Raw genomic sequence first — 61,625 nt, forward strand, 5'->3', positions numbered from 1 at the left:
ATTATAAATCTTATAGTTATACTCTTATAGTATAAGCTTAGATAAGTAGAATATAACTAGGTAAAGGAGACCGCTATTACCCATCTAAAAAAGGACGCCTACGTTAACATAGTTTAAGGAGTTGGTTTTAAAATAAAGTTATTGTCCTAGTATAAAGTAAGCTAGAATAGGTGCTTTAGTAAAGATATTTTTAAGGTCTTAGAACGCCTTCTTATATTTAAGTATTTAGGTAACGCGTAGGTACGTTTTTCTTCCTTTTATAGAAAGGCCCTTTATTTATATTATTGCTATAAATAGTGCTACTACACCTAAAAAGTTATATATATATTTTTAATAGAAGTTAATAAAACTAAGGAAGGCTTATACGTCCTTAATATAATTAAGGGCTTACTATTTGGTAATTATACGTACCTTCTTAGGGTCTATACGGACACCCTTAGTAGTAATAATTAGTTTAAGGTATTTTACTTCTATAACTAAGAATTTATATTTCTTTAAATTAATATAAAGTCCTATATCCCTAAGGCGCCATAGGACCTTTTAAACATATTTAATATACTTAAAAGAGTTATTACTATAAATAAGTATATTATCCAGGTACGCAGAGTAAAAGTTGTTAAGGTAATCCTATAAGGCGTTATTAATATAACTTTAAAAAGTGCCTAGGCCGTTATATATACTAAAGGGTATAATAGTATATTTAAATTGGCTAAAGCGCAATATAAATACGGTTTTCTATTTATTACCTTCCCGTATTTAAAAATAGTTAAAGGCGGTAATAATATTAAGCTTAGTATAGGATTTAGCTTAACTAAGCCGCTTAAGGGTCTTATGTATAAGCGGTACTAAGTATTAGTTTTTAATTATAATAGCATTAAGTCCTCTATAGTTAATATAAAATTAAATACCTCCTTTTAGCTTTTTAGTAAGAAAAATAAGGGTAGCTACTAGTAATATACTGGGACGAATAAATTCTTTATTAAGGTACTTGTTAATATACTTTTTTATAACTAAAAGTTTGTTTTTTAATATTAGGTAGGGTCTTTTATAAAGTAGCATTTTTCCTTATTTAATATTAATAATATAGTTATTAGTTTAATATAGGAGGAGTATATCTACGCCCTTTTATAAGTATATATTGGTAAAGTTATAGTACCTCTTAAAGAGGAGCTTACGGAGTTCTTTATTAGTAAGTCCTTTTTTAAGCTTTATAAACTTCTTAAAGCCTAAAGGTAAAAGTCTATAAAGTTCTATAGGGACATTATCTTCTAAAAGGTTAACTATATCTATTCTATTACTATAGAGGATATAGTTTTATTCTTTATTAAGCTTATATAGTTATAATTAGGAAGCTGCAGCAATAGTTTAGCCTTTCCTATATACTATACGGTAGAAGGCTAGGGCATTTATATAGTAGTAGTTAGTTATAGGTAGAGTAATAAGGGGTTCCTTAGGTTAATATCCTAGGAAGTAAATAGAGGTGGCTAGGCTATACCCTAGGGAAGTCTCTTTATAGTATTTAAAGTTAAAGGTTACTTCTCTCTTCTTCTAGTTAATAGTAGGGTTATATTATTTAAGCTAGTTTATTTTAAGGATAATAGAGTAGTTAGTAAGTAATATAATATAGGCCTAGAGTTCTTCCTAGTGCCTATTTATATCTAGGTAAAGTTATACTATATAGGTAATCTTCTATATAGTATAACTACCGTTAGTAAGTTATATGGTATAGGCTTTAATAAGGGGTAAAGTAAGTAGGTTATAAGTATATACAAACTAGGTATTTATAAATTTATTAATAACTCCGCAATTAATTATAAAACGGCTTTTATATTATTTTTTAGTAGTAGTTCCTATTATAGGTAAAACTATCTATTTCCGTCTATTTCTTTCTACTAAGTTATCTATTAAGTAAGCCGATATATAGATCCCTCTATTATTAGGGCGTTTTAACTCGCAACTTAAAGCTAGGACTTAGCATTTTCCGCTTTTATATCTAACTCTACCGCTATTACTACGTCTTTATCTTATATGGTAGTAGTATATAGTAACGTATTTAGTATTTAGGGTATTAGGTTAAGTATTAGGCAGTAACTACTAAACCTAGCTATTAGGCAGTTTAGGTTATTATAATAATAGCCTTTTTAATAGCATCTATAGCAGCGTTTTAGTTTCTAAAGTAGCTCGCGCTCTCTATTTAGGGGTTTTTATAGGAAGGTTAGTATAAAGAAATTAATATTAGCTCTAGTAGTATTTAAGGTAGTTAGCGTTAGTAGCTTAGTATATATAGGTTTAATAGGCCTAAAAGGCTTCTATAAAGAGGTCTTAGGGTAAAGGTTAGTAGTAGTAATCTAATTTAGTTATTATTTAATCTTCTATAGAGCTGCTACTATATTATAAATATTGTTATAGTTATAGCTAGCGGCTGCGTAACTAAGGCAATAAGTAACTTTTTTAAGGAGGTCCTTTTAGTCTTTAGTATTATCTTAGGTAAGGGCTCTAGTATATTCCTAGAATTTAATATAGAATTTGTTAAATAATTTAGTAGGGCTTATCTTTAGGGTATATAGTTTAGCTTAGCTAATAGCTAATAGGTTATAGTTGCGGTATATTAGGTTAAGATTATTAAGGACTTTTTAATAGGACTACCACTTCTAGGGGCTATTAGTTTCCTATTAGGCGAAGAGTCTATTAAATAATACACCCTTTATTTACCTAATAATGTAGCCAATCTTAGTATCTTCCGTAGGAAAAAGGTAGGCGCTCTAAGTTGGTTTTTTATGGATTTATATCTTTTAGTAGCTATATTCCTTACAGTCTCCCTAAAAGATTAGAGAATTAGGGTAATATATATTAAACCCTATAGTAGCAGCTTAGGTTTGGTTATTATAGCTTTTATTATTACTACTTTAATAGGGGTTTCTATTAGGTAAAGTTACCAGGAGTATAAAAACTTAGGTAGCGTTATATATAGTAAAGAGGTATCTAGCGTTATTATAAATGTACTTATTAAGCTAAAATTATAGGTATTTAATTATACTATCTTTTTTAGTAACCGTAGTAATAAGTGCTATTTTAGCCTTCTTTAACTATTAGACGTCGCGTTTAGACACATAAAGGTTATCTTTAGTCTTTTAGCGTATATTATTAGCAAGCGCCTTATAAGATTATAGGTCTTAAATAATATCGTAATCTTAAGTAGTATGTATCTTAGCTTATATAAGCTTTAGGTAGTAGTTCTATAGAAGGCGGTAATATTTATTAGGTTCTTATATTACTATTTTTATAAATATCTTAGCGTCTTATATTTTAATTTTAATAAATAGTAGCCCTTTTGCTTACTTATCTATAGTTATATAATTAATAAAGGATAAGATATTATTAATATCTACCTTATTAGGGTCGTTATAATCTTTTAAGCCACTAGGCTTCCCCTTAGGGGTTAAAGCTAGGGCTAATAAATTAAATTCTCCTAGGGTTAATTGGCGGTGTAAGTTAAGTATAGGTATTAGATTATTCTTTAGGTTTAATATAGTAGCTAGTAAGGAATATTATCTTACTATTATAGGTTCCTTAGAAGTATAGAGTAGGGTAACTTATAAATACGCTGCTTTTAGTAGCGCCTATAGTATTATAGAGACGTAGAATTGGTTATAGGCTAAGTATTAGTAATTAAAAAGGCGTAACGTAATGTTATAGGATGGGGACAGTGGCCATAGAGCGTATGTATTTAAGGAGTCTATAAGACGTTACGCGATCAATTGTAAGGGTTAAGGGCGTAAGGAGGTAATATACCTACGCGTAGCTAATATAAGCTGTACATAAGGTGTATATAAGAGCACGGGGCTCTCCTATAGAGGCCCCTATGGTAGGGTTCCGTAATAATAACCTAAAGGACCTATACGGACTAGAACCCCTAAAGAAACTCCTAGAAATTACCTAATACCCTTACTACTATACTAAGAAATATAGTAGCCAGTAAAGCAGCTATAGGACCCTTAATTACCTTTAATAGTAAAATATTAACTAACTTAAACTCCTAAGAGGAGCTTACAGCAGCTAATATTAAAATTAAATAACTTTAAAAGCTGCTTAAAATTAGGAGCACCCCTATCCCATACGCTGTTGAGGTCGTGTAGGAAATGTGGCCCGTGCGCGAACACCAAAATGTCAAAATCGTCGCAACCGTAGTATCTAGACAGCTTTCTACCTTAATTAAACTACCCACAATAGGTCATAAACGCTCTTCCAATAACGCAGATTTTGGCCAACCTAACTAATATAAAATATACCAAATTCGAGCTTTATTATCACGATATTGCATTTCAAATCTACAGCTTCATTTTGCCAGACTACGTCAAATCTGGTTGGTTCGCTTACCAAACGACCTTTCTCAACAGCGCATGGGATACCTAGTAATAGGTTATTAGATATCTAGAGACTTACTATAGTCCTTAAGGCCCCAGCCTAATATATAGCATTAGTATTATTACGGTCCGTAAAGGTTGTAAACCCTCTATTACTTATAAACGGAACTAACCCTATATTTAATAATTAGAAACTTTAACTATAAGATAAGCTTAAAGTTAATATAAACTATTTCCCTACTATTTAAGCTAAAATGGCCTATATTTTCGGCCATACCAGTAAGAGCGTATAGATGTATCTACGTCCGTAATATGCCTAGGACTTAATAACCCCTTTCCTCTCTAGAGAAGAGATAATTAACTACCTATCTTTTATCTATAAGGACCCCTTTAAGGTATAGAATACCTACCTTAATTATAAAAGCCTAAATATAAAAATAGCGGAGACCCTTTTAGCCTTCTAGACCTACTTTTTATACTTAGCCGGCTAAGCCTAAATTCCCTATAAAGACCTAATACTAGACCTCTTTAATAAGCTTACCCTAAACCTACAGCGCGCCGTATTACTAGTTTTTACTACTATATAGACGCTAAAGGTACTTATAGACTACTGCCTAGCTATTAACTAAGGTCTTTATTAAATTAAGGTATAAGCTAAGCGGTATAAAGCTAGAAGCTCTTTAAACCAGACTATAAATACTTTAAGAACGGCCTATAGTGCCCTAGTATAATTGGCAACCCCTATAGCGCTAGCTATATAGCCTACTGTTAATCTAGTAGCTAGCTATATAGCTAGTCTTACTACGGGCTTAGCGTATACTTAGCCTATATATAGTAACCCTTATAAACAAATCCTTAGTAATTAAGGAGCTTATTTTTTTATACGGCTAAAAGAACTACTTCGCTAAGAATTACTAAATAAAGGCAAAAGCAAATAAGGTTTTATTAATTTAAGAGGATAGTATAGAGTTAAAAAAAGAGAGACCCTAGATAAAGCCTCCTCTCTAGGGTTAAAAGGGATTAATATATTATATATTAATCTAGATTAGCTAGCTAGTAAAAGAAGATATACTATCCCTTATACTTTATTCCGTAATAAATACTAAGTTTTAACCTCTGCTTTAGCTAACTCTAAAGTAAATACCTTTGCCTTAATAAACACCTAGTATGCTATAAAGCTAGCTAACTTTGTAAATACGCCCCTTAAAGAACTGCCTAAACTAATTTCTATTTATAGGTATAACGGATAAATAGGGCTACTTATTACAACTATCCTATAAATCTACCTCTATATTAATAGACAAAGGTAGTATAATATCCCCTTCCTTATTATAGACCTTAAAAGCTATAATATAATCTTAGAAAAAAAAATGGCTCTCCTATTTAGGCTTATAACTAAACATACAGAATAGATATCTTATTTAGCCTAAAACCCTACTCCTAACCCCTTTCTTTATAAAAGAAATTAGTATTATAATAGAGAACCTTATATGGCCCTAGATAAATACTACTCACTAGGCTAATACTATGCGTATAGACTAGGCCTTTAAGAAAAATATACGGCGTAATTAGTAACGGATCTATATACTACGCTATCTCTAAACTACCTATACCCGCTACCTATACTAAAAACCTAAGGAGTTAGTAATAACCTAGTTAAGCCCTAATAAGAAACTTAGGTCCTATATAACTATAAAGGAAAGCAAGAAATACTAGACGTTATACTAAACTAATAGACTAAAAGGATAACTTATGGAAAATAGAGTATAAGCTAAGAAAGATTATAAACCATATACTGTAAAATATAGCCTAATAAAGGTCTATAAAGAAACCTACAGACCTCCTACTAGTTAATATCTGCTATATTAGCGCTATAGGATTCTACTAAAACTTAGTCTAATCTAATACCATTACCTTTACTACCAGCTTATATAAAATTAATTGAATAATTAAGGAAAAGGAAAGTAAACTTAGTAGATAAAACAGTAAGCTTATAGACGAGGAGCTAGTAAAATAGAAACTACCCTATTAATACTAAAAGTTTAAGGATATATTCTTTAAGGTAATGTTTAATAGACTTTTACCTTACTAACTATATAATGTAACGTGGCCCGCCTCCACGTCGCCATACGGCCAAAAAGACTGAGAGTGCTTGCGAACTTGTCGCAAGCGCGGCGGGACCTAATATATATACTCTTACATATAACCACAAGATTAAAATTAAGCTAGATAAGGAAAAACCCCTTAGCTTTAGCCCCCTTTACTAGCAGTCTACTACTAAGTTATAGGCTATAAAGTAGGACTTTATTTAGCCTCGCTAAGCCCCTTTTAACTTACTAATTCTCTTTACTAAAAAGCTAAATTAGGAACTCCGTTTTTGTATTAATTACTATAAGCTAAACAATATAACCCGCAAGGACCGCTATCTACTACCCCTACTTAATAAGACACTAGCCTAAATAAGTAGAGCTAAGGTCTTTATAAAGCTTAATATCTACTAAGCCTTTTACCAAATTAGGATAAACCCTAGCTCTAAAAATCTTACTATATTTTGGACCTATTATAGAATATATAAATATAAAGTACTTTTCTTTTAAACTAACTAACGGACTAGCTACGTACTAGCAGTATATAAATAATATACTCTTTAACTACCTTAATAACTTCTATATAGCCTACCTAGATAATATTATAATCTACTTTAAAAATAAGCTAAAATATAAGGAATACGTCTATAAAGTCCTTTAATAGCTTTATAAGGCTAGCCTCCAGACTAATATTAAGAAGTTAAAGTTTAGTATTAAACGTATAAAGTACCTAGAATTTATTATTAGTATAGATAGAATTAAGACTAACTTAGAAAAAACAGCCGTAATTACCTAGTAAGTACCCCTACGGACTGTAAAGGGGGTATAATTATTTCTAGGTTTTTATAACTTCTATTAACGCTTTATTAAGGACTACGGCAAAATTACTAGACCTTTTACCCACCTTACCTAAAAAGACTAGCCTTTTTACTTTAACGCCGTATATAGGCAGGCCTTTAATAAGCTTAAAAAACGGCTAGTCTTAGCTCTATGTTATAGAAGTGGGCACGAGCTATAATACAATGTACTAAACGGGGTAGTAATTGAAGAAGGCTACGTACGCGTAACTATACGTGGTTAATATAAAGACATTTGGATATAGAAACAGAACAGGTTAGGTTAACGTAGTTAAAGAAATAGGGGTGGTTGTAGGATTTGCGCAGGTGTTACGGGACGAACATGCGCGGGTGACTCCCGTAACACTCTATTACTTGCTTACTTTAACCTAGAACGGCCCTTAATACTAAAAACTGATACCTTAGATGGTATTATAGCTACCGTTTACTCCTAGAAGTAGCTAAATAAAGAATAGTACCCTATTACCTACTATTTAAAAACTATAGTAGATACTAAGCTAAACTACCCAATTTATAATAAAGAAATATTGGCTATTATCTCTAGCTTTTAGCACTGGCGAGTATAGCTAGAAGGGACCCCTAAACCTATCTAGGTAGTTTTAAATTACTAGGCCTTAGAATATTTTATAATAATAAAGGCCCTTATAGCCTAGTATGCGCAATAAGCGGATATTCTATCTTAGTTTAACTTCTTAATTATATATAGGCTAGGCGCTATAAACCGTGCGGATACCTTTATAAGGCGTAGATAGGACCTAAATAACTAGGTAGCCGTAAAGATCTTATTATAGACTTAGACACTTCTATAACTAAAATATCTTAACCCCTAAATATGGATAGAACTAAGTACGGACTCTATAGACGCTAAGATATATCCTATTAACTCTATAGAACTTAACCTTATTAATAAACTGCTATAGGTAAACTATACAGCCCCTTCTTTATAAGTGTACTATAAAAAGATAAAGGATATTACTAGCCTATAATCTCTTAAAAAAGGACTACTTAAGCACTGTAAATTGCTTATAGTAGTAGAGGAACAGAACTTACGGACTTAGCTTATCGCTAAAGCATATACCTAAGTCTCTATAGCCTACCCTAGAAAGAATAAAACCTATAAAATTATTAGTAAACAACACTACTAGCCTAGAATAGTTATAGATATTAACCGTTATATACAGAACTATAACAACTACTATAGGTTATAATTCTAAAAAATAAGACCCTAGGACTATTAAAACCTCTCCTAATACTAGAACGCCCTTAGTAATATATCTTTAACATGCGGATCGTTAGCCCCCTAACGAAAATTTTAACCCAAGTTTATAATCCCTTTATATAGCAAGTTTTTCATAGACTTTTCGTATATGCACGCCTTATAAGCAAATCTAGAGGCTCTATACCGTATAAAGCTTAGTATTAAAGCCTCTACTTAGTGCGGTTGCTTAGCAGTAAGGGCGCTAGCGCTTTATTAACGCTTAGATATCAAATAACCGCTAGTTAAACTATTTAACTACTTATTGCACTTAATATACCTTATTTAACGTATATAGCACGTCCTTATTTATAACCTTAAGCTAGTCCTTTACTAGCTTATTATTATTATTATTAAGAACACATATAAGCGGATAAGTAGTAGTAATTTAAGAGAGGGCTTTAATAGAGATTTTCTTATATAATTAGTAGCTAATTAATAGAGAAAGGGTAGAAACCTATAGTTATAACATTGTATATTACAGCTTTTTACCTAACTTTCTTAAAAAAAATATATATAGGTGTTTTTAGTAGTAGCCTTCTATAGCATTTTATCAGCATCGTAATATTAACGCGTTTTAATAAGGCTTACTAATAAAATTATGTTAGCTAGTGTGCCTATAGTATGCTAACCTAGGTAGGAGCGCCTAAAGCGCCTAATATAAAAAGTCTATTTTACTATATAAAGGAATAAGCCAATTAGTTGGTCTAAAGCTTTAATTTAAAGCTTTATTATATAGAGATTAATTAATATATATAGATAAGAGGTTTTCCAGGGGGAGACCCCCTAGACCTCCTTCCCCCCCCCCCTATATAGAGCTTTTATTTAATTTAGAAGTAATATATATATACCTCCGTTATACTGCGCTATAGGGGCTGCTTTATAGTAGGGGGTAAGCTTTAGGCAGAGGCTTATATAAAGCTTTAGTAGAGCCTTATATAGAGCTTTAGTAGAGCCTTATATAGAGTTTTATATAAAGCTACGTATAGAGCCTTATACAGAGCGTATAGGCGTATAGACGTATAGACGTCTAGACAATTCCGGCGATTAATTGCAGATATTTATAGAGACGATTATATAGGCAATTATATAGATATTTAACTAACCGTTTATACAGGCGTTTGATTAATTGATTGTATAAGTATTTAATTAATTAATTAAATAGGCGTTTATTTAGGCGATTATATAGACGTTTATAGAGCTGTTTATATAGACGGTTATGGAGCCTTCCTAGTATATTAGTGCTGTATATTAGTAGAGCTTTAAGTAGAGCTTTAAGCTTAAGGGGGAGACCCCCTTGGACCCCCCCTACGCACTACGTGCTCCATTTACTGCATAGGTAGAGCTCTTACAGAGGCTTTAGTAAAGCGTTTTAGTAGAGCTTTTAGTAGAGCTTCGTATATAGCTTTGTGTAGAGCTTTGTATAGAGCTTCGTGTAGAGCTTTATATAGAGCTTCGTGTAAAGCTTTATGTAGAGCTTTATATAGAGCTTTATGTAGAGCTTTATATAAAGCTTTATATAGAGCTTCGTGTAGAGCTTTATATAGAGCTTTATATAGAGCTTCGTATAAAGCTTTATATAGAGCTTTTATAGAGCCATATATAGGCGTGCAGACGTTTATACGGGCGATTAATCGTAGAGACGTTTATAGAGACGATCGTATAGGCAATCGTGTAGACGTTTAATTGATTAATCATATAGACGTTTAATTAGTTGATTATATAGGCGTTTATACAGCCAATTATAGAATGTTCCTAGTATATTAATACTATGTATTAGTAGAGCTTTAGAGCCTTATATTAAGCTTTAAGTAGAGCTCNAAGTAGAACATTAAGCTTAAGGGGGAGACCCCCTTNGACCCCCCTGCGCACTANGTGCTCTATTTACTGCGTGGGCAGAGCTCTTNNAGAGGCTTTAGTAGAGGCTCTAGTAGAGCTTTTAGTAGAGCTTTTGCAGAGCTTCGTACGGAGGTTTATGNANAGCTTTTNTAGGCTTTAGTAGAGCTCNATANAGAGCTTTAATAGAGCCCTAAGTAGAGCTTTGATAGAGCTTATATTTAGGCTTGTTTTTAAAGGCCTTATTAACGACTTTATATAGAGCTTTAAGCAGCTTTGTATAGGCGTTCGTACAGGCGTTCGTGGAGGCGTTCGTGCAGGCGTTCGTGCAGGCGTTCGTGCAGGCGTTCGTGTAGACGTTCGTGTAGACGTTCGTGTAGACGTTCGTGTAGACGTTCGTGTAGACGTTCGTGTAGACGTCCGTGTAGACGTTCGTGTAGGCGTTCGCACAGATGTTCGTACGGACGATTGTATAGGCGATTATGACGTTCGTAGAGACGTTTATAGACGCTCGTANAGACGTTTATACGGGCGTCTGATTAATTATATAGGCGTCTAATCGATAAATCGTATAGACGTTTAATTAATCGATCGTATGGGTGTTCGTACGGGCGATCGTGTAGACGTTTGTAGAGCCGTTTGTAGAGCCGTTTGTAGAGCCGTTTNTAGAGNCGTTTATAGAGCCGTTTGTACGGACGATTATACAGGCAATTATAGAGCCGTTGTAGAGGTGTTTATGGAGACGTTCGTAGAGACGATTGTAAGACTTCCTAGTATATTAGTGCTGCGTGTTAGTAGAGCTTTGGAGCTCCATATAGGCTTCGAGCAGAGCTTCGAGCAGAGCTTCGAGGGGAAGACCCCCTTGGACCCCCTACGCACTGCGTGCTCTATTTCACTGCGTGGCCAGTATAATAGGTAGGTAGAAGTTTTACAAAGCATTTAGTAGAGCTTTTGGTACAGCTTTGGTAGAGCTTCGTATAGATACTTCGTGCAGAGCTTTTGGTTTTGAAGTTCGTCACGTGGATTCTGCCACAACTTACCGCGCGCGCTTTTTTTTCTAACCAATTAAAAGTCTACTTTCCAACCAATCAGAAGCTAGCTTGGCGGGGTTTGAATTCCAGGACCCAACCCGAAAATATAGACCACTCGTACCTCGGGTCAATAAACCTTTATAAACCACCTTTAAACCGTAGCGGGTATAATATAGCCATAATTTTAGTTAACCGCTTTAGTAAGCACTTGTTTTTAATCCCCTATTATAAGAATATTAATATTAAAGAGGCGGCCTAACTATATATTTACTATATTTACCAAATTTACGGACTACTAAATACTATTATATCTAATTATAGGCCGTAGTTTATATTGACCTTCTAGAATAAGTTTACCTAAATCTTAGATATTAGACTAAAGCTTTCTATAGTATATTACCCCTAAATAGATAGTTAGACGGGGATTATAAATTAATACTTAAACTAGAGACTTTGGCCTTTTATTAACTACTTCTAGGATAACTAGGCTAAACTACTACTCTTAATAAACTACGCCTAAGTAACCTTACCCTATAACTCTACGGAATTTACCCCTATCTAACTAGAAATAGGCTACTTACCCTATATAAGCTTTAACCAAAATAGACTAGAAAGACCCTAAACTATATATATAAAAACTATCTTATAAGGAAGCCTAGTAGTATACTAAGCGCTTAGAAGAAGCCTAGATAGTAGCCTATATAAACCTAGGGAAAGCCTAACTTTACCGTAGGTAATAGGGTTTAGGTTATAATAAAGAACTAGAAAATAAAACGGCCTAGCCATAAACTAGACTATTAAATGGCAAGACTATATAAGGTCCTTAAGAAGATTAGTAACTTATATAATATAAAGCTCCTAAATTTAATAAAGGTTTACTCTATTTTTTTACTAGATAAGCTATAAAAAGCTATAGACAACCTTTTACCTAAATAAAAGAACAAACCTCCCCTGCTAATTTAAGTTAATAGCAATAATAAATAGGAAGTTAATGAAATTCTAGCCTATAAACTTATAAGGGGAACACTAAAATATTATATTAGCTAGAAAGGATATAACCTAGACCCCACTTAGTACCCTATATAGAACTTTATAGGTAGTCCCTATAAGCTTTAAAAGTTCTATAGCCGTTACCCTAATAAACCTAAACTACTAAAATACTTAAATAAATAGATGGAATACTAGTATAATAAAGATAATAAGCTATTAGAAGAGTATAAAGATAAAAATACCCTATAGGTATAATATAGACTATAAAGCCTAAGGGTAGGCTTTTACGGAGGGGTAGGTAATATTATAGTACTAGTAAATTGTTATAGATTGCCGTAGATTGCGGTTATATAACGCAAGGATCATATAAAACATCGAGCGGCGCTACTCTTCTTCTCCTTTCCTTTCCCTAGCTTTAGATCCTCGTTTATAGACAATCCAATCGTATAGGCTTGCGTGTCCCTCTTGTCGTACTCGTGCCTCGATTGACTGAGTCGCTAATAGGAGGTAATATAAGGGATATTATTGTAGTTATCTTAGGTTACCCTTAAGACAACCCCCGGACGCCTCTTAGATAGTTACCGATTACGTACTAAAGGTATATACCCGTAGTATATAGTCTCCATAATCCTAGAGGCCTTACCTCCTTAAGGATTTATCTCCCTATAATTTATCCTATTCCATAATTGTACCTTATAGCCCCCTGTCTATAAAGTCCCCTTATAGTTAGTATCCGCCTCTATATACTTTATTTACTTTATATTAACCGCATACTTTAATATTTTATCCCCCTCCTTTATAAAGCGCTTGTCTTAAAGTATAAAGTCTCTTATCTTTTATAACTTCCTTTAAACTAAAAATATAGTAGAGCGAGGATTACTTAGGAAATGACGCTATGTATTAATCACAATTCCCGTATAAACGATTTATATTTCCCTTTATAAGAGCGTTGGCGTACCTAACGCTTAATTATTAAAAGAAATATACAAGTGCACTTAATCGTGAGAGTAACATGATGATGGAGATAACGATTGTTATGAACGTTAACCACGGCAAGTAAAACAAGTAGGAAAGTATTGGATATATCTTTATGCACCGCAATAAGTTCCCCATATCCTCAATTTACTCCTTGCGTATCTTTTGATCTGCCAAATCTCCTCTAGTCAAATCTTGTCGTAAATGAAGCTTATGGAACAACTGCGTGCTCCTAGTATCCTTGAAATCGGTACTAGCCGGTAATCTTAATGCAATCTCTGTTGATGCTTTCACTACCTTTTGCAGTCTTCTTTCAGTCTTTGGGGGAAAAAGGATTCTTGCAAGAGATGAGGTTGGAGAAAGCTCGCTTCTTGATCGGCGTAATCAGATGATCGGCGTAACCATTCCAGGATTGGCACATTCCTGGATCCACAGTCGAATTTTATTCGCTAGCCGAACAATTGTCAAGAATAGTCTATCACATAAAAAAATTTCAGAGTAGCAAGAAACAGAGACGCATTTGCGTGGGCGCCAGCAAAATCGAGGAATTCTTGGACCAAGCGCCGTACCTTCACGGAGCCTACCGCACAATGCTTCCGCGTTACAGCAGTGCCATCAAGCAGTCTATTGGCCGAATTACGAATACTCTTGACGGTTCGCAAGAGTGTTAGACTTTAAGCTATGGTTTCATATCATGAAGCAAAAAAGAAATTCATTCTACAAGCGCTTAATAGATGGGGACGGCTATGCCGAGGTCATTCCAGGCTCAAGATGAAATTCATGCTTCGAGCCATGGACCATGCGGGATCCCCTAACTCCGCTTCAGCTGCAAGTAAGCTTATAGACTTATGACGAGACTGCGAGTCCGGGATGGTATTGATGGCTCAGAAAGGCCAAGTGATAGTCACGATGAGTATGGTCAGTTAAACTGGTTAAAGAGGTGCTTAAGGGTTTCGTCTACACAATGCGAATTTATTCTGCCCGGAACCGTTATTTAGCAGTAGGTAATTCACTACAGCACCTCTATCCATCCTCAATTAGAACCTTTTTCCTGGATCAGGCATTCTTAGGTTTCACTTCGTGACACATATTCCTGCATAAAATAGTACACACCATAGCACAATGCACCACAGAGCAGAGTCAAATAGCACAACCTACTCCATTAAACCCCGACTACGACGAGATCTACACATACGAACATGACCGCTTTCACCAACCCTCTCATCACCTCCCCAGCCACATCAATATTCTCAGTCCCTCCTCATTCCCTCCTATTTTTTATAGCGAACCGTAAACAAAAGCACGCATCCCCGAACCATAACACCGGTTAGATCTTCAAAGAAGAGAGAAAAGGTCATCCCACGCCCTCACTAAAAGCAGTAGTACCATTGCCAAACCTGCACAATCATATAAGAGTCATTTAAAACAAAAGCCAAGGTTCCTCATGCCATGCCGTGCCATATGTCAAACCGAAGCCATGCTATGCCAAAGCGACCGTGAGTATCCCTCGTTCCATCCCTCCCTCCCTTCTTTCCTCCCCTTCCTCAGATCCCGCTCCGCGCCGCAATCGCCGTGCCAGAACCCCTCCAACAAAGCATGTGCTTGGAAGGAGGGCTCGCGGAAATTCAACGCTCAACGCTCATCGCTCAGTGCTCAAAAAGTCTCGCTTTCCAAACTGCTCCGATAGCTCTCCAGACTCTCCAGATCTACAACACCGGGTGCGAGCGTCAGCCGGTGTCTCCTCTTCGATCCGCACCGCACACTTCCCTCTCCTCCACAACCGCCTATCGGACTTACATACCGCGGCTATCTAACGAAAAAGGGAAGAAAATTACATACCCGCACTTCGCGCGATCGGCTTTCTGCGCACCGTCCCTGTATTATCGAACGAACCGTGCTGCTGCTGCTGCGACACCGGCTGTCCACTTGGACTCCTGCTGCCCATTGGGCGCGGTCCCGTGATCTTGCGCTGGGGGCTGTTGACCGCGTTCTTGGCCGAGAGGTTCTGGTTGGGGCGAGGAGAGGGAGTGGGTGAGTACTGCATTGGTACACCAGTTAGCTGATTACCGCTGAACATGTGGTGGGTGGTGGATGGTGGGGTGCGCTAAGGGCAAGCTTACGTGATGTCCCGTGTCAGTCTCCAAACTGTACCTCACTTCCTGAATTGGCGCAAGCGGCGTCAGCTGGCCCTGGCTTCCTAGCCCACCTGGGCTGGAGTACATCTGCCGCGTTTGGCCCTGGCCTGCTAACGGCTGCTGTGGGACTAAGGGACCATCGTCCCTGTTCTTCGCCGGACGGGGCGGGGCGGCCTGCTCGGCTGCCGAGTGCTGCGAATAACCGCCGTCAGACGAGATGGGCGAGAGATTTCCAGCGCCTGCACTCGCACCTCCCCCGCTGAGTCTGTTCCGGGCGAGAGAAGGATTTGAGCCCCACTGATCGAAATCGGGAGAAGCTACAGGCTCGAAAACTTGGGCTTGAGATTCGAGGTGCGATTGGTGGCGATGGGTAGGGCCCGGCCTGGGCTGTGGATGCATTAAGTTTAGTGAGTTGCGGTGGGCCTGGTATTTAGGGTCATCGAGCTCAGGCTCAAAGTCACGCGATTGCTGGTGTCCTTGCTGGTGTCCTTGCTCAGGTATAAGCGGGGACGGTGGGCGAGCTTGGGTAGCGCCGCGCTGTGAGCCGTGCAAGCTGGTTGTTGACCTTAGACGGTCATCTTCATGGACCTCGTACTGGTGGCTCTCATCGTAGTAATTTACGTTGAGATTAGAGCCTGAGCGGGACGCATCAGAATATGGACGCTTATCCCGGGAACCACTCGTTCGACCCGCACTATCAGGGACAGTGGATGCAGTAGTCTTAGACCAACGGGAGAGATTTTTAGGGAAGCCAAAGATGGAGGAGCTGTTGGATTTATGCTTCCGCTTGGGGGTATTTTCTTGGCTTTGCGTTCCCTGGAAAGGCTGGGAAGCCGACGGTGGCGTCTCCTGTGGCAGAGAATTGTTGCGTCGCACCTCTTGTGTGGGAGTGAGAAGTCGTTCGTTGTTCTCAAACTGGTTGTCCAGGACGTGCGCTTCATGTTCCTCAAGCTCCTCATCGCCTTCCAGGACAGTGCTGATGCGGTGTTCTGATCTCCGACGGCCGTCGTAGCCAGAATGCATTCCATCCACTTTTCGCGAGGAAGGATTGGAAAGGTAACCGGAATGGTTTGGTGATGATGTTCCAGCATGGCCTTCAGGTTCGTAACCAGCCCTCAGATTCTCATAAGAGTTCAGACTGTTCGACCGAGTCTGTTGTCGTTGCATTGACTGTGATTCTTTCAGCCCCTCAACTTCGCCCAACAGTTGCATGAGCATCTCCTCTATCTTCGCTAGATCATTGGAACTCCTCATGCTCAAGCCCTTCAAGGCCCGCCTGAAGACATTCTTCTTCCGAGACTGAACGTCACCCATGTCCTCAGTAGATCTTTGCCTGGGTTGGCGAGGAGATCCGAGAGGTTGAGGTCGTGGTCCTTGTAAGAGTCTTTGCTCGACCATATCGACCCTCTTGTCGGTAGAAGCCATGATCAAGCGGTCCTGCTCGGCAACAAACTTCTTCATTTCTTCGAAGGAAGTTCGCATCTCCGCAGCACTCCGCACAAGTGTCACCAGAATCTCGGTGTCGCGAGCATTGCGCTGGGCATCGCGAACGGTGAGATGGTCCATCAGTGCAATAACATCCTTGGACTGGATGCGATCGATACCCTTACCAGTTGCACTGTCATACAGCGGAGAAGCCATGCCATGAGAGTTGCCGCTGAAATGCCGAGCGTGCTTGCCTTTGCTCATGAACGGATCGTCCAGGCCCAGATCATCATCGTAATCACCCACTCCATCATCATCGAAGAGCTTGGAGCGACTTTGATACTCTGGGGTGATACCTCCAGGCTGATTGGCGGACTGATATCCTTCGTCTTTCCATAAGGCTGGGCTAGCAGGGCTGAGTTCTTTGGGAGCATATACATTCGGTTGGTTGCTATAGCTCTGGTCAAGCCCCAGGTCATAGTCATCTTCCATGGAAGGCTGGTAATCCCGATCGTGCTGCTCTGCTGCCTCTTCTTTCTCTTGCTGAATGCGGGCCGCAGCAGCCGCCGCGATGGCCGCCGCACCTACTCCCACACTGATAGCAGCCGCCTTTTCTCCATGGCTAGAGGTTTGTAGCCTGTCCTCCTGTCCAATAAGCATGTCGGCGGCGGACATGGGTGGGGTTGGCTCAGCGTGCCAGTTTCGATCGTGGTATTCTTGGCCTCCTAGAGGACCCTGAATTATAGAGGGGTTCGTCGTAACTTCAGACTCACTATCAAGGCCGTAGCCCATTTCGGGCATAAGATCATCTGCTATAGGGAAAGCGCTTGCCCCTAGCTTGACGGGCTCGTCAATGGAACGAGATATGCTTTGGTGTGGTGAGTTAACAGCTGTACGCTCTTGCTGAGATCTGTCTGAGAGAGTCTGCGCTTGATCATTTAAGGGTCCCCATCGCTCTTTACTCGGAGTATCCTGGTACCCAGTGAGAGTATCTCCCTCTGAGGACAAATGTTGTCGTTCGACCAATGAATCTTGGTGAAGAGAACTGACCGGTGAAGCGCCCCTCTTCAGAGGGCTGGACTGCGATGAACGGACACTGACCGCGGATGGTTCGTGAAGTGATGCAACAGCCGACTCTACAGCGAGAGGAGTGTGGACATATTCCGGATTGGCTCCAATGCCACGAATATCTTGTCCCAGTGAGACCCTATCTAGATACTGGCCTTCTGCACTGTCATCGGTATAGCTAGTCAGATGTTTGTAATTGACGGTTGGCGAGCCACGTTGGCTATCATTCTCCAGGTCTCTCCGATACATCTCATTTTGTTCGTGGTTTTCAGCAAAGAATTCTTCAGCGTCTCCGGGAGTGTCTGCTCGAGGAGAATCGTGCATAATATCTTCTCCCAGGGTCTCTCTGCCCTTCTCGAGGTTGATGCCTTGAGGCCGCTCTCTAGCCCGAGCCACCTTCGTACTTGTCGGCGACTCGAATGATTCAATTGAAAGGCTAGATTCTTTGCGTTGATTTCTGAGCCTGGATGAGGAGAGTGAGGCTGCGCTGTGGACAGATCGGACGTTTCTCTGGACGACATTGTCTTCTTCTCTGAAACTGGCAATGCTTTGAACGGGACTGAGCTCTCTTGTTGGAGTTTGCTCCACATATTCATACTGAGAGACATGCTCCTCCCTACCCTCGATTGCACGCTCTTTTGCCAATGCAGCAGTGCTCGCGGCGCCGCCTAGGCTAGCCGTAATGGCGGCTACCCTACCCTTAGATGAAATGCTTTGGTCACTCTTCTCCCTCGGCAAACTGATGTCACCCTGTGAGCGGTTGCTGTGGAAGGTATACAGACCTCGTTGTAAGGCAACAGGCGTCCTGGTTGGTGTTCTGGGAGTCGGTGAAGTGACTTGACGAGGAGATCCACGAGACACTTCCCGAACGGCAGTCTCAGTGCCTCTCGATGACCTTGAAAGCGGACGCTCTGTTTCAGCTGACAGTATAGACTCTCGAGTTAATTCGGATCCTTGAAGCTCACTCTTCATCAGCGGCATAGGCGGAACACTCTCTTCCTGATACTTCTCTTCGATGCTCTCTGCAACGCTTGCAGATCGGCTTCGACTGCCCCTACTGTGCCTTCTCCTTTCCCTTTTTTCGCCGCTATATTCTTGAGAGTTGTGATGCCTAAGTGCGGCAGCTGTGAGAACTGCTCCTGCGAGCCCTGCACCAGCCACATCTCTGGAGTGATGTCGGTCCTTGCTCTTTTTGTGTCGCACTCGTTCCCCCTCACGCACAGTTAATTCTCTAGATCCGGGCCGGTCATAGCTGTGTTCTGAGCCTCTGCTTGACCGCCGATCCTTTCTACTAGAGTTGCTGGAGAGCACAATGCCAGGGTCATTACCATCACGATTAAGAACAACTTTAGGCTTTGGCACAGACACATTTGGGGCGCTCGAAGACTTTGAAACTCGTCGTCTGGAAGTGTCACGAGAGCTTGCTGATGGCACAGATTCGAATGCGCTATCTCGTGAAATACGCTCAAACTTGCTTCTATTCTGTTGTGTCCGTTGCTCCTCCTTCAACGCCTCTAGCTCGGGAAGGATGAGCCGTTTGATGGCGTCTTCGACAGTCTGTAGCAATTTCGGATTGTTAATTGAAGAGGTTGCCGAAATTCCTGATTTGACCGAATGGGCGTCACCGGATCGCCGATGGACGTTTGAAGACACCAAACTAGAATCCGTACCACTGACAGGCTCCTCGTCACGATGTCCCCTACTTGACTTGCGTCGCGGGGACTTCCCGGCCTCTGACAGCTCTTCTCGGCTAACTCTTCTTTCCCGCCTCTTGGTAGGCGTACTTCTGTCTCCAGTCTCGATTGGCTTGCTTGCTAGTTTCTCCATGACTCTCTGCGTAATTCGCTCTTTGCTTAAGCTTCGACTGCGCCTCCGAGATGGCGCCTTGAGTGTATCCTTCGTGTTGGTGGTTTCTTCCCTTTCGAGGCTTCGGCTGCGGCGTCGTTGTAGGGTTTGTAGAATTGGTTCTCCTTCAAGCATGCTATCAGGGGGCATAGAAGAGATATCCGAGGCAGTAGGGATGAACCGACCTTGAGAGAGATCCGACCTCGATAAGTCGCTATAGTCCTGCAACACCTCAACCTCGACTGGTGGGCGTCCGGAAACGTGGGAATCTTCAGAGTACGAAAACTCCGTAGGCTGAGATACAGTTTCTTCGCGCTTGCTGCTCAGCGAAATGCGCCTGGTATACGAAGGCTTCCTAGTATTCTTATTTGTCTGCGTAATCTGAATATGGTCGTTTGCAGTATTGTTCTTCCTATGTGAAGATGGCGTGACTCGTACTCGGACGCTTGGTCGAGAGCGTACTTTGCCGTCCGATTTTCCTCCCTCGAAGTATTCGATCAGTAGCGATGTCTGCGACGGGTGTGATCCACGAAGTAGAGAGTCCCTCTTAGCAGTAGTTATCGTGACAGGGCTGCCGTCTTCTGGCACAGAATATGAGGTCTTGTCAGTGCGGCGGGAGACGTCCGTGGCAAGATCGTCCCCGAGGGTAGTGTCGTTGTCAATGGAGCTTAGGACTGAAGGTTCCGTAGGAGCTGGCAAGGGTGGTTTGCGGGTGTCCAGGCCCATTGTGTATAGTCCGAGTTAGGTTCAAGTGGTCTCCTGTGTGGATGGATACATGGAAGGCAGTTTGTTTTTTTCGCTTGGCGTTTGAAGGTGTCGAAGAGTTGCGGCCTGCCTTCACCAAAGAAGGCGATAGGGATTAAAGAGTGTAAGACTGAACGGTCGGACAATTACTGAATTGCGCGGCGTGTCCCGTCTTTGCAAAACAGCTATGCAAATGCAGGAACGACTTGGAGCCAGCCAATTAGTTACCACCTCTGACCCGATGATTATGCCTCGTAGTCGAGTTGCGTTCAATACATTATCGGACTACTCTGAGGGGGGAGATGTTGCTGGGTATCCGCCGTTATGAGAGTCGTTGAGGAATTGGCTTTGGTGGGCAAAGTTTGATGCGCTGTCCGCTGGGTGCTGAGAGCCTGAGCCGAGCGAGGATAACGCAGTAACTCGAGGCCGTGAAGGCTCAGAAGAGCGCCGGTGGGCGGTCGGGCCTGGGATGGTCTCGCTACAGTGGCCGTGCAAAGGTTGCCGGAAGGGGGGGTTCGATGAAAAGGAAGAAAGGTGGTCGAGGGAGGCAGAGCCGGGGTGGTTGCTCGGTGGTGGAGGTTTGGGGATGCGCAAAAGAAACAGGGCAGTTGAGCAGCGCAAACGAATCTAGCGGCTCAATATTGGGGCCAGCGATGGTGGGCGTCGCAAGGGTAGGACGCAATTGGCCCGGTGCTGGGTGCTAGGAGACACGAACAACAACAAACGCTCTGGCCAGTCAATGAGGGGGCTTCAGCGGTGCGATCCATCACGAAAAGGCGCATGAAAAGGCGGTGCATTTGCCGACGAGCGTCACGCCAGACAGGCCTGTCGAGGTACCCGCCACTCAACTCCATTGCCCAGGCCTACATTTTATCTACCGCCGCTATCAGTTCGAGGCACCAAGATACGGGGATAGGACTTCCTGCAGCTCCTGCATGCTGCATCCAAAGCGAGCCTTTCGGAGCGGCGGACTGGACTTCTTCCCTTTACTTATCAACATTACCACCAGCGGCACAGGCTGGCCACGACAGCCAACACGAATCCATCACGATGCGCAGGTCTGTCGTCGATTGGGTGTTGACAATCGCGGTGGCTGGGCGACCTCGACCCGCATAACGGGGCACTTATTATTTATTTTTATATCACTGTATTCCTCTGCTCAAGCCGTATTTCAGGCGCAAGCTGTTCACATTCAGGCGCTGGCTGTGGAAGCACTCACCGCGCAAACGACGACCTGCTGCTCTCCATGCTGCTCTCCATGCTGCTCTCCATGCCGCCCTCCATGCTGCTCTTCTCGCTGCCGTTTGTCTCACACTGCTCCCTCGTCGTCGTCATGTTTACCGGGGTGTGTCAGCAGGAATGCCCCAAAGTCCTTTGGTAAGGTTTCCGGGACGACCCTAAGGTCCTTGGTCCAAGCTGAAGCTGTAGGAGCGCCGTGGCCCTGATTGGTCTGAATATTTTGCGCTTGACAACTCAGCAGCGAGGCTCTATCCAGTGACCTACTTTTTTCAGCCTTCTTCTGCCATGTGCGGAGTATCAATATGCAAGTGCTACCCAATTAGTTCTCGTCGAATAACGGCTGAGAAATTTTCACCCGAGAATTAAATCACACCGAGTTTATTGACAGCAAGAGTTCACACAACTTTCTCCGCAAATGTACCGACATATTTAACGCGGGCGCCGTAATGCGCCACAGCTCACCGGTCGAACGGAATATGGACATGCATCTACCTAGTACCCCTGCAGCTCTAGCTCTCGGATAATCAGATTGAAACTCCGTTCCAGCATCAGCGTTCGATTCTTTTCCGCTGAAATGGTCTTTTCCCTTGCTTTGGCTGACTTCCATACGCTCTCCTTCCCTCCGTCTTCTTATCCCTGCTTAAACTTGCGCCTAAAGTGATGTCAACTCTTGGTGGTGTTTGGAAACCAAATGACTTTGCGACTTTCACCAAATCCAACTTGTGCACATCGAAGACCGATCGCAGACTATGGGAAGCGTATGCTTGCAAGTAAGATCGATATCCGTCTTTAGCAGACTATAATTTCTAGATGTTAGCAGAAAATCGAGCGAAGTTATTCGTGATTGCGTGTACAAAGCCTACCTTGTTAAGATAGTAGTTCTTCCCGATCAGAGTCTCCAACTGTGACTGAATGTTTAGGATCTTGTTGGCTGGAAGCTCAAATTCCACAAGCGGTACTCTCGCCTCCTTCAAAAGCTTCAGGAATCCTACTTCAGAGGGAAGTAAGAACATCAGACTCCTGCCTTTGCCGTTTGCTCCACGGGCTGTCCGACCAACGCGATGGATATAATCTCGTGGATCATCAGGCGGATCAAATTGAATAATCCAGTTGACCTCAGGAATATCAAGGCCACGGGCAGCAACGTCGGTGCAAATAAGCGTTCCAGAAGAAGCATTACAGAATTCAAAGAATCTGTTGGTTCGCGTTTGCTGTTTCAACTTGCCATGCAAATCTAGTACTGGTAGATCAATATAATTTAGCAATTCCGCGTAAAACTTGACCGAATTACAGCTGCTGAAGAATACAATTATCTTCTTTTTCTGGTGCTTCTTGAGGAATGAGAAGAGTAATCGAAAGCGCATGTCGGAATCGCAGATGACGTAGCCTTGCTCAAGCCCCTCGACTGTGCTATGCTCCTTTCGGTAGTCGACATTGATATACAGCGGTCCAGGGCGGAGTGATATCCGAGCCAAGTCTTCAACTTTGGTTGTTTGTGTAGCCGAGAACAGCATTGTCTGTCTATCTTCCTTTGGCAGAATCTTGATAATTTGCCTCATTTCATCCTCAAATCCAACTTCCAATATTCGGTCCGCCTCGTCAATGACTAGTGCCCTCAAATTCTTGTAAATGAATCCTTGTGTGTTCAGGAGATGATCGAGGAGACGACCAGGCGTTGCAATAAGAAGGTTAACACCCTTTACAAGCTTTTCAGCTTCGGCTCTTCGATTAGCGCCTCCGATGACGATACCATATGTCTGCGAGTGGTGGGCCAGTAGTTCTCTTGCAACGCCAAAGATCTGGAGGGCTAGCTCTCGAGTTGGCGATACTACGATAACGCCAGTTCCTGTTCCAATTAGCATTTCCCCACCGCCAGAGAGTATAAAAAAAATCAGACAGCCATACCGTTTCGCGGCTTAAACCTAAGTGCGCTTAACATCTCCACGGCGGGAATCAGGAAAGCCAAAGTCTTCCCCGACCCTGTCTTGGCCGCACCAAGCACATCCTTTCCTGCCATTAGCGGAGGTATTCCGCGACGCTGTATCTCAGTCATGGTTTTGAAACCCATATCCTTAATTGCCTGCATCGTCTTATCGTTGAGATTGAGCTCGGAGAACTTCTGGGGATCGGGTGTGGTGTTCGGAAGGGACAACGCGGTAGAAGAGGGCAAGTCTGAAGGCACTTCCAATCCGTTTCCATTATTTTGAGTGTGCTCTTGCTCCTTCTCGTTTTCCTCTTGATCAGATGCTTCTGAACCATCAACGGTCGCTACACTTTTTTCAGCAGCCACCCTTTTCAGTTCCTGATTTAGCTCGCCTTCATTCTCCTCCTCGTCTTGTGATTCACCAACTACTTCCTCACGCTCAGACGTATGTTCCTTCTTAGCCTTTTTGCGGGGCTTCGTCTTCGCTAGTTCTGAAATTTCGGTATTGGAGGGCGCAAGATCCGCTGATACGTCGGCAGTTTTGGTAGGAGTAACACCATCGGCTTTGCTGCTTCGGTGCTTTCTCTTGCGCTTTTTCGATTCAATTTCAGAGGCCGCCATTGCGAGGTTTAACTCGAAGAATGATATTGGTGCTGGATTTGCAGAGGAAAAAAGTTTCGGCCAGAGCGGTGGAGTCGGCGTAACGTCGGTAAGCGAGAATCAATTAAAATACCGATTTTCCCATCACCTCAATAAAAATATTCTTTTTCTATTACTTTGCTTGGCACTGCAATAAAAATATATTTTCCTATTGCTCGCCTCGGCAATGCAATAAAAATACTTCTGGGTTGGTGCGTTGGGGCCGGAAGTTAAATACTGCTGTCCCCCAAATTCCGGCCACGACCCAACGCACCAAACCCCCCTCTATTCATATCACTTAATAAAAATATGTTTCTCTATTACTTAGCCTAGCACTATGTTTTTCTATCGCTCGCCTTGGCATTGCTATAAAAATAAGTTTTCCTATCGCCCATGTGACGGCGTGGAGCCAAAAGGCATATTGTTCGATAGAGAGGACGATCAAACAACTTGATACATATAGCAATTGTGACAGCTCGCTTTAGCAATGCGATGAAAATACCCTTTGTCTATCTAAAAATATGCATTTTCTACTGGGCACCACAATAAAAATACCTATTGCTTGGCTTGGTGGTGGGATAAAAAAAATCTTTTCTTTTACTCGGTTTGGCAGTGCAATAAAAATATTCATTTCTTTTACTCGGCTTGGCGGTGCAATAAAAAAACATTCATTTCTTTGGCTTGGCTTGGCAGTGCAATAAAAATATTCTTTTCTTTTACTCAGCTTGGCACCAAGAGCTTGCTCTTGTATATATCTTCGTCCATACTTGCAATAATCTGTCTAATAATTCCATAAAGACCATTCGAAGAGTACTTTGTCAACTATATTAGAAATTGCAATAGCCTCCCACGGAACCAGTCTTTTCAATCCGGTGCGACGCTCGGATGGCTCTCTGACTCAGATTCAAACCTTCAACTAATACTTTACCATCGAACAGAGTCTCTTTATACTTGTTGGATTTACTTAGGATTACTTGTCCGAACTATGCACTGCCAACAAGAAATTGATTTTCTCCATCAGGGGTGCTCCTAATCAGGCGGTTAAGTGATGCAGATGCTGTCCTTCTTGCCATCGGCACTTCCGTTAGAGCTCATATTAAGACTTGTGGGCTTTATAGTGAAAGAAAATATGTTTTTTCCAGCGATACAACATATTGAAGTTCGCGGGGAGTTTTCGACGCATATAAACCGGCTCACAAATCAAGCCCACCCGCCGGCCAGAATATCTTGACGTCTCCCATCAATGGAACCCCACGTACTCCTGCTCACATCGGAGACTTTGCCATTGTAGATTGTCGGCTGAATAATAGCCCGCAGTGGAGACGCTGATTAATTGAACGCTTCATGACCATATGGGAATAGTAGACTCTCGGTTCTCTCACATTGTCGTTCGCTTTAAAATTCTCATTTGCATTGTTTATACTATTTGCAAGAATTTCTCCTAAGCATACTACCACATGAAAATGTATTCAAGAATATTTCTGTATGTAAACCTACCCGATAATTAATCATCCCATAGCTCACTTCTATCGTTGAGGACTGGCGGAACTAGCTACATTGGCGGTACCATACTAGATACTCTCATTACCAAGTGCCATGAATACGACATCACCGTCTTGCTCCGTAATGTTCCCGAATAATTCAACGAATGCTACCCCAAAGTCGAGATCGTCAAGGGCGACTATGACAGCTTTGACATTATCTCTGAAGCTGCATCACAGGCGAATGTTGTCGTCCGCACGTAATTGAGTAGAACCCTCTAGCAGAAATTGATACTGATACATGAAGTATAGATAATGGCAACTCCGACCATGAAGGCAGTATCAAAGCCCTAATTGCCAGCCTCCTCCGACGCTCCTCTCCCTCCTTCCTCGTCCACCTCGGTGGCACCAAAATAATTGCGGATTGGCGAGACCCTACATGTATAGGGAAATTGAACCCAAAAGTTTGGTCAGACGTCTCGGACATCGAAGCAATAAATTCTCTTCCAGACAATGCACTTCATCGTAACGTCGATAAGATTATACAAGCGGCAGCTGCAGCGCACGGCGACAGGCTAAATCCGGCAATCGTCTGCCCACCAGATATTTACGGGTCAGGATGGGGTTTAGGTAGGACACAGAGTATCTACATGCCCGAATTCTTGAATGAAATTAAGGTTGGAGCTCCATTTTATGTAGTAGAGGGGACGAATACGAGGAGCTGGGTGCATACTGAGGACCTCATGACCGTATATCCGAAGCTGCTGTATCTGGGGGTGGGAGTGCAGATTGGGGCAAGACGGTATATGCCCTTCAACCGTAAATGCACCATCGTCTGAACCATACTTATAATTGGTAGGGCATTACTTCACCTCCAGCCAGGAAGCCTCTCAGCTTGATATCGCGAAAGCTGCCGGTAAAATCCTCAAGAAGCACGGTCTCATCCAGCAGGAAGAGCTCAAACAAGTTTCGATTGATCAGGTTGATACCATGATAAAGAGCAGACACTACCCAAGCATAGGTAGGCATATGTTTGCAGCTAATTCCAGGAGCAAAGCAGAAAGAGCGCCCAAGCTGCTTGGCTACGAGCCAAAGGCTCCAAGTATTTGGGAAACCATGGAAGCAGATTTACTAGCTGGAAATGCTTCGAAAGCGATGTAAGTAGGGTCCTTGGACTGACTAAATGAAATTTGGCTGGATGTCAAAGTGAACCCACTATTCGCATTTGTCCTCACTAGTAATTCCAAAATGAACGCGTAAAGTTAGGATTGCAACTTTTAGCGCAATTTTAACCATCTTGACTAAAGGCCAATTGATGTAATGCAAAGTAACTTGTGCCCTTTTTCGAAGCTGGATTATTCAGCCCCGACTCGACGCCTTGCGAACGCAATGGTCTGTGCGTGTATCGTTGTACTCTACACCATCTCGTCAATTCCGGTGGTTAGCGCAGCCACGTCCGCACGGCCTTACTTTCCCTTAAACAGCAAAAATACCGGAACTTCCCCTACAAAAGGGCCGTGCAGACGTGGCTGCGCTAACCACCGGAATTGACGAGATGGTGTATATACGGTCTCACAACGGCTCGCGGTCGTTGTCAGCTAATGTACAGCAAGAACAAAGTTGCCCAAATAATACAAAGCTGTAAAACTATCTGCGCGCCCAAGCAATTCGGGGAGAAGCTTCATGTAGCCCGTACTTCCGAGCCTGAGGACCTTCGACTGCTCCCCGAGCAGACACAGAATACACTGATAGGACAACATGTCCAATGAAACAACAACCTTATACACCAGCCCTAGCGACCGATTAGCTACCTACTTCGTCGCACCATATACCGGTCAGCAGGTAGCACAAAGAGCATACACAGACTCCGAGATCCAGCAAATTTCAAACCTCCTTAAGCATTATCAAACGACTTGGAGCCGATATCCTCGAACCTACATCGTCCTGCGAACAATCGGACAATTAAAGTTACTCAACGAGCTCATTGGGCTTGGCTTCACGGATCACTGGTTCCCAGTGGAAGCAAGAAGTTTACCTCAGACTCTTCGTCCTTTCGTTCGTGCGGCTATCGTCAAAGCACAATCACTAGTCATTACAAAGTCAGTGGAGATAGAGAAGGGCGAGAATGGAAGACATGGACACTTTGGCAAAGGCGATCCATTGCCGTTCGAGATCAAAGGCAAGCTTGGAAGTGGAGGGTTCAGTCAAGTAGACAGAATCGTGAGCCTTATCAGCTATAAAGAGTATGCCTTGAAACGCATGAGACGCCGTGTTGTCTTCGGTAATGAATCTAGGGAGGCTTTCAAAAGGTTTAAGGCCGAAGTTGAAATCGTTAAGAGCTTGAAGCACCACCATATGGTGGAGTTCGTCGGTAGCTACACCGATCCTACATACCTTGGACTCATAATGTCTCCGGTAGCAGATACCGATCTTTCGAGATACCTAAAAAGCATATCAGATGATCTGTCATCTGGAAAGTCGCCTCTTGAGGATCTGTCCAACTTACGGTCTTACTTCGGGTGTCTAGTTAATGCGCTCCAGTATCTCCATGATCAATCCATCAGGCACAAGGATATAAAACCCCAGAATATCCTTATTGCGAGCGGGAATGTTCTATTCACAGATTTTGGTTTATCTCGTAACTTCATGGATGCTACCGGGAGCACAACATCAGGAATGACCTACATGACGCGTCGTTACTCTGCTCCTGAAGTTGCTGCTTACGATGCTCGAAATACTTCCGCAGATATCTGGTCCTTGGGATGTGTCTTCCTCGAAATGATCTTAGTTCTCAAAAGCTTGACACTAGATTCAATGAAGGACTTCTTCGAGAGAAACGGCACTCACGAGCCCTACATCAACTGCAACATGGAAGCAACCAACCAATGGACCTCGAAGCTCGAGACCCTCGAAAGTTCATCCGACAACGAAGCTTTGGACTGGGTGAACCAAATGCTAGTTCAAAATCGTCATTCGCGGGCGACCGCAGCCCAGCTTTTTACATGCATTACTAACGGTGGCAAGTATGGCCGGCCAGATACCATGTTCTGTGGTATATGCTGTCTCGTCGGCGGCGAATCGGATTCGCATGATAGCCTTGACGGAGAGTTTGCGGAAACAAGCCGAACGGAAAGCTGTCTTCCTTTATCCATCCAATCCACTTCAGCCAGTTATCCTCAACTTGCCCAACCAACCTCACTTCTTCAAGAGGACTTCCTTTTAAATAGTGAAGGAGTGTCAATATGTTCCTCAGATTTAGATGAGAACCCCGAAAATCTTGCTGAAAGTACGTTGAGGCCTACTTTGCCCGTTCCTCGGACCTCTTCAGACTTGAAGCTACCCAGAGTTGGTGCTAGCCTGGGTAGCCCAAGATGGAAGACTCTTCCTGGACTACCGACTGCTTACCAAGAGCCAGAACACCGAATCGATAGAATAGGAACCACCCAGAGACGTCCCAGTGAGGCATCGAACGAATCCACTAAACAATTTCGCGATAATTACCCTCCCGTAGTCTATCGGAGCAACTCAGTGCCGTACGTCATTAAACGAAGTACTCGCATAGAGAAAATGCTAATAGTTTCCTTAGACCCAGGGTTTCAAAATGGAAGGAGTACCCCCAAACGACACAGGAAGAAAATCAAACCTCAATACCTATTAGGGGCGAAGATTCCGATTTGATAACAGATCCCGTACAAAATGATCATAGCCAGCCGGCAGCAAAATCCGAGCCCAGCGATAAGGTGGAGGTACCTTTGAGACCTGAAACGGAAGACCCAAAGCATGATGTTACCCTAGGAACACCCAAGGCCAAGGGCCCGCGTTCAAGTAAGCTGCTATTTCTGTTGCGAAAGGATGGACTATCGTTAACGTATCAATCCGATAAATTAGAGAAAAAGTGGCGCCTTTTTCGAAAGCGAGTCTCCTTCACCCCGGAGCGCGCAAAGAGCATGGAGCCTTCCATAGACGATTCGGGCAGCATAAGCAAACATTTCAGCTCTAGTGTGGTGGACGAGTCGGAACAAACAACGAGAAAACCCCACGATGCTAATGGCGTATCATCATCTGATCCGGTGCCTAGCCAACGGTACCTTAGAGGTTGGCTGAAAGCATCCTCAAAAAGCAATGCAATCAGAGATGGTAAGTTTCTATACAAATATGTTAAAATATCTGTGCGTTATTAACCATTCGGTTTTTGTAGGGGAAAAGGTGGAGGGCCAAAGCAAATCCGATGTAGCAATATTTGGAACCCCTCTTAGGCAAAGTCTTCGATATGCAAACGTCGCCATCAGCATTCTTGATGGAAATCAAGAATCTCACATCTACGGATACTTACCTATTATCGTAGCAAAATGCGGACTCTACATTAAAGAAAAAGGTTTGTAGATAATGTTCATAAATTTAGCCGATTCATTATCGTGGCGGTACTGATAGGTTATGATAGGTAACCACGTACACGGGATCTTCCAGGACAGAGGCACCCCGTCCCGTGTTAGAAAATTAAGACAGATATTCGATACTCCGGATAGTTATGGGAAAGGCATTAATTGGATAGATTACACTGTCCACGATGCCGTCGGGGTTCTTCTCTTATATCTAGAGACTCTTCCTGAACCGACCATCCGGTTTGATGCATACGAAAGTTTCCGAAAAGTACCTATTGGAAGCATCGAGGGTAGCAATGCGATAACAGTATATCAAGATCTGATACGAAATCTACCTTCATCGAACCGCCAACTTCTCCTTTATCTTCTTGATGCGGCGTCTCACCTCATATACAGTGGTGACATCAATGGCCTCTCGGCGCCTCTAATGGCATCTATTTTGCAACGTGCGGTGCTCCATCATCCCGACCATGAATCAGTGCCTGCAGAACTGAGCATAAACCGAACCGTTTTGAAATTTCTGATCGAAAGTTTAGATCAGTTTTTGATCGGTCCTGCCCCAACGACAAAATAATCCCCAAAAATCTTCCTCACGAGGCGTAGCCTATCCGTCAGTCCACGTAACGACATGTCATCGAATTCGCCATGAAAACTGCTCGCACAGCCGTATTAGCCTACCCTGCCTGGCTTATTTTACACTTATGGACTGCCAGTGGACGAATGCTGGCATGTTAATCGATAGGGCTTAAGGAGGGTTCTTCTCGACGGGGGCTAAATCATAGTTCAAAGACTGGTGCGGTCCTGTATTCCAGCACAGCTGCGAGGCTTTAAACTAGCCACAAACCTTCTCCAATACCTCCCCGGAATCATTCCCAACGAAGAGATGACCTTCAAATAAGAATAGCTCTTCAAACTTTGTAGATTGGTTTGGCTAGTTTCCAGCGGCCCGAATGCTACTGTTCTCCTGGATTGAGCTAATCTCCTGCCTTCGTTCGGGATCCAGTCCATTGGATCGCCTATAATCTTCGCAAGCATCTGCTGCTTACAAACCCGAGCGTCTCTATTATGAGCATCTTCGCCGTTTTGAGAATGCGAATCTAGAATGGACATCCTTTACGGTATTTATCACACGCGCGGTTGATAGAGGCGTGTACGTGAACGGGCATTGGTTCAGCTCCCGTCCTCCTGCATGGCGTTTTGGATGAGACTTCGAATTTTTTCGGACCGGAACATGAAGAGAAGCTGGCAAAGTTCTGTTGGTAGGGGCGAGGGTGGGCATCCACAGGAGCTTCCTGAGATTATGTGGTCCTCGCTTAGTAACGTAGCTGACCAGGAAGCGAGCCACCCCACGTAGCGAGCCACATACAGGTGATATTTGATCCATTTATAATAAAATCAACAACGAGCTTATATATATTCCAAATAGACCAAATTAAAGCTTTTATATCACTATTTCGATTGTAATACTGCTTAAAATAATTTATCTACGTTTTAGTGGTGATAGAGACCCGCGCGCCGACCAATCGCACGGGCGACTACCACATTCCTATAACGTCCCCTTCCAGATTAACAACCCATTAATCCACTTATTTGTAGGCTGAGAATTACACCTAAATATATAAGAAAGGTGAGCCTAATCTTAATTATACTTACTAGGGTTTAGAACGGCTCTGCTTAACGTAGCGATGTCAAGCTCTGGTAGAGTCGTTCCTTCCTTATACTCCCTTTAAGTTAACTTTTATGCAGAGGCCTCCTGCTTCTGTAGATTTTCAGATTTTAATTAATCAACGTCCTCCTGACTAAGGACTCTGCCCTTACTAAGGAGTTGCCTACTTAACTTCTTATTAATACAAAAGCTTTAATATTTCTTATTTTCCTCTCTTTGGATATAGGAGTCGGTTATAAAGCCTATTAAAGCTTTAAAAAGCTTTTTAAGACATTACCAAGTTAAAGTCTTAAGCAGGCCGTTAAGTCGTGTGGTTATTAATTTGTTAATTTAATTATATAAAGATTTAATTTCCCTTATAGTTCTTGGTGTCTTTAAAGTGCGTAAAGTAGTAGGTATATTTAATTCCTCTTTATCCTAGCTTTTAGAAGGCTCTATATAGGTAAGAGTCTTTAAGATAGCAGTAGGATTATATAGTAGAAGGCCTATAGCTTTCTAGGCGTTGCTAATTGTATTAAGGGTAAATGCCTGCATGCGCGCCTTTAGGTAGAGCTTTAAAAAATATTCCTTATTAACGCCTAAGTGGCTATATTAACAGAAGTCATCTACCTGCTTCCTATAGTAGTGAGAAAGTGGCCTAAAATAACCCACATTTAGTAGTTGGAGCTTATGAGTTAAATAAGGTAGTAGAGCCACTAGGACGATCTTATACGCAAGCGTATACTTAATAAATTGCTAGGTAAGGTGGCTCAAATAGTTATCCATTAAAAGTAGGCGATATTACTATATTTTACCGTCGGAATCTTCCACAAGGTGTCTTATATATTTATTATAATATTCGATATAATATAGGCCTAAGGAGTTATCTGTTCACCTATTAGGGGAAGTGGCGTACGTGTATCTATAAAGGCCTTTATTTTGCTTAGTAATTTAATACTATTCTTTCTGGTAGCATTGCGCCTTCTAAATTAAGAAGGTAGGTAGCAGAGAGCTATTGGCGTAAATTGTCTTAATTATAGATACTAACTCACGAGTACCTAGCTATATAACTATTTAATTTTTTAACCTCTCCCTATACGTCTTGCCTAATACAATCACCTAGGCCACCGCTATAAGGCCTAGTATTACCCCCTTCTTATTAAAGTTGCTAATGAATTTTAAATACTTAACTTAATATTGCTTATAAACGGTACGGAAGAACGTAAACCAATTATATATAACTACTAAATAGTTATTCTAAGCTCTCTAGCAGTTAAGCTAATAACTTAATATAGTACTAAGACTGTAGCGTTAAACAAATCTTTGCCCCTAATACTTACTTACGGTTTAGCTTTTTCCTAAAAGGGAATAAGCCATTTTTAAGAGCATATTAACCTTTAACGGAAGGCCCTAGGATTAATATTCGTGGATCCATTTAATAATTTGCTGTTCTTATAAAGGATGCAATAAACCCGGGTAAGCTTCGTGTCGTGGGAGACGGCCAGTAAAACGATATCTAACGGTAGATCTAGGTGCTCCGTGGGCGCTAGAGGCCTTACAAATTAACGGCTTAACACCAGAAGAAAGATCTTATATAATATTTTATATGGTAGTCTCGGCTTCGCGAGAGGGTAAGGATTGATTTAGCATCGTGTAATATGCTAAGGCTTTTTAATTTTGGTGTGATTTGCTATAAAATAAAAAATGATAGGAATATTCTTGTGTGGCTCGCTACGTGGGGTGGCTCGCTTCCTGGTCAGCTACGTTATATAGAGTTGTTCTTCGCGACGACTCCACCTTTGGAGTCCACACCATTATAACTGCGCCCCCACGTGGCAAGTTCTTTAGGGTATCTGAAGTCATTTATAGAGGCACGGCAATAGCATCACGAATTGAGTGGACGTCCTAACAGCGCAGGCGATATTCAAAAAGAAAGTCATCATCTTGACTCCAGGTTGTTATTGGAGAAGAAATTGGTCCAATTTGACGACTAATGGTGTGATAAAGACGAAGCTATATAGTCCTACTACCTATAATCCCCCCAAAACCAATAAGTTACCATGAATTAGTGGCCTCAGATTCAACCAGAAAATAATACTTGAAGCCAATGATCCTTTGCTTATTTTGCAACTTCGTAAATGTGGTTCACGCACATCATAGGTTAATGACCCAAGGCCAATCGGGAAACTTTAAGCCGAGTTACCTCAGCATGCTCAGACGCGATTCCGTTGGTGCGGAGTCAATCGGCCCGCAATCGGGTGACTAACCACATTCGTGGTACACCACTGGAATCAGGTCTGAGACACTTGTTAAGCGCGTAAACGATTCCCTATACTCGCGATTGAATTGCTCAACCAGAACGGCTTAAAATACTACCAAAAGTTCATCGATTAGAAAAACGACCCAAAATTTAATAGATATTAGGTCTAAATTAACCCATAATCCCCTAGAGCCGTGCTTATTTTCGCCAAAGAAAAACGCGTTGTTAAGAGCGTGACCTCTATATAATTTTATTAAACGCCAGTAAACGCTAGCTAATATACATAAAACCTCTATAGATCTACGATGGGCACTTTAAGGCACCTATTATAGCCGGTGGATACACAGTATTCACGTTGCGGTGGATAGGCGTCCGCTGGTTAACTGGTGTTGTGTTTTAGTGGGGGCGGGGGCGGGCGATTTAATTATTAACACATTACCCGTTCGGCGGCGCTCTCTGCTTAACATCACGGGGGCTAATGGAGTAAATATATTGATCAATTATAGAGCTGCTTCTGCGGATTAATTTAATGGTATTTCTAAGATAATAGCTGTTGTAGGGGTGTGGACTAATTTCGTTAAAGAAGGTAACTGCTCTACATAACGTAGCTTATGGGGTTTTGACGGTTGGGGGGTTTTTGACGGTTTTTCCTTACCGCTTGCCTGTTTAGGCTTAGCGACTCATACTGCCGCTTCAAGAATTAAAACATTGAATCCCTCAATGCTTGATCCATATTTAAGAAATTTACCATTAACGCCACTATGCCCCGTTGGACTCGCGAACCGGATGCGGACGAGGATTGAGTTAGAAATCGCTGGCTTCAAGAATAGCCTCTATAAAAGCCGGGAAGATGCTGCAAAGTCTCACGGCGTTGACCCAAATACATTGCGCAGGCGACTTAACGGAAAACATATATCTCACAAAGTCGCGCATACTCAGCAGCAGCAACTACTACCCCCTGCAGAATCTGCAGTTGTGCGACAGTGTATATATCTTGCAAGCGCCAGCTTTCCTGCTCGAATTCGAACGATCCGAGTTATTGCAACTAAGATTCTTGAAGAACCAGCAAGAAAGCTTCCTCCCTATCAACTATCACCACAAACACTATAAAATGTCGCGAAAGAGCCTTAATTATAACATGCGGATCGTTGGTACCCCCCAACGAAAATTTTGACCCGACTTTACGATTAATAAGCCGATTAATTAATACAAAGCTTTAATTTAGAGCCTTATTTTATAGAGCTTAATTAACATATACTAGTAGGTATGGATTTGTTTCGTAAATCCTATACCTCCGTCGTGCTTCGCAGTAGGGGTAAGCTTTGGGTAGAGCCTTGTGCAGAGCTTTAATAGTCTTGTGTAGAGCTTTAGTAGAGCCTCGTGTAGAGCTTTGGTAGAGCCTCGTGCGGAGCTTCGTGCAGAGCCTTGCGCAGAGCCACATGCAGACGTGCAGACGTGCAGCCGTGCAGCCGTTTGTTCTGGCGATTAATTGCAGAGACATTTGTAGAGATGATTGTATCCCTTAGCACGTCAATTCGGGTCCAACTGTTATCGATAAGATCCAGCCAATCAATTGAGCTGCATCCAACGCCCGTTCTCAGGAATACGAAGCTTTTGATGGAAGCTAAACACCATAGTATTTTGATATATAAGCTTATTCTTTGGAGTTGAGTTGCTTAATATAAGGTTTCTAGCACTTATCCTTTCTATAGAACGGTATTTTATATATACTGCAGCCAAATAAAGTCCTTGGAGCACGCTCTCGCCTCCCCTATTTCTTACTATCGCGAGATTTTCTTGTTATATTTAGTGATAGATCTGCTAGAGGTTTCCTAGCCTTTATATGGCGTACCTAAGACTTCCTACTAGCCTTTATGCAAGCTGAGTAGAAGGTAGCCTTTTTTAATATCTTTTCTAGCTTATGTAGCTCTGTAGGCACCTATATAATCTAGTTTATAGAGCGTTAAGGAGGGTATTTTAATATAGGTGCCTTTTGCTTGCGAATTAAGCGTTTAAATAAGGTGTTGCGGAGGTCCTTTTAAAACTGTTTATAGCTATTATAACGGCTTACTTAACGGTTAATAGGGGTGTAGGAAGATAGTAGAAAGTAGTTGCTAAGTACTATATCTAGTAGGAAGTAAAGTAAAGGCTTTTAGGTCCTTATATAAGTTCTCTATATATTAAAATACGAGCGCAATTAATCCGTAATATCCACACCGTATATATAGTGATTGTACTAGAATATAAAGGTAGGAATAAGTAATTCCTTCTTATCTATATTGCTAAAGACCTTCTAAGTCTATTTAGCACTGTTAGTAGTGAGGGGAGGACGCTTTTATATAGTTTTAATAGTGTGGCAACCTGGTGATATATAACGTTATTAGCTTTTAAGCCTTAGTGTTAAAGTGTAAAACTTATTATTATTAACAGTACTTATAAAAAGTATTATATTAGCGTCCTTTTAAGCAAACTTTATTACCTACTTATTACTAGAAAGCTCTCTATATAATATACCCTACGGAATTTAAGCCGCGTGGGTTAATTTAAGCTCTGCAAGCCTCTGGTTAATTTACTTAGTAGGTACCTTCTTCTTTACCTTTTTTGCTATAGTTACGGCCTTCTTAATATCGCCTTCTAGGTCCCCCTATTCCTTACGCTTTATTCTAGTTATTTAGACGGTTTTAGTGCCTCTAATTCTAAGGTCTTGTAGTTATATAAGAAGTTTAACGCTAGTGAAAAGGTTATTAAGCTAAACAACGTGCTTTCTTAGAGGATAGAGCTGCTTATTAGTCTTGCTATCTTATTATATAAAAAGGTCTAAAACTACTGCCTATATCTTTAAAAAACCTTTATCTTCTATAAAGCTTAGATTAAGGTTAACTGGCCCCTTCTTATTACCTTTAGTGTGCTATAGCTAGTCTAATATATAACCCTTATTAGCCAATACCTATATTTTAAAGCCTTTTAGTATCGGTTTTAATAGAATATTAATGATTTTAGGGGCATAACCTATAAAGCGTTGGATCGTTTTATTGATAGTAAGGTGGGTACTAGGTGTGTAGAGCTTCCTATAAGTAAGCTGGATGTGCTTAAAAAGCTTCTAAACTCTGTTAAATATAGATTTAGGTGTTTTATTGGATTTTAGCTAGGGTGGTAAAGCTTAAAAGTAATAATTAAGCTGCGGCCGTCGAAAACGGACTCTGCACCTGTACGTGGTGACGGCTACGAACCTAGGTCTTCGAAGTTCAGACTCAGAGCCAACGCAGAGACGTCGTACAGCGTGCGATAGGACCTGGTGGTCGTGGTTGTGAGCGTTGTGGGCGGTGGTGAAAAATTTTCAGATGGTGAGATCTCGAAAACCACTACTGTGGCCCTCTACAATTCAGCTACGCTATTCTCCTATTAAGGCACCTATACAATCCAACGTGGATATACGGCATTTGATAGCATCCCCCGACCCCCAATAGAAAGCATCAACGACCTCTCACATTAACGAACGAGCGATCGCGAATGAATAAGCAGACGAATGAGCAAATATACGGCCCCTCCTAACCCCTAGGGCGATCGCCCGCGGAGCATGCGGTCACTCGCCGTTTTTTCTACCAAATACTACCTAGCAGCCTGGATTGCGACCTACGGTTTTCCCTATCTTCTTTTAACGGAGTAGTGACCCTTAAAAAGGGCCTAGCTGGGGCCTAGGTATAAAAGATACCCAAATACAACATAATATCCCGCTCGCTTATTAGTATTACAGTGGTTAGAACGGATGAATCCCCCTTACGCCTTCGATAGGCCCTAGGGGGGGGAAGGCATGGTGTATATGGCAATGGTCAGACAAGAAATAGCATACAGGGGATGGCCAAGATATGGGAAATAGCAGTACGGCAATCAATTGGCAAGGCCTAGCTGGGACGTAGTGAACCCTAGCTAGGGTAAGCTAGAGAAGGAAGCAGTGGTTCCCAAGAAGTTCGAACATCTAAGGAGGACAGGACGTAGCCGTAGACCTGTAGGGCCGCCGCTACGGACGGATATGGCAAATCGGGGTTTTTCATCCTACTGAGGTGGCTCATAGGGTTTTTCCTCCCCCCCAGCAGCAAGGGTTTTTTCCCGTCAATATTACTTTTCCCTTGTGTACGGAGTAGTCTGCGTGGGGCTAGATAGCATCCGTATCAGACGTTAATCAAAGAATTATTATTATTAATAATTAAGCTGCTGAAATCTGACGATTCCTATATACTGTTTAACGATATGCTCTACCCTATATATTTTTAAATCCTTCTAATAGTCCTTAATGCTTAATTCTATGGTGATGCCTATATAAATTAGTATAGTAAAATACGCGTATAATTCCTGCTTGTATATTGGCTGCTACGCGCGTAGGTGCTCTGTTTCCTTATTTGGCGGGTAGAGCTCTATATGCTTATTTATCTAAGCTATAAGCTTATCTATAATCTTATCTGTAAAGAAAAGACTAAATAGCTTAAAAGGATTGTGACTATCGACGCTGGGGGGGAGGTTTAGTGAGCCATGGTTGTCCCAATTATTGACGTGGAAGGGTTTGAATTTGGGTAACGGCTAGGGCTTGGGACATGGTTTTTTGGCTTTCCTATCCGGCCGAATATTATACTAAGTAGGTTGAATAAGATCTGTATTAATTCTAGCGCGATTAGAAGGCATTGCGGTGGGTATTTAATTGCTGGAATTTATGTAGATGTACGCGTTGTTTTGAAAACGGTGTTCCCGCACGGACCACCCACTCGTTGGACCCTGACGTGCTAAGGGATAGGCAATTGTATAGGCGTTTAATTGATCGTTCGTACGGGCGTTCGTGTGGGCAATTAATTAATTGATTAATTATATGGACGTTTGTAGAGCCGTGCGTAAAGTCGTATATAGAGCCATTTGTAGAGCCGTTCGTAGAGACGTTTGTACGGGCGTTTAGTTGATTAATTGATTAATTGTATAGGCGTTTATATAGGCAATTGATTGATTAATCGACTAATTATATGGGCGGTCGTACGGGCGGTCGTGTAGACGTTTATTAAGCCGTTTATAGAGCCGTTTGTGTAGACGATTATAGAGCCTTCCTAGTATATTAGTGCTGCATGTTAGTAGAGCTTTGAGCTCAAGGGGGAGACCCCCTTGGACCCCCCCTACGCACTGCGTGCTCTATTTACCGCGTAGGCAGAGCTCTTGCAGAGGCTTTGGTAGAGTGTTTGGTAGAGCTTTTGCAGAGCTTTATATAGAGGTTCGTGTAGAGCTTTTATAGAGCTTTTGCAGAGCTTCGTGTAGAGCTTTGGTAGAGTTTCGTGTAGAGCTTTGGTAGAGCTTCGTGTAGAGCTTTGATAGAGCTTTGTGTAGAGCTTCGGTAGAGCTTTGTGCAGAGCCTTGTGCAGAGCTACATGTAGGCGTTCGCACGGGCGATTAACTGCGGAGACGTTTGTAGAGACGATTGTATAGGCAATTGCATGGACGTTTGATTAATCGTTCGTATGGGCGTTTGATTAATCGATTGTATGGGTGTTTGATTAATTGATTAATTGTATAGGCGTTCATACGGGCGATTGTGCAGACGTTCGTAGAGCCGTTTGTAGAGCTGTTCGTGTAGACGATTATAGAGCCTTCCTAGTATATCAGTGCTGCGTGTTAGTAGAGCTTTAGAGCTCTGTATTAAGCTTTGAGTAGAGCTTCGAGTAGAACTTTGAGCTCTAGGGGGAGACCCCCTTGGCCCCCCCCCCCCCCCTGCGCACTGCGTGCTCCATTTACTGCGTGGGCAGAGCTCTTGCGGAGGCTTTGGTAGAGGCTTTGGTAGAGCTTTTAGTAGAGCTTTTGTAGAGCTTTAGTAGAGCTCCATGCAGAGCTTTAATAGAGCTTTGAGTAGAGCTTCGAGTAGAGCTTTGAGTAGAGCTTCGAGCAGAGCTTTGTATAGGCGTTCGTGTAGGCATTCGTACAGATGTTTGTAGAGACAATCGTACAGACGTTTGTACGGACGATTGTATAGGCGATTGTAGACGTTCGTAGAGACGTTTGTAAAGACGTTTATAGACGCTCGTAGAGACGTTTATACGGGCGTCTGATTGATTGCATAGGCGTTTGATCGATTGATCGTATAGACGTTTGATTGATCGATCGTATGGGCGTTCGTACGGGCGATCGTGTAGACGTTTGTAGAGCCGTTTGTAGAGCCGTTTGTACGGACGATTGTATGGGCAATTGTAGAGCCGTCGTAGAGGTGTTTGTAGAGATGTTTATAGAGACGATTATGAGATTTCCTAGTATATTAGTGCTGCGTGTTAGTGGAGCTTTAGAGCTTTGTATAGGGCTTTAAGCAGAGCTTCGAGTAGAGCTTTTATAGAGCTTCGTACGGAGCTTCGTACGGAGCTTTTGCAGGGCTGGTAGAGCTTAGTGCAGAGCTTTTGCACAGCTTTCGTAGAGCTCGGTGTTTTGAAGTTCGTCACGTGGATTCTGCTACAAGTTACCGCGCGCAGTTTTATTTCTAACCAATCAGCAGCTAGCTTTTCGGCCAATAAGAAGCTGGCTTGGCGGAAGTTTGAATTCCAGGACCCCCAACCCGAATATATAGACCACTCGTACCTCGGGTCAATAAAACTAGAGCTTCATTCCACTAATATCGTGGAAAATGCTGCGTGATACCTTTTGTTAAGAAAAAGCCTGCAATTGAGCATTTTGAGGCATTAGTTTTGATGTTCAAAACCGTCAAAACCCCATAAGCTACGTTACAAAATAAGTTGGACCGCTTAATAAATCTTACGAAAGTCCCAAGAATCAAATTTTTGACAAAAAAGGTTAGCGATATCCGCTTGCGGATATACGTATGTCCGCTAATTGATTCTATGGTCTGGGCTTGCTGAGGTAAAAAGCCGAGCCCGAGGCCCACGGATTCGGATCCCTTATTTTTCCATCACCAGATGATGCCGGCAATACCATGCAGATATATGGACCCCTTCCCCCAGAACCTATTCTGTACTCGTCGAGTTTTTATCTCAATTTCCAACCCTTACTCCGGCTGCCTTTCTCAAATCCCTCCCTCGCCCATCTTTCGCCTCCATTTATCTCCCTGCGTCCGCATGGTCCAAATAACCGCGAGCCCGCTTATCAAACTCCATAGCCCGAGAATCGTGCATAGCCAGCCGTTGCCGATGGCGTTGATGGTGGGCTCGGCGGCGAAGACGCCGGCGAAAGAGAAGATGCTGCGGACGGAGTTATTAATGGCGATGCCAGAGGAGGCGCGGCGCGGCATGAATTCGGTGAGCATGGTCGTCGAGAGCGCGAAGATTAGCATGCTACCGACGCCGAAGAAAAAGTTGGCAAGCATCTAGTAGCATTTCATTAGGGTCTTTCTCTCAATCTTTCAATCATTTCAATTTGTGACTTTGTTGACGAAGGCAGAGGACACACGGGTATGATCAAAAGTACGACCTAAGGCGAGTGCGGGATTGCCGCAAAAAGAGAAGAGAAAAGACGAATCAGGCCAAACTCACAGGAACAAACCAAAACACACCCCTTTCAGCCATCCATCCGTACCATATCAACGCCCCAGGCCACATAACCGCCGCTATCCATGCGTTCTCCCTCATGCGGTCCTCCGGTCTGAACATCAATTTTCCATTGCTATCGTAGCGGCCTGCTTTTCTGGCCTCCCTATGCATGATGCGGTCAATCCAACGACCGCCGAAGAAAATCGCTAGTATATAGCCTAGTGAGTTGGGTATGTACAAGAGTCCGACGATCAGGGTGCTGAAATTGTAAGGGGTAGTGGAGAATGCGGATTGTATAGATATGTTTAGGAAGTTGAGAGACCCGAATGCGATGGAGGCATAGTAGACCGTCAATGCGACGGCAGGGTATCGAAGGTATGCCAAGACTAGAAGCGGATCAAGGAAGATGCGGCGTATTAGAGAGAGATATGTTCTCGTTTTGATCTGCACTGACTGCCTGGTAGAAACCCGAGTGAGCGGGGTGGGCCTCTGAGAACCAGCCTCTGTTTCTCCCAGCATATTTTCTGGATCCGTCGCTTCTACGGTCCCATTTCGGTTTTCGGATGCTGTGCGCTGGACTGCTTCCTGCTCAACTTCCTTGGCAACGTCTCGTCGTTTCTTAAGCGTCTCCGGAAGTCCAAATAACAGGCCTACTAGTGTGAATACTCCGTATACGGCCAGAAACCACTGCGTGCTCCGCCACCCGAGCCTCTGCCCCATAGCACCGCCAATAATAGGCGCAAAGAGTGGTCCACATAAAGGTCCTATATAAAAAAATCCCATAGCACGTCCTCGCTCTTTCGGTTCCCAAATATCCGCAATGGTACCTGCGCCAACTGCTTGCACCGAAGCAGCGGCCCCACCAGAGAGGACTCGCATGACCACTAGCATGGCGATACTGGTGGAGACAGCGGATAGCACGCCCCAGAGAACAAAAAGAGCAAATGAGACCAGATAAATTGTTCTCCTCCCCACAGTCTCGCTAAAGCTGGACCACCATAATGGAAATACAGACATGGCAAGCATGTAAACAGCGACACTGAGATTCGTTATAGTAGCAGTCGTATGAAAGTCATTCGCGATATCAGTAAGCACAGGGAGTACTATTGAAGAACCCATAGGTGCAGCAGCAGCAGCAACCGCGATCAGCGACGTTATAATCCATTTCGTGCGGCGAGGGTAGCTCGTTGGAGTTGTAACTTCAGGGATGAGAGTGAGGGAGCTGAAGAGACCTCTCCGCTGACCTCTTGCAATAGGCACTGCTAGAGAAGCCATCGAGGCAGGCAGAGGCGGTGGGATGGTAGGGGAAGGGTCGTGGTCGGATACGGGAGAGGAGATGGAGGGAGTCGGCAGTGCGATTGACATTGCGTCTTCTTTCGTGTCTGGCATGCCAATTTCTTTATTGGAAATAGGTGACTCGACAATCGACTCCTTTGAGTTGTTGTCGTGTAAGGATCTGCGCCCTAGCTCATTCTTGGCTGCGTCTTCCATTCCTGCTCAAGCGTCTGCACAAAACGTTCAAAAATTCTGAATCTTCAAGATAGCGTAACACCCGTCTCACCTCCCTACAGCCTCAAAATTCGGAGGAATCACACCGGTGGGTTATATACTCGGGGGGGGGATGCTCGGCGAGGAAAATCTACCGGTGTACTTTGCAAAAGGGCAGCAAATGAGGCAACGAGGCCACCAGGCAACCAGGCTTGATGGTATGGGTACCACGGGGGGGGGGGGGGGGGGGGGCACGCGACGGTGAGAGAGAGTAGGGAGAGGAAGACATGGTAGAGCCATTCAGAGAGTACGGTAAAGTCATGAATGCGTATACCTAGGTTAAGATGGAGTAAGTCGGGAGCATCGAGGGATCATCGAATGATCATCGAATGCGTAGCCAATGGTAATGCTCAGTTGCTTTTCAAGATGCCGTTTGAACCGGTCCTACTGCAGTTTTCTTATCTTCTACAAATTCCTTACTAAGCAGCTCCCATACACAACCCTTTTTCTAAGTATAACTTTATAACGCCTTAATATTTTTAAGAGTATTAAGTTATAAAGTTATAGACCTTGCCAGTGTGATTCTTTTAAAATAGTAGGCGTTTTAATATCTTCTTTTATTGTAGAGTTATACCCCATACAAGTTAAGAGATTTCTGGAAATCTTTTATGGGGTTACTGCCAAGAATATAACTTATGGTACGTCACAACGAGGTAAGATATTATTATATTAATACTACTTTAATTATAAGCTATCCCATAGAAATTTATATACCAAAGATATTCTTAAGAAGATTCTTTATAACTTTTATATATATTATAATTCTATATATGGTGTGGCTTTAAAGATAAGTTAACGTAACTTTTTTTGTTGGAAAATTTGAGGCATTCGAGGCAAACAAGCCTTTTTTGCCGCTCACCGCCGCTCACCGCCGACATCGGTGGCGTACCGGAGGCTTGACAGTACCTGCGTGTCCGGCGTATTCCCTATACCGGAATAGAATGCTGCAATCTTCAAAAATACCACCGTCACAACATCTCCTCGATTAAGTAAAATATACAGTGAACCACAGCTCTTTAGGGACTAAAATATATCACCGAAAACCTCCAAATGCACAAATTTATTCTATTTGAGCCAAAATCCGGCTTTCCGCCTTTGTCCCGCCAACCATGACGCTTACAGTTCCGAAGCCGTTGGCATAACTGATCCTAAAGACCGCCCCTCCCGGCTCCACCACCTAATCCACCACACAAACCTTCTCCAGCACCATGTCGATCTTCTCAACCACCCCCGGCGATCCCCCCACCGACGAAGCCCGCGAGCGCCTCCGCCAGCACTTCCTGAACAGCGACACCTCTACCCACCCTTCGCGCTGGGACGATCTCTGGAAAACCGGCGACTTCCTGCCTTGGGACCGCGGCACACCCAATCCGGCTCTCGTCGACACGCTCGAGCAGCGCACTGAACTGCTCGGGCCTGCCATTACTACCGACTCTGCAACCGGGCTCAAGCGGCGCAAGCGCGCGTTGGTGCCCGGGTGCGGGAAAGGGTACGACGTGCTGCTGCTGGCGAGCTTCGGGTACGACGCGTATGGGGTTGAGGCGAGTGCGAATGCGGTCAAGATGTGTGAGAAGCATGCGGCAGAGCAGGCGGACAAGTATCCGGCGCGGAACACGGAGGTCGGGAGTGGGAGTGTGAAATTTGTGGTTGGAGATTTTTTCAAGGACGAGTGGATAGCAGATGTGGATGGGGGGTTGAGGGAAGGTTTTGATTTGGTTTATGATTATACGGTGGGTTATCTTCATGCTATCAACTGTCCCTGGACAGTCTGCAGAGAAGTCAGGGACTGATGGGTTAATTTGTTTTTTGCATAGTTCCTCTGCGCGCTTCCTCCTACCCTCCGCCCAACTTGGTCGGATCGCATGTCCTCCCTCCTATCTCCTACAGGCCGCCTCATCTGTCTCGAATTTCCTACATACAAGCCTCCTTCTGCAGGCGGGCCTCCCTGGGCTTTACCTCCAGTAGTATACGAAGAAATCCTGACACGACCAGGCGAGGAGATCCAGTATGATAAAGAAGGTAATGTAGTAGTGCAGACGCCGGTTAAGGACAATGCGAAGGCACTAGTGCGCATAGCGCATTGGCAGCCGGAGCGGACGCATGAGGTAGGGAAAGGTACGGATTGGGTAGGAATTTGGAAGCATAAACATTGAGCTCGCCTCAATACGCCCGTATCGATAATGGGGGTGTTTCAAGCCCACTCCGTGTTAAGATGGCGAATACGCTGGCAATTGGCTTCAAGGGGCTTTCCGTAACGAATTGTAATGCTCGCCCAATCCAAAGCCGTGGCGGTAATATCCCAACCAAATGACCTTCTCTTCATCACCGCCCGCTCCAGCATCTTCACCTGGCTCAATCTTATCCACTCTCCCATCTCCATGTAAAACGTGGATTTTGACGCCGTATGTTTTGGCCAACGCTGCCAGTTCCATGTGACCACCCCATTCGCCCGTTTCTCTAATCCTATGCACATAGAAGGGAAGCGGTTCTTCGAGGAATGGTTCAAAATCATCAGGATTCCGCTCTATAAAATCGGCGGCGGCGTGCCTAACAGCTTTATAACCTGGCAAATCTTGCTCTGTGTCATTGGATCCCTCTAGCTTCTTCTCCGTGATTATAGTTGGGGTGATTCGAGGTTTAAGACCGAGCCCAGCCTGATCCATTTGGTCCGCGACAGCAGCGTATAGGCAGTGTCCATCTGCCCTGATTTCTTTCTCTTGTAATCTATACTTTGTAAAATGTTCTCGCATCCGTGCCCGTTCCTGCTCTCGTAAGTTAGGTAAAGATGCGGCTTCCTCGGCAGCTTTTCGAGCCAAGGCGTCTAGCTCTGCCGCGCGACGGGCGAGGCGAGCTTTGGCTCGGTTAAGCGTTTTGCGTATGCCATTCGACGTCGGAGGATCTATAGGTTTTGAAGGGGGCGAGGATATTGAAAGACTCTCCATTGAAGACTGGATGCCATCTGCGTTCTCTCCACTTGTATCCTGGGCCTCGTCGTAATGCGCTTCGTGCACATCCACTTCATTCGGGTTGATTTCAGTATTTTCCCCATTCAAGGCCGCTAGTTCGCGTGTCTGCCGCTCTTTAAGCTCTACCTCAAGAGCTGCGCACTCGTCGTTGACTCCTTTGCGCGTTTTCTTGGTAGCTGACTTTTTCTTCTGCGTAACGCGGGCTTGTAAGTCACGCTGTTCTTTGCGGTGGCGGCTTTGAAGGGCTTCGAGATCTTCTTGTTGGTCCATGATAGTATAGAAGGCTTTCAACGGTGTCTGGGAGGTTATTCAGTGTTCTATGAAAGCATAACTTCTGTGGCGGGGCTGAGTTTAGTGGAGAGGTCCTTGACGCGAGTTGTAGTTTAATAATTCCTCGGAACAGAACGGGTAACTAAAGCCGATAGATCCTACAACCAATTGACCGCTCGGCTGAGCGCCCACCGAGTCACACCGAGCAATTTTTGACTTCAAGTCTCACTCCTCGACCTCCTGCAATCTTGCCCATGTCTGGTTTGCAACATGCAAGGGTTCAGACGTTTAGACCCACCGCAACGGTCTTCACTCGAGGATTTCCATGTGCTTGTGTGCTGGGTGGGCCCTTCTGCACGACTTGCATTTCCTGGCTCCGTCTCCCGATGCCCTGAGTAGTTGGATATCGTCAACACCATGTAACGGCCGTGACAGCCAGAACGGGCTTATCACATCTCTCTAACCCGCTCTCTTCTTCAGATGGACCATCGGTACCTGTCGAGATGCGAGATAACGCCTAAATATGATTATATTATGTCAACCCAGTGCCTAAGTTCTTTCACCAACGAAAGATCTGCTACATGGGGATAAGCGAAAAGAGCTAGAGCTTTTTGACTGAACTGCAGCATGCTCATTGTCCGTGCTTATTTGAGCTTTTGGGAGTTTTCCGTATATTCGTAACTCGGTTCGCCATGGCGGGAACTTCTCGGAAACTATTCGTCGCTTAGAAGCTTGTGGTTTATATGTATGCTATGTCTGCCATATTTTCTAAGACGTGCGCTAGAAAACTAAGCGCCCATTAAGATCCGTAGTTTTTATCTATAATTCGTCTTATTAGTATGCTGCCGCTACGTTCCAGAGTACTATAGGGCTTATTGAAGCGAGGTTTCTACTAAACTCTATTTCTTTGGAAGCTAACATTCATTTCTTAGAATCCTAGCACTACCGTTGTGTTTATGATTACACCAGTATTTCTACTAGCATCATGGCTCGGCTGTATTATTGCCTCATTCTTCGGCATGTTTATAGGACGTAGAGCATGGATCATTTTAGGATGTGGCACTCAAATCATTGGAACTATCATTTCAGCATCAAGTTGCAGCTATGGCCAAATGATTGCTGGGAGAGTTCTAATTGTAAGAATACCTTTAGAGATACTTCGAACCAGAAGCTAATGAATCTTGATAGGGCGTTGGTAATGGATTTTGTACCTCCATGGTTCCAGTTTTCGTCGCCAAAATGGCTACCATCACCAGCAAGCATGGGCAAGGTGTTAAAGCAACGATTGCGTGCGCCAGTCTTGGGACGGCGTTCGCATACTGGGTGTAAGTTTGCAGTCTGCACTCTTCGGAAAAGCGCCAGAGCTGCATATTGACTACTCTGAATAGCTACTTTGGTATGGTTTTCGCACATAATACGCAGGCCGTGTGGCGCTTTCCTGTGGCGTTTTAAATTGTCTGGTCGGCATTGACAATTTTGTTTCACTATTGGAGTCCAGGTGGGCGCATGTGTGAAAGTTCTTTAACCCAGAGGTGTTCTAATTAGCCAAATAGACACTCCTCGATACCTCTACGCTAAAGACCAAGATGCCAAAGGAGATGCTCCCTTAGAGCGTTTATACGAGAAATCCATCGATGAACCTGTAGTCATCCAAGCTAAGGACATTCTGACCTCCCTTGAGCTTGAGCGAACTGCAACCGCCGGTCTCCGCATTAAAGACTTCTTCTGGGACACCTCCAATATGCAAGCCGCGCGCCGTATCCACACTGGCGTGATTTTAGTCGGTGATGCATATCTGATGGGCATTGACATAATCTTCTGCTATACTACCACGATCTTCCAAGCTTATATCGGCCCCGCACTACCCATGGCCTCTGGACTAGTTGGCGCACGTACGACGATTCTTGCGATAACTAATTTCACCGGAGTCGTTTTCACGGAGAAGTTGGGCAGGCGCACTTCTATGTTAACAGCTTTTAGCCATCGCCATCACAGACACCAACGTTGGGTGGAAGACGTGGATCTGGCTCCTCGTCTTCAACGCCATTGCTGCGTCATACAGACGTCCAACCTTGCATTCTATGTTATCCGAATTCACCCGAGCTTGCCTGCTATGTCCACAAGTATTTTTTACTGATATGCTCGTAGTTTACTACTGCTGCCCCGAAACTCGCGGCCGCTCCCTTGAGGAAATCGATCTCATCTTCATGTCCGAGCGACTCCAGGACACAGCCGCTGCGAAGCAGCTTGAGCATGGCTTAGTGCCGGAGGCGAGTGTTGGGGATACGGAGTCCTGGAATGAGGGCAGCGTCGTGCCGGAGAAGGAGATTTAGAATTGATATCATAAAATCCCTTGTGATACTAGTCGTCATGGCAGGAATTCTATAGACCGCTGACATTCTAAATTTTGTAATGAAAGATATAGAGAGCATTGATCTATCTGATCCATTGCGCTTCTCCATATAGTAATTCACCATCGCGAAATAGAGCGTGTCATAACCAAATTTCCTGACTACTTCTGAAGAACTTAAGGGGAAAAGAAAGGGTACAAATATACATCTATTTCCTCAAACACAGCCGCCTAACATATATTTACAAGGTCATGAGGTAGAGCAATGATAAGGCGAGCAGTAAAAAGTTCGGGTCTCAAATTAAATTGGCCAGCAAGGCCTTCTATAGTCTTATGCCTCTATACTCTATATTAATCCTAAGACTAGCCTTCTGGCGTAACTTGAACCCATCCCAGTTTCGCCATATTCATCTATAGCCCCATTCTAACACCGGTCCTAATGCCGTCGTTAACAAGCACAGTGCAAACCTCAATGCAATCCACTCTCCCCCGTCTCCGCCATATGCAGCTGGCACTTCACCAGCGCCTCCACCATCTTCCCGACCTCTTCAAGCCGACTAAGCACGATCTGGTTCCCTTCCACAAACGCATAGCACTGGTACTTTACGCCTGTCTTCTCGCAAAACTCTCTCACCAGCACCTGGAGCGCACGCAGATTATGCCTCGGCACCCGCGGGAACAGGTGGTGCACCGCCTGGAACTGCAAGCCGCCGTGCAAGAAGTCGAGCCAGGGCGGGCAGTCGACGTCCATGGTGGTGCGCAGCTGGCGCTGGGCGAACGACTCGGTGGGGCCCAGGTCCGCCGTCGGCATGCCCCAGTGCGACAGCGTGATCTGCACGTGCAGCAGCATCGTCACGCAGTGTGAGATCAGCACGAAGCCGACGCGGATCGGCCACGTTGGCAGCGTGCACCACAGCAGGCCATAGCCGAAGAGCGCCCAGTAACACGCCATCATAGCCAGCTCGACGGGGCGCGTCCACCAGGCGGAGCCAAGGTTCGCAGCACGTGGCGAGAGCAGGTGCAGCCAGGAGAGGAGGTAGAGGTTGAAGCGGGCAATGGCCATGATCGGGTAATAGGTATATTTCTGGTAGGGGACGAGGAAGTCGGCCGCAGCGTCCCAGATGAAGGTGAAGTTGTAGAAGGTCGAGAGGATGGATTTGAAGTAGGTGGGGGATGTGGCAAAGAGAGGGACGTTTTGAATGTCCGGGTCGTGTTCCTGGATGATGTTAGAGTTGTGAACGCGGTGAGAGATAGGTAGAGCATACGGGCATGTTTGTAATGAGATGGTGCACATTGTGCGAGCTCTTCCACCAACCAATGGAGAGGCCGCAGCAGAAGTCAGCAATGAATGCCCCAATTAGAGTGTCTGCGACGAAGTTCCCTGTTATACCACGATGTCCGGCATCATGAGCAGTGAACATTATTTGTTGCTGCAAAGTCGTTAACAATATTCTGATATTAGGTCAAATAGAGCGGCTAGCATACCCAGAACATGCCTAGGAAAATTGCTGACGTTAGGTACCATTTGGCGTTTAGTAGGAAAATAAAAGCGCAAAAGAGGATCGTCCAGCGAATAGCTTCTTTGCCGTACTCCGAGTAACGACACTCGTAAAATCCCTCATTCTTGATTCGTTCATGCAACGCTTTGTATTCCAATGCAATGTTTCCCTGCGTCTCAATATCGAGCGAAGGGTAGGCGCGAATACCGTTGAGAATCTCTTTCTGCTCTAAGATAGCTGTGTACGCCGCTCTGGAAAGGTTCTTGGCCGGATAAGTGTCTGGTAGTTTCAGAGCTGGCTGCTGTATCTCATCAACGCCCGCCGCGAAGGGTTTCCGTCGAGTACAGGAGACCAAGACGTCCCCACGTTCAGGTATGGCCTGACCAGTTATTGCAGCCTTGACTGTCTCCTTTGGTATCTCTGATTCCAAGTCTGTCGAAGTATACACGCTCGACGCACTCGAACTCAAAGAAAGCTGTTTGGAGCTCCAGGTCGAATCCTCCTCTCCATCAGACGCGCTTATCTCCGACTCGTCTATCTCGCCGTCTTTACGATAGACGCCGCCTCTAAGGGGAGGTTCGAGATTTATCCAAGGTTGCTGTATGCGACCGATTCGGTATGCTTTCATCAGCCGCAGGGTTTTGGAGAAATGGTACCTGCATAAGATAGCATGAGGTTATTCTTTGCCGAACAAATGAGAGCGTAGGCCGACTGCGCCAAAGGCCGAATTAGCCTACCTTCGGCATAGGCATCATGCAAGGCAATCCACCTCACCTTTTCCGAGAATGGAAATTGCATCGAACAAGTGAAGGGAGGAAGAGGGAAGGTAGTTAATATTTACACGTTGATCTCGTCGGTCGCATCTCTTCCCACCATATGCAGAATCGCCAACTTGCCACCAGGATGTTTTCCCAACCATCCATCCAGCCTTAAAACATGTCCTTCGTGAATGACAATGAGCTGGCCCTCAGCAATGAAGTTCTCGATTTCCCTCGGTGAGATAATCCGATTGCGATCCATGGAAATTTTGGCGTTTCCGCTTTTTCTGTGGGACGAGAAACAAAGAAAAATCGGAAATCGAAAGGAATGGAAGTGAGTGAGTGAACGTGAAGATATAAAGGAGCGAATTCCTTGGTAAATACCAGGTAATCTATTGTCAACTGGGAATGTCGCAAGGGAGTCCGTAGCTATATACAGATCCCCTTTCCTGTAAGGAGCTTACGCTTTGGGGAGGTCCGCTGCGCCTACCACTGCCAAGCTTAGCCACGAGTCCATTTCTGCGACACATGCTACCCTCTTAGATTGAGAGAACTTTTGTCCATGCGCCTTTATGCCCACGAAAATTTCGTTTACGTATTTCATTCGGGTGCGCTGCGCCACCATATCCGCGTCAGGCGGGCGAGACCAAATTTTAGTTTCAGCTTGCGGAGCCAGCTCCGCAGCTGGGACGCCAATACCTGATCGAGTGCCAATGCTTTGGCAAATATTAAATTTATCAGACCACTTGTCCTAAGGCTCAAATCAAAATCACGACTTATAGAAAGCATTAATTAAGATCCTCTAAGACAACAGTAGAGGTTAACATCACTGATTATTTGCATATCCGGAGGCTATGTCCTTTAAAAGCTTTTCCAGTCAAAGATCCTTATTCAGAAGTCTTCTCTCATCTTCGCCCAGAATTCACCCACATCAAGTGAAAGTCCCGCGCAAAATGTCTATACCTGCTGGAGTTGCTCCATCATTATTCCGTCAAATGGGTCTTCAACGCCACCGAGGTAAGGCCAGCGTATATATGTAACCCACTCTACTCCTGAGTCTCATGACTCTGTTCTCGGCGTCATCTACTCCACCTAAAGTCGCATGACGAATTATTCCAAGGTGAATGCCCTCGTGGCCAGATGGGGTATAAGGTGGTTCCACGCCAGCCGAATAAGCTTAATGAAGTATTTGCGTATGAGGTGAGCTTTCGAATTGTCCGGCTATGAAAGAGCAGATTACGACTGCAATTCCATACAATTAGCACATCGACCTGACGGTAACAGCACGAGGATCACATATACCTCACTAGGTTTCTTTCCAAATGAAGGCCACCCATTTAATTGAGTATGTAGGTAAACAACCGTGTGTGGCCGAAGATTTTCTATCTTCTTGTAAGATTAAGGTTCCCCGCGAAGTTGAAAATCCCAGGAATATCATTTTGGTGGAACATCGCACTTGATATAGAGCTGCATGCTATCTGCCTGGTCGTGAGACACGCATGCTCATCCTTAGGTAGCAGACGCACAATGCCACTACTTCGTGAGGTTACAAGCTCGGGTACGCGTGTGGAGAGTCGTAGTTGTCGAACGCTATCATCTGGCACCCAACTAGATGCATTTGAGACTCGGGGGTTCCGGTAAACTGAAAAAACTAATTGACAATTACAGTGCTGCCGGTCTACCGGGTGTAGGAGAGTACGTGTGTTGCATAGGTCTTTCGATGCAGGAGAGGCACGAGGTCACTGGTCTTAGAATTCGGAAATAATAGATTTTCCGCTTCTCGAGAGCCGCGATGCGAGTACGACGATGACTGGAATTAACTTTGCTGCACTCGTAGAGGACATTCTGCATCTAGTTTTAACAGAGCTATATGCCGGAGTGGATGATACAACGACTGCTTAATGATGGCGACAAATTATCGCAATATGTTCGACATCTTTGCATAAAAGACTTCTGGCACAAAAACCCTGTATTTTCTTCCTCGGCACTACAAATTCTTGTGAAGCTAGAAAATCTCCGCACTTTCCGGTGTTTCGCCATACAAAGCCATTTTTGCTAGCTTTCTTTTTGTAATCGTGCGTGTTAATGCCTATGACCAGTTGTATGAGAGCTAATACTCTGTAGTTGGGACACAAGTAGTCCGGTGCCTTAAGGGGTTCTTGATTAATTCCGCTGGCAATGGCCTGACGCACAACTCACCATCAACAATGATCGACGCAATGCGACCATGGATTTACCTCTCCTTTCATCACCCAATTGTACTCTAAACTACACGATACATAACACCCTAAAATAGGGCGTGGGGAAATTCTCCGAGTTCTAGAGGCTCAGGGAAATCGTTACCAAAAACCGAAGGCTGAGGGTTCTGTGCTTGCAGACTTTCTCCGGAAGCAAAGCAAGCTTTAGGGTCTCTTATCTTAGACAACTGCTTAACGTCGAGCACTCCTTAAAGCGAGACAGAAGTCGCAGAGCTTTCGTCCGATACCCATAGCTCTATATCGGACAACTGCTCAACGTCAAGCACTCCTTGGAGCGAGACAGAAGTCACAGAACTTACCTCTGCAACACAATATATAGGCCCGCCAACGTGTTAACTAATCTCTTATGCCTTTTCTAATAGACGCGACGCAACGCTTACAACAGATGATGACACATTTCTTGGTATCAGACGTCGTGGCATCTAGTCGAGTGCGAGGGTGAACACGCTGGAAATATGCAGCAGTCTAAAGGCAATTAGCTTGGTTTGTGTGACAGTGACACATCCATACCACTGTTGCCTAACAGCCTTGTCGAGCTGTGAGACAGCGACTATTATAAAAGCCGTTAGCTTAGATTCTCCTCCGTTTCTTAACAGAGAGCTCCCGTGAGCCTTGCTAAGGTATTCCTCTAATTCGCTGTCTTGCTGTTCCATAACATACGCTGCCGGATCCCAGAGATGGCCGACTCTAACTTCCTAGGACTAGGCACTAATATCTGGGGGCACGATGTACCCGGCTTAATGCCACTCGGCACCGAATCTTTCGCCACTGATTATCCCGGCATGATTATGCCAGGCATGGATTTATTTTCCTATCCTAAACTTTCTGAAGTCCATTTCGAGCTACCACAGATGGGCGACGAACCCCTTGTCCAGACGTTCTTTGAGGGTCCAAAGAAATGCACATGCTGTATCAATTGGGTAGAACGCCAGCCAGTGGAGATTCCGAAAGAGGCCTAAAAAAATACGAAAAGGCTGCCATCCGGATTTACAAGTGCAAAGATCATTATGGACATGACGCTAATGGACCCAAACCAAGCGTGGTGGGCGGATTAACCGCCATCAGGATTTCGTACATCGAAATCCAGAGTCCCATCATTCGTCGCGAGGTAGGATCTATCCTGACTGAAGGCAGGCTTGAAACGCTAAGCACGGAAACCATCAAGATCTCTCGGCCATTCAAAGAGCTGTACTTAGCACACGGCAGAATTCCTGACATCCTGAAGAGACAAGAGCCAGGAACCAAGGAAAAAGAGCATATGCAGGTCCTCGTCGATGTCTTGGAAGAAATATTTGCCGAGGTTGCCAGAAGTTTCGTCACTGCACGCGGGAAAAAAGATCACCTTCAACTATCTTTGGACAAATTTCCCCAAGAACATTATCGTATTTTCGAACGAAACGGGTCAAGATCGGCTATATGAAGTAGTATCCAGCGTCGCTACCGCACGCCTTTGCCTCTCATTGGCTGACAAAAGTGCAATCCGCGTCTATTCGAGCCGTCGAATCAGAGCCAACGGCAAAACTGCGGTGCCAATACAATCCAAACCCAGCCCGATGGACGGGAACAGCAAGGACCAATAAAGTGTAGGAACAAAAGTGCAGTACACACGAGTGTTGGGCACAAAACTTAAGTTTGCTCCGCCTTGAATGTCTTTAGATAGCTCGCATCGCCCGGATAGGCCAACAGAAGTGCAACAAGGTGCTTTTGCAAGGCTTTAGCATCATATTAGGTCTCTCGCCACCGGCCATCAGTTTCAAATCGCTCGTGGTGCCAGGTCCGTGTTGATATCCTCTCTCTGCCAATGATCTTAAGCACCCAGACTTTGTGCACTTCTGAGAAAGAAACGAAGGCAGAGCAGGGCTTTTTACCTGTAACCTGCAGCCTGATTGAATCAAACTACCCTTCGCCTCAGCATAACATTCGAGGCATATAAAAGCACCATGGGCCTCGAGGACGATTCGCACATTATCCAGCCCAGGAAGAAGTCCGGATATCCGCTTGCCACTAGACGATCGCTTCAATCATGACAGCCGAGACCGCACAGAAATCTTCCGGTACGATATTACCTTTTATCTCTCACATGGATCAAAGCAAGCTCTGATGCGGGCTTTAGGCACTAGGACCTCCTTAAGTAGTGACAAAAAGTCAATGGGACAGCAAAGCCTTTCTTCGCTGTGAGTAATACCTTCTAAGGAAACTGCTCGCGGCGGATGCTAAACACGACCATTATAGTACTTCGGCAAGCCTGCACCAAGTCAACCAAAGCTACCATCCAATGCAAAGATTGCTAGATGAAACACCTAAAGAGCAATACTGGAATAGTGAGACCTACCACTTTAAAGAAACGGGACAAGAATAGAGGATTAATAATATGAGGAGGGCTGAAGCTGCGGCCACTTTGTAGAAATGTAAGGACGATTTCGGAGAGTCATTAGTGGAGCGAGTGCTTCCTTAAAGCAAGTTCATCAATTGATGCTCTAAGCACACTCTCCGCACCGATATAGGTGGATCCAGGGATCTAGTAGGAGTAATTTAAGAATGTCGTTTCCATTGCTCTCCCGCTTTGACAGCCGCTAAGCCTGTTTAAAAATGTGCTCCCGCTGGAAGCAACTTCCACTCCTAGGCTAGGCCATTAACGTGACTGCCGATGTGACCATTAATATGACCATTGATCGACGCTTTGACGTCAGCTTGACTGATTATGAAGGCTGTAAGTCGATCGAAGGCTGGCTGTGAATAAATTGCGGTCATAGGAAATTCGCTTGCGCCAGCTTTTCCCAAGCCGCTCTCTTGGCCTAGAATCTTAGCTCTCGAGAATTTCTATCACCCGCAAAGAGTCAATGCCAGGGGTTTTTTGCAATTTGATTTAGGGGAACATTATTATGTTGAGCCTTCTGAACTGATTTGCATTGGTTCTAGTACGATTGGAAGGCATGGTGGTGGTGTAATTAATGATTGAATTCTATGTAGGTATACGCATAGTTTCAAAAACAGTGTCCGCGCATAGACCACCTTCTCTTTGGACGCTGCCGTGTCAAGGGATAGCCCTGCCTCTTGGTAAACTCGTGGATATCATTAAGAGCAAGCCGAGCAGAGTCGTACAGCTTCAACAGGGGTGGGTTAAGAGCCATAGTGGAGATGGGGAAAGGTAAGGAGTTGGTTTGGGTATGGGCGCGCACTAGTTGCAGATGTAAACAAGTCAAACACACGTGATGTTTAACCTTAAGGGGAAGTATCAAGCCTGTTTGGGCAGGGGGCGTGCGCATATCATTTGGGGTGTATAATTAAGGACAATGGTAGATCGACACCCCCTAATTGATATTCGCACACCCCCCTTGATTTGGCTTAGCTCCCACCATATCTAGTTAGAACGTCACGTGTGTTTGGCTCGTATGCATCTCGTCGCGAAAATCAAACTTTCAAAATGCAACTTTTACGACTGCGCCACCTCAATCAAGTCTTAATTTTAATTATAGTACAAGTAATAGAGTTCAAATCAAAGTCGGAATGCACCAAAGGACCCCTCAGCAAAGTCCTGCTGAAAGGTCAAGGTCCCCCGACCTCTGTAAGCCCGTTGAATATTGCCGCCAACACTCAGCAATGCACTTGCAGTAGTATCTTGACTTCCACCATACTCACCACCGTACTCACTACCTATACTACTACGTACTTGCTCCTGAGTCGATCGATTAGATTGCGCAGTGGCTTGTGAGGCCTGGCTTGAACCAATTTGAGTGCTGCTACCTCTATTTGGTGTCTGAGCTGCCTCCGCGAATACGCCCACACCCGCGCCCGCCCCCGCGCCCGCGCCCGCCCGCGCCCACGACCACGACCACGCGTAGGTGGTATCTGCTTATCGGTTTTAGATCAGAATTTGGTAACCGCATAGCCTTGCCCTTTTGCAAACTCGTTAATATCATCGATTGCAGGCTCTGGGAAGTCGTACACCTTGTGGGGGGGTTGGGTTGAGAGCCATAGTAAAGAGGTAATGTTTTGGGTATGGGCGCGCGACAGTTGCGCACCAGTGCAGATGCATACGAGCCAAACACACGTGACGTTCTAACTAGATGTGGTGGGAGCTAAGCCAAATCAAGGGGGGTGTGCGAGTATCAATTGGGGGGTGTGCGAATATCAATTAGGGGGTGTCGATCTACCATTGTCCATAATTAATGGCGCCCTAAATAAATCAGCCTTGTTTCCCAAAAGCCAAGGGAAAAAAGAAAGAATATCTTTAGCTTCTAAAACAGACCTGGCACCGATACGAACCAATACGAACCAATAAAATATCGGTTATTGGAAATATATCGGCAATATGATATTGCCAATATTGGGTAAAAAAATAATAATAACTAGCTTTACACAACCTTATATTATGTCACGCGGGGATGTAGGTGTGGTGTGAGGACTCCTTAAGGTGGAGTAACGTAGCTGACCGGGAAGCGAGCCACCCCACGAAGCGAGCCACATACAGGTGATATTTGATTAATTTATAATAAAATCAACAACGAGTTTAAATATATTCTAAATAGGTCAAATTAAAGCTTATATACTACTATTTCGATCATAATATTGCTTAAAATTTATCTACGTTTTGGTGGTAATATAGACCCACGCGCCAACTAATTACATAGGCGACTACTATATTCCTACAACGTCCCCTTCCAGATTAATAACCCGTTAATTTACTTATTTATAGGCTACGGATCGCACCTAAATATATAAGAAAGGTGAGCCTAATTTTAATTATACTTACTAGGGTTTAGAACGGCTCTACTTAATATAGCAACGTTAAGCTCTAGTAGAGTTATTCCTTTCTTATACTCCCTTTAAGTTAACTTTCATACGGAGGCCTCCTGCTTCTATAGATCTTCAGATTTTAATTAATTCACGTTTTCCTAACTAAGGACTCTACCTTTGCTAAAGAGTCGCCTATTTAACTTCTTATTAATATAAAAGCTTTAGTTTTTCTTTTTTTTAAATATAGGAGTTGGTTATAAAGCCTATTAAAGCTTTAAAAAGCCTTTTAAGATATTATTAAGTTGGGGTCTTAAGCAGGCCGTCAAGTCGCGCGGTTATTAATTTGTTAATATAGTTATATAAAGATTTAATTTCCCTTACAGTTGTAACGAAGCCTTATAGCAGGAACTACGGTGGACTTATTAATAGGCTAGGTATATAGGTAAACAAGAAGTTAACAACGTAATAATAACTAGTGGAGTGGTTGCCTAATAGATTAACTCTAATTATATTTTAAAATTTACTATAAGTGTAACGGAACCTTGTAGCAGGTACTACAATAGGTCCTGTTAATGGGCTAGGTATATAGGTATTGCAAGTAAGTTAACAACGTAATAATAACTAGTAGAGTGGTTGCCTAACAGATTAACTTTAATTATATTCTGAGAATTACTATAAGGAAGGAACTATCTAGGTAGGGACTATAGTCCTTTAAATACACGACTGTACTCCTAAGAAATCCTTCTTTATACGTAATGTACACGTACTTTATTTACTTTATTATAAATTATATAGATTATACAGATTATATAGATTACGTTATATAACTAGTGCTACTATTCCTTATTATATGGTTCTACCAGTTCTATCCTAGACCGTGCCCTTATTAACTAACTAGCTTCTTCTTCTCGGATGGTAACCGTCCAGGCGCGGACGGTCGGGGCGCCAGACCCGAAACGGCCTAGCACACGCGAGGTCTTGGCGCCCCAGATAACTTCACTCTTAATTAAGCTCTTTAATCTTAAACACCTTAACGCTTAATCAATAAGCAAAAATCAAGTAAGCTAGAGCTCTATATTAGCTATATACGTCATATACTAACTTATATACTAGATTTCCAATCCACCAGCTCTTCTAGAGCTTCAAAAATGCCTCCCAAGTAAGTAGTTTTGAGGTTATATGATTTTCATATATTTTTAGAAAAAAAAGTCCTTTAGAACTATATTTTCAAATTTATAAAGATCTCTTTTTTCCTTTCTTGGTTTTATATTATATCGCTTACTAGTTTCTTAATTATTCTGACATATTAGCTTTAAATTAATGACTTTAATTTTTTTAGGAAATTTTTTCTCGGTTTTTTACTATAGCAATAACTTAATTATCGGATTTTCTAATATCTTAGGCTTTCTTTCTTACTGGGAAGAATTATTCTATATGCAGCCTCTTGCTTAATAGACTTATAGTTTTTCCTATTTTCTTTTTATTTTTTCTTATTTTTTCCAAGAATTATTTTAAATTTTGGGTATTAGATCTGCTAGTACTACTGCCATCCTCGCTACTAAAAAGGCAGCATACTAGAAAAGATAGTTGTCTAGAAAGCCGTCAAAGGTATATATTTTTCTTGGTAGTTCTAAGAATATGCTAATTTTATCTAGAAAGAACAAGATAAAGATCTTAAGGAGAAATTAAGGTAAGAAATATTCTATTTTTTCTATTTTTTCTTAGTTTTTTTAATATTTTAGGGCTGGTTTCTAGGGGCACAAAGACGCAGATCCTAGGTGCTATACCTATCGCATCTAAAATGCCGTATAATTTTACCATTTTTCTAATAAATAAAACCAATTTAACATTTTTTTAGAAAATGCCTACTAATGGTAAGATTAATAGTACTAAGGAGGTTAAGAAACTTCCTTATGGCTGTAATTACGAAGTATATTATCAAAAATTCTAATATTAGTAATTTAATTTCTCACTTTACCTAGGAATTAATTCTGGAGCTATAGTATATAAAGAAGGGTCTTTAGGATATGAGAAATCTAGTTTATTTCTTATATATTTTAATAAAACTAACTTTTTTTAGGGTAATTCTAACTTAAACAAAAATGGAAGAATGCCTAAGGCATTTGGGAGACATAGATCTTACCTACTTTCCTTTTTTAAGATTCTTTTTAGTACTTTCTCCATTAAAAAGGTATTTAATTCTTGTTTTTTCCAACACATTCTTTTATAAGTAAAATTAGCTAATTTCTTGGATTTTCCATTAAGATGCTTAATATTGATAGTGCGCGTATAGCTGCATTAAAGAAGGTTTCTAAAATTAAATCTAAAGGTGGTCTTTAACTAGGTACGTAAAATAGCTTCTTTTTTTTAGAATTTACTAACAAATCTTACTAGCTCCTTATGAATTTCCAAAAGATTCTGATTCTAATTAGTAGCCAGATATTTCTGCATTTTTAGCTTAAATTCTCGGATATACCGAGATCATAGGGGTTTTTTGTCTTTTTTATTTGGTCATAATTTACCTTAGTTTATTTAAGGAGGATTTCTTAGATTTTCTAAGATTCCTAGAGGATTTTCCTATATAATTTGTAAAATTAGGGTTCTTTTCCTAGCGTTGGTGGTTATTAAAAATTTTAATACCCCCTTTTATTTTCTTAGATATTCTGATAAACCTCTGGTTTATAGCACTTATATAGTGCCTAAGTAGTCTCTTAAAATTTAGAGAATTACTTAACTAAAAGTTTTAAATTTCTTTAACTATATTTTATTTATATAAAGCTATATTAATTAATTAATAAACTATAAATAGAATAGGAATATAAAATTAGACTAAAACACTATTTATAGGACCCTAAGAATAGAACCTTAATAGAAACTACTAGAAATTACCTTTATTTATAAAGACCTCTTTAAGATATAAAATACCTGCCTTAATTATAAAAGTCTAAATATAAAACCAATAGAGACCTTTTTAGCTTTTTAGACCTACTTTTTATACCTAGCTAGCTAAGCCTAAATTTCCTATAAAGACTTAATACTAGACCTCTTTAATAAGCTTACTTTAGACCTATAGCGCGTTATANTACTAGTTTTTACTATTATATAGACGTTAAAGGTACTTATANACTACCACTTAGCTATTAACTAAGGCCTCTATTAAATTAAGGTATAAGCTAAGTAGTATAAAGCTAGAAGCTCTTTAAACTAAACTATAAGCTCTATAAGAACGGCTTATAGTACCCTAGTATAATCTATAACTCCTATATCTCCTACTATATAGCCTACCATTAATCTCGTAACTAGTTATATAGCTAGTCCTACTACAGGTCTAGTATATACTTAGCCTATATATAGCAGCCCCTATAAATAAGCCCTTAGTAATTAAAAAGCTTACTTTTTATATAGCTAGGAAGACTACTCTATAAAGGACTACTTAATAGCAGTAAAGATAAATAAGGTTTTATTAATTTAGAAGAATAGTATAAAATTAGTGTTTATATTAACTTAATAATATAAGTAAGTTATATCTAGGGGCACGAAATACGTATAGTATCGTAT

The 61,625-nt window shown here is 43.0% G+C and overlaps 11 protein-coding genes across 11 annotated transcripts; 6 read left to right on the forward strand and 5 right to left on the reverse strand.

The window, feature by feature from the left end:
* Positions 1-15,048: 15,048 nt before the first annotated feature.
* On the reverse strand, positions 15,049-20,594 carry K441DRAFT_597464 (uncharacterized protein; the record flags this gene model as incomplete). Its single annotated transcript, XM_067645068.1, has 3 exons — positions 15,049-15,101; positions 15,241-15,433; positions 15,516-20,594. 3 exons carry the CDS (start codon positions 20,592-20,594, stop codon positions 15,049-15,051), a joined length of 5,325 nt encoding a protein of 1,774 aa, XP_067496344.1.
* Positions 20,595-22,399: 1,805 nt separating this feature from the next.
* K441DRAFT_597417 (DEAD-domain-containing protein) lies at positions 22,400-24,396 on the reverse strand (the record flags this gene model as incomplete). Its single annotated transcript, XM_067645063.1, has 3 exons — positions 22,400-22,648; positions 22,715-23,697; positions 23,757-24,396. 3 exons carry the CDS (start codon positions 24,394-24,396, stop codon positions 22,400-22,402), a joined length of 1,872 nt encoding a protein of 623 aa, XP_067496345.1.
* A 1,481-nt stretch (positions 24,397-25,877) lies between these two features.
* Positions 25,878-27,056, forward strand: K441DRAFT_691461 (NAD(P)-binding protein; the record flags this gene model as incomplete). Its single annotated transcript, XM_067652486.1, has 5 exons — positions 25,878-25,897; positions 25,952-26,042; positions 26,082-26,151; positions 26,208-26,644; positions 26,778-27,056. The coding sequence occupies 5 exons, from the start codon at positions 25,878-25,880 to the stop codon at positions 27,054-27,056; spliced, it is 897 nt and encodes a 298-aa protein (XP_067496346.1).
* Positions 27,057-27,473: 417 nt separating this feature from the next.
* Positions 27,474-30,956, forward strand: K441DRAFT_23404 (uncharacterized protein). Its single transcript, XM_067640668.1, has 5 exons — positions 27,474-29,428; positions 29,482-29,720; positions 29,784-30,032; positions 30,094-30,270; positions 30,337-30,956. The coding sequence occupies exons 1-5, from the start codon at positions 27,654-27,656 to the stop codon at positions 30,849-30,851; spliced, it is 2,955 nt and encodes a 984-aa protein (XP_067496347.1). The 5' UTR covers positions 27,474-27,653; the 3' UTR covers positions 30,852-30,956.
* Positions 30,957-41,218: 10,262 nt separating this feature from the next.
* On the reverse strand, positions 41,219-43,070 carry K441DRAFT_597465 (MFS general substrate transporter; the record flags this gene model as incomplete). Its single annotated transcript, XM_067645069.1, has 3 exons — positions 41,219-41,518; positions 41,685-42,182; positions 42,261-43,070. 3 exons carry the CDS (start codon positions 43,068-43,070, stop codon positions 41,219-41,221), a joined length of 1,608 nt encoding a protein of 535 aa, XP_067496348.1.
* A 1,367-nt stretch (positions 43,071-44,437) lies between these two features.
* On the forward strand, positions 44,438-45,382 carry K441DRAFT_597424 (S-adenosyl-L-methionine-dependent methyltransferase; the record flags this gene model as incomplete). Its single annotated transcript, XM_067645065.1, has 2 exons — positions 44,438-44,959; positions 45,044-45,382. 2 exons carry the CDS (start codon positions 44,438-44,440, stop codon positions 45,380-45,382), a joined length of 861 nt encoding a protein of 286 aa, XP_067496349.1.
* Positions 45,383-45,466: 84 nt separating this feature from the next.
* K441DRAFT_597426 (cysteine proteinase) lies at positions 45,467-46,465 on the reverse strand (the record flags this gene model as incomplete). Its single annotated transcript, XM_067645066.1, has 1 exon — positions 45,467-46,465. One exon carries the CDS (start codon positions 46,463-46,465, stop codon positions 45,467-45,469), a length of 999 nt encoding a protein of 332 aa, XP_067496350.1.
* Positions 46,466-47,704: 1,239 nt separating this feature from the next.
* K441DRAFT_683033 (uncharacterized protein) lies at positions 47,705-48,798 on the forward strand (the record flags this gene model as incomplete). Its single annotated transcript, XM_067651649.1, has 4 exons — positions 47,705-47,790; positions 47,854-47,861; positions 48,019-48,357; positions 48,446-48,798. 4 exons carry the CDS (start codon positions 47,705-47,707, stop codon positions 48,796-48,798), a joined length of 786 nt encoding a protein of 261 aa, XP_067496351.1.
* Positions 48,799-48,942: 144 nt separating this feature from the next.
* On the reverse strand, positions 48,943-51,479 carry K441DRAFT_624007 (fatty acid/sphingolipid desaturase). The gene is made up of 4 exons (XM_067646063.1): positions 51,156-51,479; positions 50,301-50,970; positions 50,081-50,245; positions 48,943-50,031 (listed from the first exon to the last, which is right to left on the reverse strand). The coding sequence occupies exons 1-4, from the start codon at positions 51,332-51,334 to the stop codon at positions 49,285-49,287; spliced, it is 1,761 nt and encodes a 586-aa protein (XP_067496352.1). The 5' UTR covers positions 51,335-51,479; the 3' UTR covers positions 48,943-49,284.
* A 2,528-nt stretch (positions 51,480-54,007) lies between these two features.
* On the forward strand, positions 54,008-54,750 carry K441DRAFT_683035 (uncharacterized protein; the record flags this gene model as incomplete). Its single annotated transcript, XM_067651650.1, has 2 exons — positions 54,008-54,250; positions 54,304-54,750. 2 exons carry the CDS (start codon positions 54,008-54,010, stop codon positions 54,748-54,750), a joined length of 690 nt encoding a protein of 229 aa, XP_067496353.1.
* A 5,397-nt stretch (positions 54,751-60,147) lies between these two features.
* K441DRAFT_671756 (uncharacterized protein) lies at positions 60,148-60,709 on the forward strand. Its single transcript, XM_067650456.1, has 3 exons — positions 60,148-60,258; positions 60,333-60,404; positions 60,449-60,709. The coding sequence occupies exons 1-3, from the start codon at positions 60,178-60,180 to the stop codon at positions 60,497-60,499; spliced, it is 204 nt and encodes a 67-aa protein (XP_067496354.1). The 5' UTR covers positions 60,148-60,177; the 3' UTR covers positions 60,500-60,709.
* Positions 60,710-61,625: the final 916 nt, after the last annotated feature.

This window comes from Cenococcum geophilum, assembly GCF_001692895.1.
Source record: "Cenococcum geophilum 1.58 unplaced genomic scaffold K441scaffold_108, whole genome shotgun sequence".
Taxonomy (NCBI): Eukaryota; Fungi; Ascomycota; class Dothideomycetes; order Gloniales; family Gloniaceae; genus Cenococcum; species Cenococcum geophilum.

What these genes read in the sequence shown, in the direction of transcription:
- K441DRAFT_23404 (XM_067640668.1), top strand. Translation starts at nt 27,654, where the DNA reads ATGTCCAATGAAACAACAACCTTATACACCAGCCCTAGCGACCGATTA. An exon ending in TATCGGAGCAACTCAGTGCC is followed by an intron (nt 29,429 to 29,481) that starts GTACGTCATTAA and finishes TAGTTTCCTTAG; the next exon opens with ACCCAGGGTTTCAAAATGGA. An exon ending in GGCCAAGGGCCCGCGTTCAA is followed by an intron (nt 29,721 to 29,783) that starts GTAAGCTGCTAT and finishes CCGATAAATTAG; the next exon opens with AGAAAAAGTGGCGCCTTTTT.
- K441DRAFT_624007 (XM_067646063.1), bottom strand. Translation starts at nt 51,334, where the DNA reads ATGGATCGCAATCGGATTATCTCACCGAGGGAAATCGAGAACTTCATT. An exon ending in GCGACCGACGAGATCAACGT is followed by an intron (nt 50,971 to 51,155) that starts GTAAATATTAAC and finishes TATCTTATGCAG; the next exon opens with GTACCATTTCTCCAAAACCC. An exon ending in TTTTCCTAGGCATGTTCTGG is followed by an intron (nt 50,246 to 50,300) that starts GTATGCTAGCCG and finishes ACGACTTTGCAG; the next exon opens with CAACAAATAATGTTCACTGC.
- K441DRAFT_671756 (XM_067650456.1), top strand. Translation starts at nt 60,178, where the DNA reads ATGCCTAAGGCATTTGGGAGACATAGATCTTACCTACTTTCCTTTTTT. An exon ending in GTACTTTCTCCATTAAAAAG is followed by an intron (nt 60,259 to 60,332) that starts GTATTTAATTCT and finishes TTTTCCATTAAG; the next exon opens with ATGCTTAATATTGATAGTGC. An exon ending in TTAAATCTAAAGGTGGTCTT is followed by an intron (nt 60,405 to 60,448) that starts TAACTAGGTACG and finishes AGAATTTACTAA; the next exon opens with CAAATCTTACTAGCTCCTTA.